Source organism: Phacochoerus africanus, chromosome X (genome assembly GCF_016906955.1).
Source record: "Phacochoerus africanus isolate WHEZ1 chromosome X, ROS_Pafr_v1, whole genome shotgun sequence".
NCBI lineage: Eukaryota > Metazoa > Chordata > Mammalia > Artiodactyla > Suidae > Phacochoerus > Phacochoerus africanus.
The window spans coordinates 99,524,612-99,596,700 of record NC_062560.1 but is presented as its reverse complement, the minus strand read 5'-3'; positions in this window follow the sequence as shown (position 1 = coordinate 99,596,700).

The following is a 72,089-nucleotide window of genomic DNA, read 5'->3' as shown; positions in this document are numbered from 1 at the left end:
ATCACATTAAAGTTCCAGGAATACTGCCTAGCTTAGTGGATATCTTCAGAGATCACCTTTTTTTGTTTGTTTGTTTTTGTCTTTTTGTGTTTTCTTGAGCCGCTCCCGCGCGGCACATGGAGGTTCCCAGGCTAGGGGTTGAATTGGAGCTGTAGCCACCGGCCTACGCCAGAGCCACAGCAGTGCAGGATCCGAGCCACGTCTGCAACCCACACCATAGTTCACGGCTACACCAGATCCTTAACCCATTGAGCAAGGGCAGGGACCGAACCTGCAACCTCATGGTTTCTAGTCAGATTCGTTAACCACTGTGCCACGACGGGAACACCCAGAGATCATCTTTAGAAGCATTTAGTTCTTCTGAAACTTTAATGTGTATATGAGCTACTAGGAACCTGTAAAAAATTCAGTTACTGATTCTCCCTTAGGTCTGGGATAGGAACTGGCATCTCCGGTAGGCACACTATTAAATATGCAAGAATGTCTTTTATGTTAACTAATACTGTAAAATAAAAACACCTTCAAGTTGCTGCCTCTCAGAGTATCTTTTCTTTAGTCCTGGAATACCCTTGCTGTTGGGATGTGCTTGAGAGAAAAACACCCAAGAAATCTCCCGGTGACCATTCCTGATGATCAAATTTGGACTGACAAGTAGAGAGGTTGACTGAAAAAAAATGCACAACCTAAAAGTTGAGAATTATGATCTATTCAGTGGAATTTCTGAGGACTTAAGCCCAGAAGATAGCCTCTCAGATACCTCTGAAGGCCTGCTTGCAGAGGTAAGGGAGAAGCCAGGCTATATAGAAAAACCAGGTAGTTGGAACATCAAAAGATTACTGCTAATTCATTAAAACCAGACATCTCAAGTTAATACATTTAATCACTTTTCTTTTTTTAATCTTTTTCTTTTTTTGGTTGCACCCACAACTTGTAGAAGTTCCCAGGCCTGGGAATGAACCCATGCCACAGCAGTGACAACACCAAATTCTTAACCACTAGGCCACAGGGGAACTCTCTAAGCACTTTTCTATGTATGGGAAGATGCAAGAGTCTGGGCTCATTGAAATCATTCCTTTTATATGCACCTTAGCTATCTAGGGCCAGTATCCTGTTTTTTCCCATCCTCAGTCACCTCGGGGTGCACCTTTAGGGTGGCTACATGACTGATGGCTAGGTGGTGGGCAGCCTGTTTGTTTCCTCAGGGCTCAGCATTGGTGGGGGCGACAGTGGCTGATGGTTTGAAGGATGCAACATCTTGTTTGTTCATATGGCAGGCAACATTCTTAGTCTACAGATAGATGTGATTTCGAGCTTTTCTAAAATACTCCAAATAGTTTACAATTCTCTGTCCATTAAGTTTATTTATTCACAGTTTTACCAATAAGAATAACAGAGCCCAGAGGAGGGGGAAATCCAAAGTGTAATTAGCTGACGGACCACTGGCTGGAGCTCAAACCCTTAACATTGTCAAGATTGTTACCATATTCTGTGCTTTTTTTCATTTCCTTTATCATAAAAATGCTTGCAAGAGTTCCAAAAATATTTAAGAATGCTGGATAGCAAGGAAAAACATATAATATGCCATATGGATAAAATGCTGACAGCAGGAGTCGAGACTGAACTTTTCAAAATTTAGAATTAGATTTTTCTCTTCACCCGAGCTAGTCAAACTGTTACACCACGTAGATCAGAGGTCAGTAGCAAAATGAGCCCTAGCTAAAATATAAAGATCCCTGTCGGCAGCAAGAGAAGCCTAATTATTTGGTCCATGTTGTATTGACATTAGATAACTAAGGCTATCAGTTTTCCTAAATGTCTCCATACAAACTAAACAGCCTTCAGCAAGTGACATCAATTCATGTGATAGGTTTTTTGCCATCTATCAGAGCAACACAAATACATATCTAAGCAGCCAGCATATGCAGATAGCTAAAGATTTTATCATTTCCAAGGTGAGTTCATTCTTTATTGTGCTGCTGTTATTGTTATATCCTAAACCTATATACTTCAGTCCACAGTGGAATGAGATAAACTGATTCCTCTAAAATTAGCTGTCAAACAAGTCCAAGAGAAAAGATCATCACAACATGTTCACAACATGTCCTAAAAATTACGGATGTACGTGGGCTTTTAAAAACTGATTATGCAAAGAGGTAAGAGGAGTTTTGGCAACAGGGTAGGGGGGTGGGGTGATGAAAATGCTGTAAAATTTTATGGTGCAGGTTGCACAACTCTTGAATATACTAAAATACATTTTACAGTATACTTTAAATGGGTGAATTAATTATCCATCAATAAAGCTTCTATTTATTTTAAAAATTATTATTTAAGTATCTTCAATAATTCATCTATACACAGAGTGCCACAACCATGAAATTCCTAAAAAGGTTTTTTTAAGCCACATTTTGAAGTTAATTGAGGATAAAAATATTACGTCTTATCTTTTATTTTGGAGATAATTAAAATATGTTAAAATTAACTTTGAGAAAACTCATTAGAATGTAAAATCTACATGGGAATAGATTCCTTAAGATTTATATGCCCAGAAATAAGTGACAAGGTTTGATACAGCTCAGGTGAAACTAACCTAAAGATCAGAGCTTTTAGTCAGAATTTTGAAAGTTATTTTTATAGCTCATAGACTACTGGAGCTTGAAGAGACCTTAAAGAAATTCTAATTTTCAGAACAGAAATAGACTTTGAAAACAAACTTATGGTTACCAAAGGGGATGGCAGGAGGTGGGAGAGATGGACTGGAGGCTTGGAATTGGCATATGCACACTGTGGTATATGGAATGATTGGCCAACTTGAACCTGCTCTATAGCACCGAGAACTCTACCCAATATTCTGTGATAATTTATATGGGAAAAGAATCTGAGAGAGAATGGATGTGTGTACAGGTATAACTGAATTACTTAGTTGTACAGGAGAAATTATTAGAACATTGTAAATCAATTATACATCAATAAAACGTTTAAAAATGAAAAAAAAAAGAAAGTCTAAATTAATCCTCTCATTTTCCAATGAGAAAACATAGAGGAGAAAACAGAAAAGTAACATTTAAAGAGACACATAAATTCAGGGTAGAATAATAGCAGAACACAGACTTCCTGACTTTTGATCTGAGGTTCCTACTAAGGAGTTGGATCCCAGCAACATGGAGCAGAGAAGATTCCAGGACACAATGGTCCCTGCCCACACCTCCGACTTTACCTCATGTCATTCTTCTCTTGTTCACCATTCCCTAGCCCCTGTAGCCTCCATTCTGTCCCTCTTTCACACCATAGGACATGTTTTTTCCCACTTGCTGCTTCTTCTGCCTAGAAAGCTCTTCTTCCAAATGAATTTTGAATAACTGACTTCTATCTAATACCCTATTTCAAGTAGCCACTACTCCATCTTCCTTTATCACAGCACTGGCCTATTTCCTTTAGTGGATCTTATCATCATCGTCATGTTAGATTTGTGCTTTTAAAAAGTAATGCAGCTCTCCCCCACTAGACTAGAGCTTTATCAGAGTTCCTGGCACATAGTAGCTGCTTAATATATACATGTCAAAGGGAGAAATAAATTTCTGAAGTACTTCCTGAGTAGGCTCCCTATTGCCTGATATCTAAATTCTGAATGCACTATTTTGATTTCCCAGGACCCAGGAAAAGCCTAGACAGAATTGGAGTCATGAGCAGGAGAGCTAGATCAGGTTTCACTACTTGGGGTATCTACGAATAAAAAGATTCAGAGAGGTAAGCTAAGCTAAAGTCCTTAGAGAATCAAGCTTGATACAGGATGGTTAGTTGAGGTTGACAAATCTAAAGGGCAGGAACAGCACCAAAAATTTGAAACAGGAGTTCCTGTCATGGCTCAGTGGTTAACAAATCCGACCAGGAACCATGAGGTTGCGAGTTCGATCCCTGGCCTCGCTCAGTGGGTTAAGATTCCACTGTTGCGGTGAGTTGTGGTGTGGGTTGCAGATGCGGCTCGGATCCTGAGTTGGCTGTGGCTGTGGCATAGGCCGGCGGCTACAGCTCTGATTGGACCCTAGCCTGGGAACCTCCATATGCTGTGGGTGCGGCCCTGGAAAAGACACACACACACAGACAAAAAAAAAATTGAAACAAAGTCAAGAATCATTAACAGTGGTGTAGAAGTAAGATGCATGATAGTTCCTATGTGAACGCTGAAAATGGGGCTTGACTTTATTGGTTTGGGGGCATGTGATATATGAGTGTGGGGGACTGAATTAAAGCTACAGAATCAGGACTAAAATGAATTTTCCTCTCAACTCCCACAGTGGATTGGCAGTGTGAGATTACGTGGAAGTTAAGGACACCAGTTAGGGTCACTCCTTAATTTGATAGCAGTTTGATCATAAAAGTTCCATAAGGAGAGATACCATATTTTTTTCATCACTGCCCCTCACAGTGTGCTATGCACATAGTAGATGCTAAATAAATTTTGGCTAATTGAATGAACAATTTTTGGCCACACCCATGGCATGCAGAAGTTCCTGGGTCAGGGATCAAACCCATGCCACAGCAGTAACCAGAGCCACAGCAGCAACAATGCCTTAACCCACTGAGCCACCAGGGATCTCCTGAATAAACAACTGAATGAATGGACAACTTGCTGTTCAGCAAGGGCAACCAAAGCAATACTCTAAAATGTGCATGGGGAAGATGCAGAGTATAAGTTGACTTAACCTTTGGAAAGATTTTTCCTTCTTTAAAGGTCAAGTTATACTCTGTAGTGTATTTGAATACTGTATGCTAGTTGTGACTCACTTCTTGGCCTGCACCATCTTTGGGTGTCTGCCCGCCTTTTTCATCTGAGCCTCTTTAAATCTTTCTATCCAGCTTTCTATGAGGGTGTGGTACTTCCTCACTCAAAAGTATGTTGCTTCCTGGAGAGGGCATAGAGAACTATCTATAAATGATCTACAGACTTAACTAAGCTATGAAAATAAACACTAGCTGTCCTTCAACATAGTGAATATCAAATTTGAAATAACACATAGCCCTTTAAAGGTCTATCTGTAATAATGATAAATATTCTCTCCTGAAGTAGTATGGAATTAGAATGTTTTTACTTACTCCCAGCACTGGGGGAAATATGAACCTACTTACTTCAATCCATTTTCTTAAGATAGATCAGGTGTGATTCTCTTCTTTTCCTGTATCCAAACAAGTTTTTGGAATGAATTCAAAAGGACTGACAGTTCATACTGGTTACAGACACAGTTCAAACAGCCCCTGTAGGCCTCAAGGGCCATTAAAAGGAATAGACCTCTGGTGGGAATGGTGTGGAAATGTACATTAGGAAGGAGAAGGAAAAATAATATATATTTACCAAGCAACTTCTATGAGAAAGTTTCACATGTATTGTCTCATTTAATCTCCACAAATACCCAATGCTATAGGTACCTCTATTATTTCCATTTTCCAGATGAGAAACTGATGTTCAGATAAGTTCATTTGGGACTTCAATTTCCAGCCAAGATAAAATAATAAGGATGGGATTTGTCTTCCCACTTAAAACAGCCACAAAAACAAAACCAGACATAATAAGGAAGACATGGTTTTTAAGACACTGATTATCAATCAATGAAGGACAGTGATAACTGATATGGGAAACAAATAAAGTGAGCCCTATAATTGTTCCAACTTACTATCTTAAGCTATTTTCTAAGCTATAGCATAGAGAGTGGGGATTGAGGCAAAGGCAGTGGACTCCCTGGTTAAACAGGTGCAACTGTAAGTCCTGTGAGACTAATCCTGCTAGAATTCATAGTACAGACCACCAGAGAGGAGAGAGTGGTACAGAGAGCTTTGGCCATCTGCAGAGGGCCTCCATTAAGTAGTCAGCACAGTAGTTACTGGTATGTGTGTGAGGAAACTAACCAAGTCTGGGAAAGAACCATCTGAAAAAAATTAGAAGAAATGGTCTCATGCTTACACAGGGCTGGAAATAGTACTTATCCACACCATCCAGACTGGAAAAACTCATAATTCATGAGCACTGGGCAGAGTATACAGAAGGGTCATTCCTCAGTAGTGGGAAATAAGTAGCCCTAGACTGAACACTGGTCCAGAACTATCTAACAAATCATAAAAGCAAGACCCAGAAGGATAAAAATATTTCCAAGTAGATTAACTGCATCATAGAACAAGGCTCAGAAATATTTATAGAAATACAAAAATATCCAGCAGTTATCAAGGTGAAATCACAATATCTGGCATCAAATGAAAGATTAAAAGGCATGCAAAGAGGCAGGAAACATGATCCATAATAAGGGGAATAACCAATTGAAACTGACCCAGAAATGACACATATGCTAGAATTAGCAGAGAAGGACATTAAAACATTTGTATAACTGAATTTTCTATGTTCAAAAAGGTAAGTAGAGAGACAGATGATATTTTTTAAAAGATTCACATAAAACTTCTGTAGGTACAAATTCTAATGTATAAAATTAAAAGTACGCTGATGGGATTAGCAAAATTGTGCATTGCAAAAGATGAGTGAAATTAAAGTCATAGCAATAGAAACTCTCCAAAAGGAAATACAGAGAGTAAAACAAAAAAAAATTAAAGAAATACACCTATGGGATAGCTTGATTGACCTAACATACATGTATAGAGTCACAAATAGAGGGAAGAGAGATGAATGGCAGAAAAAAAAAAATTGACCAAAAGAAATTCCAAATTCGATGAAAACTACAAATTTATAGACACAAGAAATTCAACGAACTACAAATACAGGGAACATGAAGAAAACTACGTCAAGGCATATTATGATGAAATTGCTTAAGACTACTGAGAAAGAGAAAATCTTAAAAGTAGTCAGAGAAAAAGGACTTGTTATATAGAGTAACAAAGATAAGGATGATAGTGAATTTCTCATGGGAAACAAACCAAAATGAAACTGAGTAGTAATATCTTTAAAGTATTGAAAGAAAAAATATATCTACCTAAGAATTCTACCCCTGGCATAAATATCATTGAAAAAAATATTTGCTGAAAAGACTGTCTTTTCCCCATTTTATGTTCTCACCTCCTTTGTCAAAGATTAATTGACCGTAGGTGTCTGGCTTTATTTCTGGGTTCTCTCTTCTGTTCCATTGGTCTGTATGTCTGTTTTGGTATCAGTACCACACTGTCTTGATGACTGTGGCTTTGTAATATTGCCTGAAGTCTGGGAGAGTTATGCCTCCTGCTTGGTTTTTGTTCCTCAGAATTTCTTTGGCAATTCTGGGTCTTTTGTGGTTCCACATAAATTTTTGGATTGTTTGTTCTAGTTCTATGAAAAATGTCCTTGGTAATTTGATAGGGATTGCACTGAATCACCATTAAACTCCTAGAAGAGAACATAGGTAAAGCATTCTCTGACATCAACCTTATGAATATTTTCTCAAGTCAGTCTCCCAAAGCAACAGAAATAAGAGCAAAAATAAACCAATGGGACCTCATCAAACTGACAAGCTTTTGCACAGCAAAGGAAACCAAAAAGAAAACAAAAAAACAACTTATAAAGTGGGAGAAAATAGTTTCAAAAGATGCAACTGACAAGGGCTTAATCTCTAAAATATACAAGCAACTTACACAACTCAACAGCAAAAAAGCCAACAACCCAATGGAAAAATGGGCCAAAGACCTGAATAGACATTTTTCCAAGGAAGATGTACAGATGGCCAACAAGCACATGAAAAAATGCTCTGCATCTCTGATTATTAGAGAAATGCAAATCAAAACTACCATGAGATACCACCTCACAGCAGTCAGAATGGCCATCATTAATAAGTCCACAAATAACAAATGCTGGAGGGGGTGTGGAGAAAAGGGAACCCTCCTGCACCGTTGGTGGGTATATAAGCTGGTACAACCACTATGGAGATCAGTATGGAGGTACCTTAGAAATCTATATATAGAACTACCATATGACCCAGCAATCCCACTCTTGGGCATATACCCAGACAAAACTTTCCTTGAAAAAGACACATGCACCTGCATGTTCATTGCAGTACTATTCACAATAGCCAAGATATGGAAACAACCTAAATGTCCATTGACAGAAGACTGGATTAGGAAGATGTTGTATATATACACAATGGAATACTATTCATCCATAAAAAAGAACAAAATAATGCCATTCGCAGCAACATGGATGGAACTAGAGACTCTCATACTAAGTGAAATAAGTCAGAAAGAGAAAGACAAATACCATATGATATCACTTCTACCTGGAATCTAATATATGGCACAAATGAACCTTTCCACAGAAAAGGAACTCATGGACTTGGAGAATAGACCTGTGGTTGCCAAGGGGCCGGGGGACGGAAAGGGATGGACTGGGAGTTTGGGGTTAATGGATACAAACTATTGCCTTTGGAATGGATTAGCAACGAGATCCTGCTGTGTAGCACTGGGAACTATGTGTAGTCACTTACAATGGAGCATTATAATGTGCAAAAAAAGAATGTATACATGTATGTGTAACTGGGTCACCATGCTGTACAGTAGAAAAAACGTATTGGGGAAATAACTATTAAAAAAAATCTTTGAAAAAATAAGCCAAATATAGACACTTTCAGACATACAAAAGCTGAAATTATTCATCACCAGGAACCCCTCATTACAAGAACCGTTAAATGACCTCTTTTAGGCAGAAGGAAAACCAAACCAGGTGGAAATCTGAATCTACACAAAAGAGTGAAGAGCACCAGAAATGGTAACTATGTGGGAAAAAAGAGAGGGAGGGAAAGAGGGAGGGGGGAGGGAGGGAGAGAGGGAGAGAGAGATCAATTGATCTGCTGAAGATACATGACTGTTTAAATACAAGTAATAGGAGTTCCCGTCGTGGCGCAGTGGTTAACGAATCCGACTAGGAACCACGAGGTTGCGGGTTCGGTCCCTGCCCTTGCTCAGTGGGTTAACGATCCGGCGTTGCCGTGAGCTGTGGTATAGGTTGCAGACGCGGCTCGGATCCCGAGTTGCTCTGGCGTAGGCCGGTGGCTCCGGCTCTGATTCAACCCCTAGCCTGGGAACCTCCATATGCCGCGGGAGCGGCCCAAGAAATAGCAACAACAACAACAACAACAAAAAAGACAAAAGACAAAAAAAATTACAAGTAATAACAATGTACTGTGGAGTTAAAAACATACATAAAAGTAAAATGCATAAAAACAGTAACATTAGGAAATAAAGGCCATGAGAGAAGAAATGGAGGTATACTGTTGTAAGCTCTTTATTCATTTATGTAAAACAGTATAATATCTTTTGAAGGCAAACTATGATATGTCAAGGATGTAAACCATATACCCTAAAACAATCACTAAAGTAACAAAGAGTTAATATCCAAAAAAGGAGATAAAAATGAATTAGAATGTACTCGATTGATCAAGAGAGAAAGGCAACAAAAGAAGAAAAAGGGAACAAAGAAGAGAGGGGCAGATGAAAAAGAAATAAGGTGATAGACTTATGGCCATATCAATAGTCATCTTAAATATAAATAATATAACATTTCAATTAAAGGCAGAGTTCAGGAGTTCCTTGGTGGCTCAGTTGGTTTAGGATTCGTTGTTGTTATTGCTGTGGCTTGGCTCGCTGCTGTGGTGCAGGTTTGATCCCTGGCCCAGGAACTTCTGCATGCTGTGAACACAGTCAAAAAAAATAATAATGAAGCAAAAATAAAGGCAGAGCATGCCAGATTGGATTAAATATCAAGGTCCAACTACATGCTCCTTCAAGAATGAAACAAAGGATTGAAAAAGAGAGTGCATATTAACACTGTTCAAAAGAAAACTGGAGTGGCTTTAGGCAAAACAGATTACAGACCAGAGAGTTTCATCTATTTGCTCAAGGTCACATACCTTATAGTATTCCACCCAGGATTCAATTCCTGATCTTATCAAAGACTCTGTTTTTTTTTTGTTTGTTTGTTTGTTTTTGTCTTTTTGCTATTTCTTGAGCCGCCCCTGCGGCATGTGTAGGTTTCCCAGGCTAGGGGTCGAATCGGCCATAGCCACCGGCCTACGCCAGAGCCACAGCAACGCAGGATCCGAGCCGCGTCTGCAACCCACACCGCAGCTCACGGCAACGCCGGATCGTTAACCCACGGAGCAAGGGCAGGGACCGAACCCGCAACCTCGTGGTTCCTAGTCGGATTCGTTAACCACTGCGCCACGACGGGAACTCCAAAGACTCTGCTCTTAACCTCACAATATACCAGGGCACCTTTTGTTAACTGTTTCTTGGAAATATGTAGTTGAACACTCTCAAGAATATCTCTCTCTCTCCGCACTCCACCCCCCGCCCCCGCCCCTGCACGTGAGTCCAAAGAATACAATTTAGGGGCATGGGAGACTTCTTTTTTCACCCTGACTCTGCTCCTGATTACCAGTATAAGCATGAGTGCATTATTTAACCTCTTCAGGCCACGGTGACCTCCCCCAACAAATTAGGATCTTGGATCATACCTTTTCCAGGAACATACATGTAGCCATTGTCACAGCCAGTATTTGACCCTGGTCTAAGACCTGCCCTCCCCATAGCCTAGGGCTTGGCACCAGTTACCAACAAGATAACCATGTAGAAGACTACACTATGTAAGAAGCTCTTAGGAACGCAGAATACTAGAAAATGGGGTGGCAGCTGGTGAAGCAATGGAGGGATGCAGGGGTCTGGAGATGGAGTTGGAAAAGGCAAAGTTTATGGTTTTGGAAAGGGTCCTGCTAAGGTTGTATTGAGGCGATGCTAAATTCTGCCGTGTAGCAGGCCTTCTCTAGCCAGGACAATGACGCATTTGAAGTTCGTTTCCTGACTCCCAGCCAGTCTCAGACTTGGATCAATGATATCCCAACCCCCCTCTAGTCCCAACAGGCATTTGAGAATTAGGCTGAAGATGTTGCAATATCCATGGAGAAAATTCTGCTACACATTGAATAACAGTCTTGAAATATGTCACTGCATCAGAATTGGGCCATTTGAGTATTTTCTGGGTATGTGTACAACAGACATTAGGCATATTCATTCAACTAAATACATGTTTGCCTTAAGCTCAGACACAACAAAAGTATTTTTAAGGTTTTCCCACAGAAAGAGCTGTTTGAACACAATATTTTGAAAAATCATTAGTCCCGCCTAATAGATTCAAGTTTCTGTTCCAGGGACAATTTTTATTATCTGTTGAACAGTACACACTTGTTTCTTAGTTCTGTGAACAAGCCACAATAGCTTTCTCTAAAACACGTCTACCACTGTCTATGGCTGCCTCTAACTTTCTGGCATTGCTTCTCAAAGGTATCTATTGTTAGCTGTTCCTGCGTCTGGGCCTCTCATCTTCCAACTCTCATGGAAAAAAATAAAAGGCAGACTAATCTACTGTTTTTACCAGTATAATTGGGTGATAGGTAGGGAGGAGAAGAAATAGAGTATTCATGGAGCCACAAGTGTAAATCATATTAGCCTAGAGTAACAGCACTGTAAAAGCCCTCAGAGTTTATTTCATCCAACTCACCTCATTTTATAGATGAGGGCCTAGAGACTTGTCTAGAGTCACAGTGAGTTTGTAGTTGAGCTAGGACTGGATTTCAGATTTCCTAATACATCAAAAATATATATTGATTTTTGTCTAGTTCATTCTCACAAATGATAACTCCATTTTTACTATCTTTTAGTAATTCTTTCAGTGCTGTTCATTTGAACAGGCGGAGACAGGTTTGGGCAATCAGACAGCTGTGCATACATGGACATCACAAGACAAAACCCATAATTACAGGCAACCTATACTTTGTCCTAAGGTTTATTAAGGGAACTAGCAAGGAGACCCTGAAGTGTGAATGTCAGTTGGTCAACACATCCTATTTTGGAAGAAATAAAGAGGATCTACTTCAAGAAGAGATACATACCTCCATTAAAGATAACATCATATTTTTCAAAATAAAATCAGTGTTTTGGTCTGGCCATACTTCACTTTTCACAATTCACAATTGACATGCCCATTCCTCAAAAGACTGGGTAAAACTAATTAGGAGAGATAATGCAGAAGAAAAGTCTTATTTTGTGACTTTATGCTTTGGATAATTACATATATAATTATATATACAAGTCTGTGGCATATACGTACATAAATATGTACATACTCATACATATGTGTGTGTATGTATATTTATATCCCATGTTTAGTGATCTGTATAGATATAAATACAGATATCTACAGAACACTTCAATTTATGTCAATTTAAAAATGCACAGAAAATAAGAATGGGCATTTTACAAAAACATAAATAAAACTATATATATTGAATGCATTAGAATGGCTGTCAATGGTAAGGGGAGGATAACAGAAGTGGACCATGGAGTTAATGGAATGGAGAGATAATAAGTGATGATAGATAGATACCAAAAAAAGAAGAGCAGGGCCTTGCAGGGACCTATGGAGATGGTCCCTGGTGCCATAACTGAGGCTTGTGATGAAGTTAACCTCCAGCCTTTGAAGTCTAACAAAACAAATCAAAGCAAAATAAAACAAAACAACCTCTTTCTGATTCTCACTCTGGGAAAGAAACCCAGTAAGGAAAATTTTATTGTTCCTTTTGTATGAAACAGATGATGTTTTAGAGACAAAATTGAAATGACTTTTTCAGTAGGTGTATTTGTATAATTCTAGACTTATTCATTGCCTAGGTTGTATATGAGCAAATTGCATTCCACTTGAGCATGACTGAAGTGTTTTTAACCAATATATAAGTGACAATGATATTTTTGTTAAAATTTCGAAAGTCAAATCTTTAACCAGCGACATATGCGTATTTAATTTGATTGGGAAAGGTTAGAAGCTTTCCTTGTCTTTGCCAATTTATGCTTTAACTAATTTTACTCTAATTTGGTCACTTGGGTCATTGCTTTCATTTTGTCTTTTCTTCTAGTTGAGTTTTTGGCCACATTTCTGGTCCATATTGCATCAATAATGCGCTTCATTTTGATGTTGTTAAACAGAGAACACATTTCCATTATAAGCATGTAATGGTATAATTTCCATTGTGGGTCCTGAAACACGTCAGAGAAGGTCTCATCATACTTTGTTAATTAAAAAGGTAAACAGATCCTTAGTGGACACAGTTTTCTTCCTTTCCCAGCTTCCCAGCAATGCAGTCTTTTTGGCCAGCATTTCGAATCTCTTTGGTTAGGAAAGAGGGAAAAGAAACAGGTCAAGAAGGGGGAGGGGGGAACCCTGGCTACATATGTTTTTAATTAGATTTCTTATGGGCTATAAGAAAAGAAAGTTTGGGAGTTCCTGTTGTGGCACAGCGGAAATGAATCTGACTAGCATCCTTGAGGATGCAGCTTCAATCCCTGGCCTCGGTCAGTGGGTCAGGAATCCAGCGTTGCCATGAGCTGCAGTGTAGGTCTCAGACATCACTGGGGCTTTGACATCAAAAACTCTGGAACTGAATCCAGCTCTATCACTGGATGCTGTTGGAAAAGTTACCTAACCTCTCTGAGTTTCTGTACCAGTAAGAAGGGAATATTACCTGTAACATTCCTATAATATTACCAGTGATAGTACTAGTTTCTTAAGATTGTTATAAGAGTTGAGATGTTTGTATAAAGCGCAGTTCCTGACACACATTAAAGCACTCACAATATGGTAGCTCTTCCTAACTGAATAGTAGTAATGGTAGCAGTAGTAGTAGTTTAGATTAAGGCAGTGATAGTAGTATAGTAAAAATCTCCACCATAAACATTCAAAATTCAATCTTATAAATTACAAGGTTACATTATCAAAAGGTTCAATGTAGTAATCAGGTGATCCAGGAGAGCTAGAAGGCTCCATTTTCAAGAGTTTTGTCACACTAGTAAAATTCATTTGGCCCCCAGATGAAGCGTGGCTTGTATTAGTGGAGGTTGTCTACTCCATTGCAACACCTTTACTCGTCCCTCAGTGCCCCATGTCCATTTCAGAAAGATAACCCACCTCTACTTGAGAATGAACCAGGGTGGAGTATGTGAGCCAATCACAAATTGAGTTATATTCATGGCTTTCATGAGATTTTGCTGTAGCAATAGAAAAAGTAAAATATTTTATATATTTTAAATGCTTTGTTTTCATATTTTGTACTATGTTTATTCAATGTGGGTAAATATTCATCTTTTCTATTAAACATTAAAGTATACATGGCTACCATATCTATTTATGTCAGTGTTGTATTTGGTTTACTGGTTCTAAGAGGGCAAGGACCTTTCCATTACTTTTGATTTATATAGCTGATCACAGATGAGATAGCCTTTAAGTAATGGTGGCAATGTTTTTCAGTGTAGTTTAGATGGCTATTAATAAATAAGATTGTTCCTTTCTCACAGTGGGTATAAGAGGCTACAGTTTAAAGGATATCTGTAGTTTTCTAATTCTTATAGGATATTTGAAGTAAGACTTTCTTATCCCCCAGTCACCAGCACAAGATTTGCCAAGTTTATGAAAATGTTTTTCATACCTAGGTGGGTCACATGGACAGAAGCAAATTGACCCCATGCTGTAACAGGGAGACCTCTGTAGACAGCCAGAGATAAGAAGATGCCTAATATGCTTGGCCCACATTTTAGAGGTAAGATTACGAGATCTCAGCCACTCCAAAGGTCTCCAGACAAACCAAATGCCCTTCTACAAATGACATCACTCTATGGCATAAATGGAGTTCTTGCATAATAACCACCTGTAATTCAACTACAAGGCAGTTTAACATCTTTGCATTTAAAGAACCAACAGCGTATGAGGGTGCATACCAATGTGACCATTTTCAAGTTGAATTCATCCCATTATTAGCAATAGTTAAAGCACTGACTCAGATAGGTGGCCCATCTGTCATGTGCTGCATTGGCATGTGTAAAATGCTGGGCTTTAACATGTTACCTACTGATTATTCTCATTTCTTCTGTTGTCTCCATCTCCTCAATCTATACTCAGCTTTGGAATTTGTCAGTATCTGGGTATCTGAGCCCCAGGGTAGCATAACTGAGTCATAGGGTCTCCATTTTGCAACAGTGAGTTCGGAAGGCCAAGGTGTAAACTCAAGATGAGGAGACAGATTTTTCTCATGTGGCTTTTAGAAGCATTCCCCTTGACTTATGGACTTGCAACATACATTCCTTCTTTACTATATGCTTTAATGAGATTGGGGGACTTTAAAAGCACTCTTCACACAAACACACACACCATACCACACAAACACACTCCTGCCCACACCCCCACAAAAGCTTATTTTAAATCCATCCACAATATCAACTTGTTTTCTGGTTAAGAGGAACTTGCTTTCCAGTTAAGTGGACTCTTGTTGATCATGCAGATAAGGATGAAGATTTGTTTTTCTTTCATCATTTGAAAGGCTTTCTCCCATTCAAAGTATTTACAAGCAATCATCACCTTCAGCAGTAGTTAATGAGAGCTCTCTGGGGGAGTTAGTCTGAAGGATGTCACTCACCTCCTGCTCCCTGCAATAGTAAAGAACAAAACCCAATTCCCCATAATTCACTTTATTCCACACACTATAAACCCTAAACTAACTTCCATAAGCCTATAACATGAACACATATATTGTCTGTATCTGGTGCTTTTTAAGTAAAAACTGAACAGCTTGGTGCTTGATGCACAGAAAAAGCCTCATCTATCCTTTTCTTCTTCCTGTTCCCTCCTTCATTCTGTGTTGCATTAGTGATGAACTAATACATTTTATCCAACTTTATTGTATATAAGTATATAATCTCTACCAATCCATATAAAAATTAAAATATTTAACTTGTAGGCACTATTAAATTATTAACAATATATGCATCTTATAGATAATTTCATATTTCCAGTAAGTTCTTAATATAAAATCTTCCAACTTAATCCCTTGCTCAGAGCATTGTCTATGATCATGACTGGAGGCACATTGTTGGGGATGAAAAGCTGAGATAAGCCAAAGTGATAATATAATTTCCTAGCTATAAATTGGTAGATCTGATAATAATTTTATTTGTGACAATAAGCATTTACATTGTAATGAGTTGAGATAGGGACAGGTGTCAAGGTCACCATGAAAAAATGGGCTCTGGTCTGCTGTGCTGCTATTACTGAGAGAAAGGAAAGAAGGAAGGCAGAGAGGGAAGGAGGGAGAAAGGAAGGAAGGGAGAAATATGTATCATTTATTTGGCATTTACCATCCATCGATTTATTTTGGTTAATTATTTTTCTTTTCCTTTTTTTTTTTTTTTTTTTTTGGTAACACAATAGAAGAGCTAAATGAAGAAAAAATACAATAGAAAACAGGAAACCTACTACCCAGAATAGAAAATTATTAACATTTTGTCATTTTTGCCTCATGTTTTTTAAATAAAATAAATCACACATTACAGGTAAAATTGAAATAATCTTTGTCCCCTCCCCAAATCGTTTTTCATTCTCTCCATCCACATATACACACTCTTCAGGGGCAATCAACATCACGAGTTTAGTGGGTATCTTTCCATTCCTTTCTTATTATAATGTATTTACATGCATATACATGTACCTAGGAAGAGTATTTAACATGTTTTTGTTTTAAACATTTACATAAATGCTATACACTACACATTCTGCAACTTTTCTCACACAAAATAATGAGAAATATCTTTTTTTGATGTTCACTGTTTAATATTATTCTGTTGTTTGAAGTAACATTACTTTAGTTACTATTCATTTCCTACTTCATGGTCTAAATTTAGGCAATTTTTATTTTTTCTACATAGCAAATAGTATTCAATCTACTTGGATGTAAGCTTCACAAGAACAGGAATTTTCATCTGCTTTGTTCAATGGTATAACTCCAGTACATAGCACAGTGCCACATATATAGTAGGCACTCAATAAATACATGCTGAATGGATGACACAATAAACATTATGTACATGCTTCCTTCAGCTCATGGATGAGAGCTTCTTTTAGGTACATGCCTAGGTATAATACAATACCAATTTATACTTGCTGGCAGTTGGTTGCATGTAATTTGTTTCATTAGGTGATGCTACCCATTACTCTCCAAAAAAGCTATGCCAATTTACACTTTCACAAGCACCCCTTGTACCTCACATTCTTATCAGCCTGGAATTATCAGATATTTTTGTTTTAGCAATTCTGATGAATTATATAGCATCTTCTTAAGGTTTTAATTTGCATTTCGTTGATTAGCAGTATGATGGAGCATATTTTCATGATCACTGAACAGGTAAATATAAATTTTTTAATTAAAAATTTTGGGGGGCGTTCCTGTCGTGGCACAGTGGTTAACGAATCCGACTAGGAACCATGAGGTTGCGGGTTCGGTCCCTGCCCTTGCTCAGTGGGTTAACGATCCGGTGTGGCCGTGAGCTGTGGTGGAGGTTGCAGACGCGGCTTGGATCCCGCGTTGCTGTGGCTCTGGCGTAGGCCGGGGGCTACAGCTCCGATTAGACCCCTAGCCTGGGAACCTCCATATGCCGCGAGAGCGGCCCAAGAAATGGCAAAAAAAAAAAAAATTTGGCTTTATTGAGATATTAGAGACATAGCACATATGTAATTTCATTTGTACAATATAATGATTTGATACATGTATATGTTGTGGAATGACTGCTACAATGTCAGTTAACACTTCCATCCCCTTACTATTTTTTCTGGTGATAACATCTAAAACCTACTCTCTTCACAACTTTCAAGCATATAAGATATATATTTATTCCCTGACAACCACCATTCTTCTCTCTATCTCTATAAATTCCGCTTTTTTAGAATGCGCTTATAAATGGAAACATACATTATTTATCATTCTCTGTGGCACTCTGGTGGCCCAGGGCCCTGGAGCCATGGGAGCCAGCCTGGTGCTGGATGGTTTGAAAGCCTGGTTCCATGGTAATTAGCCTGGTGTAGAGTGTCTACCTGGTACCTAGATTTGCAAAGGTTGATAGGGACCCTGGGGCCATAGGAGTCATCAAGAGCCAGGAGAGCTGGCGAGCACTGGGATGTGCCAGGAACCTAGATTCGAAGAAACTTACTGGGAGGCTGATGCCATGAGAGTCTCTCAGTGCCAAGGTAGGCCAGGAGCCTGGTTTCACAAGAGCCTGTCAAGTGCCTGGGGCCACAGAAGCCACCTATGACCCTGGGAGCAAACAGATGGCAGGGTGGATTGGAGCCTGAGTTTCTGGCCTTGATACTGGCCATGTAGGGCTGCAGTTGCTGTCTAGGGCCAGCTGGCAGTCACTGAGGTGAGCTGGGGGCCTGGGTCCTCAAGAGCCCATGGGGCATCACCTAGTGCTATGGGAGTTGGCCTGGTGCTGGGGTGGCCTAGTGGTACTCACTTCACTCTTACTACTCCAAGGATATGATGTCTCTCCTGCACTGGACCACTCAGGATTGGGTGAGAGAGGAGTAGTGTGAATTTATCTTTCCTACCTTCCTCAGTGCATCTTTTCCTATTTCTGTGCTTCATCCAGATGTAGTAGTTCCTCACCTGGAATCCATGGCTCTTACAAAGGTATTATTGTTCACAGATGTTCAAATTGATGTTTCTGGGCTGAGGAGGAATGAGCCCTATAAATTTCTATGCTGCCATTTTGCTAATGTCACTTAATAATCACTTTTCTATTTTCATGACAATGAATCAGTAAGTTCTTAAGGAGTGGGGACCCACTTTTCATTCTTCTTTTCATGTCCCATAGTATTACTTCATGCATATTTGTTGTTAAGGTTATATATGACATCCCCAGTATGCAGTACTTACTTTCCATACCAACTTGGAATCATTGATTATTTCTATGATAAATCAGGTACATAAGCAGAACTAGATATGATTTATATTAAATTATTTTGAAAATTTCAAAACAACCTCATGTAGTCATTAGACTGGATCTCCAAGTTTTAAGTGAAGGGAATATTGCAAGAACTCTGGATATAGTCATCATAATGAAACCATAAAGTTCTCTTATGAGGCCTGAGGGAAGCAGTTCCAAAATAGGCAAGTAGAAAATGCCCAGAGCTAGGTACAAATAGGTGGAGTACTCCAATAGTGAGGTCTACCTTAGAAGGTAAGGATAGGACAAGGCCTATAAGCCTAAAATTGTGCTACTCAGGCTTGAATAGCTTTTGCCTTCTACCGACACACCTCTACTTTTAGGGCCTCATCTCCCTTTAAACATCTAGTGTTCTTATGTTGTTCTAAATATCTCCTAATAGAAAATGTATGTGATCAACTCAATCACACTGATATACATATAGGTAGACATTGACCTATTCATTCTTTATTAATTCATTAATTCATTCAAAAGATACATATTAAGTACTTACTATCTAAGTGTGTTAGACTCAATGTAGTCCCTTCTCACAAAGGAATCTACCAATACCTGCCTATTAAAATCTTATCCAACTACAAATTTCTTCTGAATGAACAAACACCTCTCTTTTCTCTAATTTATAACTTTCTTTTTTATTGTTATTTCCTTGATGGGCTCTCATTAGTTTCCCTACAAGATTCCAACACAGAAAAACATCATGAACAAAGTCATAGCAGCAGCTGTATGCATTGGATGGCTGTGGGAAGATGAATAGACCTTTTGGACCTCAGCAGAGGCTTTATGATAAGGAGTAAAGAGGATGTTTGCAAGGGATTTGGGTCAGCATCCCTACAATAGTTTTGAACAAAGCTTTGAAGATTAGTAGTTTTCCAACATCAAATTTAATAGGTCATAGTCGTTCCAGAGAGAGGGAATGACAAAGGCTTATAGTTCAAGAATAAATGGGGCATGATTAAGGAAGAGCAAATAATCCTGTTTGGCTGGAAAGAATGGTACATATATAAGGGAATAATAGAAAATGAATCAGAGAATGGAGGGGGGTGAGGATTCTAATATGGAGACCTTTGAAATATTGCCTGGGGGGCTGGAGGCTAATTTGGGTAGAATTATTTGTAAGCACAGAAAAGAATTTCGCCTCATGACCCCTTGTGACCTAAGGCCTCAGTGGTGTCTGTGGCAACAGAATAGGATTTGAGTGGTGGCAGTGTGAAGTTTAAGTAAAGAGAGATGTAAACTGTGAGCCTGACGTCATTAGACACATATTAACACTAGGTCTAGGGAGCGCTCCTTTTAACTTAAACAAGGTAGTTTTATGATCAATAGGAGGAAGTATATCTTTCCACAGCAGGAAGTATGCACATGGGACCTATTATTGCAAGAAGATAAGCAAAGAAAAAGAAAATAAACAGAGATTCATGAGCAATAGGTCTGTAGCTTGATGGCATTGCAGGGGAGCAGAATATGCCACCCTAAAATCTATCACTTTTGCAGTGGCACAAGAAAGATACTCTGACCCTCCTTTGTCTCCCTGAAAGTGTGTGAAAGTATCTTCCCTGTATCAGGAGGGTAGAAAGTATCCTTATTGCCAGAGATAAGGAGTTGCCTAAGACAGCTCTGACCCTCCTTTGTCTCCCTGAAAGTGTGTGAAAGTATCTTCCCTGTATCAGGAGGGTAGAAAGTATCCTTATTGCCAGAGATAAGGAGTTGCCTAAGACAGCTCTTATAAACCTTGTTACTTCTTCACTAGTTTATTACTTACTCCAAGCCCAAACATTGTCACAAATGCATTGTTTTCTTTGTCTAATAGGTATAAAAGCTGTCTGCTTTTGTCACTTCTTTAAGCTTCATATCTTTGGGGATCCTATACATACAAAATTAAATTAAATTAAATTTGTTTTTCTCCTGTTAATCTGTTTTATGCCAGTTGACTTATTAGACCAGCCAAAGAACCTAGAAAGGAACAGGGAGAAGTTTTCCTTTGCTACAGAAGGGAATATGGCAGACAGCCACCATATTTTCCCACAAAACCTCATGGCATCATTCCACTATGAAAAATAGTAAGTTCCTCAAAAAATTAAAAATGAAGCATATGATCTAGTAATCCCATTCCTGGATATATGTCAAAAATAATTGAAACCAGGGTCTTGAAGAGATATGTTCACCCCTGTGTTCATTGCAGCATTAGCCACAATAGTCAAAAGCTGCAGGCAACCCAAATGTCCATTGACAGATGAATAAAGAAAATGGGATATATATATATATATATATATATATATATATATATATATATACCTCTGTGTGTGTGTGTGTGTGTGTGTGTGTGTATTGAAGGCTTTTTTCAGCCTTAAAAAAGAAGGAAATCCTGTCACATGCTATGGATTGGACCTCAAGGACATTATATTATGCTAAGTGAAATAAGCCACTCACAAAAAGACAAATACTACATGATTCCACAGATATAAGGTATCTAAAACAGTCAATTAGTCTCTTAGGAACAAAAAGTAGAATGGTGGTTGTCTGGGAGTGAAGGGAGAGGGGAATGGGGGAGCTGCTATTTAATGCATATAGTTTCAATTTTGCAAAATAAAAAAGTTCTAGGGATCTGTTGCCCAACAAAGTATATAGTTAACACTAGCGTACACTTAAAAATGATTAGGATGGTAAATTTTATGTTAAGTGTTTTATTTTATCACAACAATGACAACAAATAAAAATGAGAAAAGGGGTGTTATAAAAGGAGCAGTGTTGAACCTGCTATAAACTAGTTCTTAAAGAAAATCATTCCCTGTATGATCTCACTTATATGTGGACTCTAAAAAATCAACCAACCAAACAATAACCAAGCTCATAGATACAGAGAACAGATTGGTAGCTGCCAGAGGGCAAGGGATGGGAGTTGGTGGGTGAAATGGGTGAAGGGGGTCAAAGGGTACAAATTTCAGTTATAAAATAAATAGCTATAGTTAATGATACTGTATTATATATTTAAAAGTGGCTGAGAGAGTAGATCTTAAAAGTCCTCACACAACAAAAAAAAGGAAAAAAAATGTATGTATTGTGATAGATGTTAACTAGAATTTTTGTGGTGATTATTTCGAAATGTATACAAATATTGAATCATTATGTTGCACATCTGAAACTCATATAATGTGTCAATTATACCTAAAAAAAAAAAAGTACACATGCCCAACCCCACTCCACACCTTGGTAGCCTCTGGCCTCTTTTTTCCTTTTTAACTAAGAATCTCTAACTTACCCAGAACAATAACATAAATCTCGGTTGGTTGAATCAGTAACTATATTCACAGGGAGATCCAGGGAGATAGATTCTAAAGCCACTTTTTCTGTGAGATACAGAAAAAAAAAAAAAGATGAAATAATAGAAGGTGGAAATAGTGGAGGTTCTCAAGCCCAAACCACAGAAAAACTTGCCATAATCCAGGATTTTCTGTACCCAGTGCATTCTGTGGGGTGGAAACAATTTTTTTAACCTACTCATAGTGATCTTTGCTGAAAATAAACTCAAAAAAAAAAAAAAGAAAAAAGAAATCCATTCCCAAACTTTAGAGATTAGCTATACTTAGTAATAAGTGATTAAGCTCTCACAACTGTTTCCAGGACCAGTATGTTACCTAGTACATAGAATTCTTCTGAAAACAGGAAAAAATCACCTGAGAGTAATGTAGTAGACATTGAGCATGTTTGTCTTTTGTTTCTTACTAAACTTATTTCACTATGTAGTGGTTTGGAATCACAGGTAATATTTGGCACTGCCTAATTTGTTTGGTCTGGAAGTTTCTTTCCAGAGATGAAATCCCTGGTGAAATTAAATTTTTGATATAGTAATAAAATCTGTCTTTACTAAGAACATTAGATAAGAACTTTTTTGCTATCTTAAGATTCATGACATTTTACATTGAGTTTTTTCTTTTTTTTTTTCACTTGGAAACAAAATTTACTTTTACCGCTGAGGAGAAAAGTAGCACATTTTATACTCCCATTTATTGGAAACACACAAAAGTTTTTTCTTTCCCAGGTGTACAGCATTATATTTTGACTTCTATATACACTACAGTGTGCTCACCACCAAAAGTGTGGGGGAAGGGAAAAATGGGTAAAGGAAGTCAACTATATGGTTACATTGAGTTTTATTTGTATTTTGAAAAACATTTAAGATAGATCTTGAATTTGGGGGTTAAGTGTCTTAGAAGCATTTCTTTCAGTTTCCTAGATTAAAAATAAAAACTTGTTCTGGGCAAGATTTCAATGTCTTTTCTCTGTCCATCAGGAATTTTCTATAATAAAGGTTTAATGTATATGGTAGCAAATCATTATCTATTTTCTCAATCTGATTTGGCATAAATACAAATGAAGCTCATAGTGGATATGCTTCTGGAAAAGACGCACCTTAGGTCTGACCAAGAATTCTGGAGATGCAGCATACTCAGGACACACCAGCCTAGCACTTTCTTAGCTCCCTTGTCCCTACTACAGTACTACATGCATGTGGCAATCATTGAGATTTGCTGTTTCCTAGGGTTTATGGACAGAGTTATTGTTTTGATATATGCCTAAAGTGACCTTTAAACCAAGACTGCATCTGGACACAGATACAAACAAATGGACAGACATTCAGACAGTAGCTAGGCATTTCCACATTTGCTAAACAGGCTTCAAAAAGCCACTCATTCCTTCCTGCTCTTTTATAAGTTGGTGCCTCTGAAGCTAATTTGAGGATTAGTGTAGAAAGTCTAAGGCTAGCCCCTTCGTGTTTAGAAAGTCTATTTTAATTTCCATAGCAGTGATAACTCTAAAATGAGGCAAAAACATTATTTCAATTGGATCTTGTCAAAAACTCATCACAACCAGAAATACATATGCCCTCACTTGAGGTAGAAGCTGGGACTACTTTGTACATACAATTTTCAATGTGAGAGATCATCAAGCATTCAGAGGCAGTGTGGAACAGTAATTCTGCTCATAGTAATGTATCCTCATGGAGACTTGAGCCACTTCCTATCTATGTGATCTTGGGAAATGTACATGACCTTTCTGAAACACATTGTTTCTTCTTATGAATATGGGTGGCAATAATAATATCTTATCAGATAAAACTGTTGTAGAGATGTCAAATGAAATATGTAAAGTATCTAAAACATAGCTAATACATAGTAGAAGCTTAATAAATGGTAGCCTAAACCATTTTTGAAATGGCAGTGTGGACCATATTTTGGGAAGGTAAATAAAGTGGGGAGAAATAACTTGATCTTATTTCTTTACACTTGGTCAAATATTTTATCATGGTTTCAAGTTAAACAGACTTACTGAGATAACTCTGGCTATTAAAATGCAATCTTTTTCAGTAATCAGGAAAAAAATGTATTGCACTCCTTAGGTAAATACAAGACTCCTAAAAACCTAATTTTAGATCAATAGATGATTTAGCATAACTGATTTATTTAAAGTTCAGTCCAAATGAATTAACATCTGAACTGTCTACATAACACACCATTAGAAAACATACTCAGTGAAACCATGAGGTGGGGCAGATTTCCATCTTGTAATATGTTCAAGATTTATATTATCACTATTTCAGCTGCTGAAGCTTGCTTCAGTTTTAATGCTTCTTTGAAAGAAGATGGTGTGGTCTATTTGCAAATGAGCACGCTAGAGCACTGGTTTAGAGGAAAGGTACTACGGCTTCAGTTACAGAGGGCCAGAGTATCTTTCTTACTTGAGGTACCCAGGAGTAGAAAGAACCGTAGAGTGAATATGAGCCAGAATTTTTCAAGAGCTCTGAGAGTGAATCAGAAGCATGCAAGATTGGTGAGTCCATAGGACTAGGAACTTAAGAAAATGCCAAAGATCAGCAACCAGGTAAAGACTAGAACAAAATAGAAGGTCATGAGTGAATTGAGGGGAAAAAAATGGCCATTATTGTGGGGGAGAAAGAAAAGGCTACTCAAAATGAGATACTTGATGAGATTTGCTGACTTAATGATACAATATTCTGGTAGATACCTTCAGAGAAGTTTCCATTCTAAGGCAACAGAAAGACTTTAGCCAGAATGCCTACCTAGCCACATGGTTAACTCAACCATTTAGGGGTAGGCTAATACAAGATTTGACATTTTCCTAACCAATAAACAATTCTCTTAAGTTGTTGATATTAATTGAGCACATATTATATGATAAGAAAATGGTATACATTACCCCATTTGGGTCTTACAGCAACCTGTGGGGTAGGTACTCATATTGCTAGCGAGATAAGGAAACTAAGGGTCACAGAAGTTAAATAGCTTGACCAAAGTCAAGAGGCAGGAAATGATCTCAGGATTTGAGCCCTGGTTTGTCTGATTTCAAAGCCCATGCTTTTATCCATTTGATAGTTTTCCTTTGATTCACACACAGACTCCAAGCTTAGCCAGGGTGAGCTGTCTTACAAATATGTATCACTAGCCACAGCAGGATCTGAATGTGGGTGGCCCAGAGCAAATCCATCACCACCCAAGGGGAAAAACACAACAATTAAGGCTAGGTCCTGATGATGGCCTTCTTCTTAGGCACATGTCCTTTTGGCTGCCAAATTTCACAACAGAATGCCAACACTAAATTGTCATTTAAAGATCCATTTAATTGGTTATTTGGAATAGCTAGCACCCAACATCTATTAAAAGCTAAGTGGAGAAAAATGTTCGTGAATTTATATATATATATATATTTTAGAAAGGCATTTTGTTTTTTGTTTGTGTTTTTGTTTTTATTTTTCATTACTCAGTGTCCTTTCAAGAAGAGATTAGAGAGACATTTCTCCCTGGTCTTAACTATCAGGAATAGTAATGTTTCTTCAGGGAACATTCATTAGATTTTGCTTATTTATTTGTGTTTTATTGCAAGTAGGTGATGGTGGAGCCTTGTGAACCAAATGTCTCAATGGCTTTCAATCCTGATTACACATTAGAACTAGTTGAGGATATTTTTTAAAAATAGATTGGACCCAATCTCCCAAAGATTCTGATACACTCTGTCTAATTTAGTCCTAGGAATCAACATTTTTTAAATCTCTCCTGCTGATTCTAATGCACAGCCAGAGTTGAGAACCACTGTTGCAGCTGATCAAGTTTAGGTTTTACTTCTCTGAAAAAATGCTTAGAAAGGGTAGCATCAGAGCACTTCACGGTCCACCCGTAGCCAGCATGTCAGGACTTTGAGGTATGCATTATATTTTCCTGGCTCTGTTTTATGTCTCACCCTTATTTTTTCTTTTTTAGTTTCCCACCTACTAAGTGGAGGTTTTTTCTAAATATCTCCAATATTCTAGGTTTCAATGGAAACTATATTTTTTTAGAACATGTTAATAGGTACAATCAAAATATTGTATTGAAAATTATGATGTTTTGGGAATTCCCATCGTAGCACAGCGGAAACGAATCCGACTAGGAACCACGAGGTTGTGGGTTCAATCCCTGGCCTCACTCAGTGGGTTACAGATCCAGCGTTGCCATGAGCTGTGGTGTAGGTCACAGATGTGGCTCGGATCTGGCATTGCTATGGCTGTGGCGTAGCCTGGGAACCCCCATATGCCACGGGTGCGGCCCTAAAAAGACAAAAAGACAAAAAAAAAAATAAAGAAAATTATGATGTTTGTAAGCTATAAAATATAGCTTAAGGAAGTTATTGTGTTCACTCAGGTTTTGCAAAATTTTAGGGATGCAAAGATCTATCCTGACGCCCCCCAACCCCTCATTTGCACTATTGATGGTCCAGGTAATGAAAATAAATCTAAACACTACTGGCTCAATTCACTTGATTCATTTTTCTGTTTTTCAATAGCATATAAAGAGCTGGTATATTGTTCAAATACGGCATGATGTATTAGACTAAATACTAGTGCCTAGCTCTGTGGTCTTTAGCAAGTCAATCAACATCTGTTATTTTTTTTGCCTAAAAAAAAAAAAGTGGAAAGTGGTGAGCATTTGATTAAATTCCCTTTCCCTCTACCAGCTCTAAAATCTATGAGTATCAGACCCAATTTTGCCATTTTGGATTTTTTTTTTGTCTTCTTTCTATTAAATTACAACTAGTTAGAGCATCTTTAGAGACAACTTTATAGCTACTAGTCTTATCCCACAATAATATACATGGTTACATTTTTATATTCAAAGCAAATGTTTATTATATTGAGCAAATGAATCAGTCAGAAGAGAATTTAATATCAAAAAGTGTATCAGAGTACTGAAAAGGCAGAAGGTCTTGCTGAGGTGTTGCAGACATAGTAACATGGGGGAACAGCAAACATCTGCTAATGTTAGGGCAACTATTAAGCCACGTGGGCTTAATAGGAGATTTCTTGATGAGAAAACCCTTTGCAATATTTGAAAGGACAAATATTGGGGGATAGAGGGATGGGGTGATTATTTGAAGCAAATCTGTCCCATGTTCTCCATCTCCATTGCTACAACCCTAGCTTAAGTCATTGTCACTTCTTGCCTGAACTAGTAGAGTATGTTCCTACCTACTCCACATTTAACCACAAACAAATCATCCTCTGTTTGTGATCCACAATTATATTTTTAGAAATAAAAAATCAGATTATGCAGATTTGCTGTTTGAAATTCTTAAAAATGGCTTCCTTCTGCACTTGAAAAACAAAATTCAAACTCTTTTTGATGGCCTGTAAGGGCCTACTTGACCCCACTCATTGCCCATCTCTCTAACCTAATTTCACAGCATACTCCCCTCTGATATCTGCATTGAATTCCAGCCATGGTGACCCTTTAGCTCTCAGATCTGCTATAATTCATCTTGCCACACAGTTTTGCACACGGTGTCCCTGCTTTATGGAATGATTCCCTTTTTGTCTTTCCACTAGTTAACATGTACCTATGCTTCAGATCTTAAGTCAAAAGTCACTTCACTCAGGGAAGCCTTCCCAAATTGGGCTCCCCTCCTATATGTTCTCAGGACACCAAAGCACCCTTTCCTCACGGTGTGCACCACTGTTTATAATTACACACTTATTTGACTAAATCAGTTTCTCCCATTAGACTCTAACCTCCTTGAGGGCTGAACCAGATCCACGTTGTTCACCATGATATGTCCTGCATGTAGCACATAGGAGGCAATCAACATGCCTCCACTATTTTTTAATGAATAAATTAATGGATTGATTTAAGAACAAGGGCTGGGTCTTATTCACCATTGCCTAGTGCAGTGCTCACATTTTGTATATACTCAAAAAATGTTTGTTATAATATCAATTGGCTTGAAACCAGAAGAAATTGGATTTTTTTTCCCTAGTTATTCAATTGTCTGTCAGGGGTCACCATAAATGTGTTTTCAGAAACCTCTTCATTGATTTTGTTGGGGTGAGTAAAAGACTCCTTAGCAGAGCAAGTCTTATAAGGAGATATTGAAGCTTATGAGTTAAGCAAAAAATTCTAGTCTCTAAAAGCCTGATCCAACAGTCCCCCCCCCCAACCTATAACCGATTTTATTTCTGTGACTAGTAGTGCAAATGAAAGTGTTCACAGTACAAGGAACAAGGCAAAAAGAAAAAGAATAAGAATGTGATGATGTGTTCTCCCCATAAGAAGCATGGAGATGACATGCTACTTATAAATTCCTTTATAATTACTTTTTTTCACAAAAAAGCCAAAAGGCCAATTTATGATTTCACATCCATTTGTCACCAAGACCACATCGTTGAATCCAATTTCAGTGTACCTTCAAGGAGATGCAAGGCTGTTTGTCATTTGAAAAAGAAGATGCAGACAATCTCAGAATACCAGAATTGCCAGACTGCTGAGATATCTTTATGTGTAAACCCAATTACATTTGGATCATTAAAAGTGATCACAACAAAATTAAGTCACACTAGTGATAATACTCACCTTTAATTGAATGCTTATTCTACGCCAGGAACTGAGTTAATGTGTTTTGCAATTGTCATTTCTAATCCTTACAACAGTCCTATGGGGTAGCTATATTGATTTAGCTTCATTTTTACATATAGGAAACTGGAAGCTTAGCAACGTTAAAATACTTGCCCAAGTCACAATTCGAATTGGTTCTCTAGTTACAAACACAAAAAGACAGTGTTGCTGCTAGTTGGTTTACTGGTCATGTGCTCATGTCTTTTTTTGTAATTTGACTCCTGCCTCACCCTCCTTCCTTCAATTATCCCAATCCACGAAATGACACTTATTTTTGTCTCTCCTTGTCACTGCTTTTGGAATCTACTTCCCATAAGAATGACTAAATTGAAGAATTATTCTGAACCACTCAGAGACGTGATCTCATTATGGATGGATTTTAATTTCATGTTTTTGTCCTGACAAGGCAGTAGATTACATGTAATATTCGTGTCTCATTCATAGTAAACACTTTGGAAAAGAGAGAGAATGGTGTGGTTCAATGGAAAGAGCTCATGTATGGGATTCTAGTTCCCAGTCGTTCACAAACTAGGTGCATTATCTTAGACAAAGTACTTAACCTCTCAGTGTCTCAGTTTGAGATTTGAGCAGGTTAAATTTCTTCTAACTTTAAACTTCTCTGGGTATATGATTTTTCCTATAACTGAAGTCCATCTTTGCAATTCAAGGAAAGAGATATAAAATAAAGTCAGTATCATCTTATTCTGGGCCTTGAGAAAAAATTTACCAATCCTTTTTTCCATGGCCATATAAATTCCTCAGTGAAGGACTAGAATTCAGAAATTATAACATCCCAATGTAATAATAATAATAATCCCTTTTCCCTTTGTCTAACATGGCATGATTCACCCTAATTACTTGGTAAGCATAAGAGGACAGAAGTCATATACCAGCACAGTGTCCAGTACATAGAACTTTTTTAATAAAATTTTGTTGAACTAATAAATGCTGCATCACTCTAGCACACGTCTCTCTTATCTGCACTGGACTGAAATGTCATGTTTTCCAAATTCAAATTTGGTAGCCCTTAGACTTCCATTTGAAGGGCCACAATCCATCAGAAAATCTGCACATTTCTGACAGTTATCGATGTCTCCATTTTAGACAAAGGTTCATTAAGCCATGGTGTATTCAAGTTAGGCATGATCTAGCCTTGATAAACAAAGCAAAGCAAAAATGAGCCTGAGTAAACAAGATGTAATCTCCATGAAGCTAATGTCAATGTCTGCTTTGTTCAGCATTATATTCCCTTTACTTTTCACAGTATTTGGAACACAGTACATTATCAGTAAATATTTATAGGTTAATTTTGTGCAATATAGCTATATCATCTGTCTACTTATTGATCATCAAGATTGATTTGATCTGTATAAGTAAGGAGACTATTAGAATAAATCAGAGAAATACATTTCACTTTTAAAAATTTGTACATAGACATTCTATATTATAGAGCAGAGTCAGTGAACTTTTTCTATAAAGAGCCAGAAAGCAGATATTTTAAGCTTTACAGGTCATACAGTCTCTGTCTCAATGACTCAATTTTGTCACTGTAGCACTGAAGCAGTCATAGACAATTCATAACTATGGGTATGGGTATGTTCCAATAAAACTGTGTTTGTAAGAACAAGAGGAAGTCTGTATGTTGACCTGTGGGCAGTAGAGCTTGCTGATCCCTAACATAGAGGAATTTGCATAATAACTACAACTTTGTAATCTAATTTCTAGACCAATATTTTGGTCTCAGAACCTCCTTATACTCAAAAAATGTTTTAGCTTATAAAGTTTTTGTTTATGTGCATTATACCTATCAATATTTACCATATTAGAAAGTAGAATTGTGAAATTAAAATATTTATTTTTATTCATTTAAACAATAACAAGCCTAGTATGTATTAACATAATTAACATTTTTATGAAATGTGATTATTGTCAAAATTTTAAAAATAGAAGAATGGCACTGTTTCACTCTTTTGCAACTCTCATATATGTCTGACTTAATAGAAGACAGCAGTATTTTCAAATCTGCATTTGGATTCAATCAGTTGTTTAGTTGAAGTATATGAAGAAAATCCAATCTTACACAGATACGTAGGTGGAAAGGGAAAGAGTTGCAGATCCCTACAAAGAGACTCAGGGACTCCCCACCCCCTAGGCCTCCTCTGACCACAGTTTGAGAACCGTTGTTTTAAACCTACAAAGTGACAAATGGAAAAATAGGCAAATAAGTGGTTTTGAATGTGACTGTGTCTTGACTACAATAATGCTTCTTATGAGGAATCTACTTTTCCTACCTGCATCCTAAGCTCTCACCTACCTCCTATCACTACAAAAGTAATATTGGCACTTCTCATTTATTAACATTGTTTCAAGAGTTTTTACCCACGGGAAAAACCAGTACTAGTCAAGGTTTTTGATCAAGATACAAGGACAGAAAAAGACCTAAACAGTTAGCTAGAGATCAGAAAAGCCTGGCATTGGTTAGGGGTGGGGCAGAATGGAGAGAAAACCGGCATTTATTGCTAGCAGTATGCTTTGTGTTATAAATATGAGCTCATAAAAACCACAATAGAGAGGTATTATTATCCTAATTTTTCAGAGTAGGGAAAGATACTCAGAAAGGTTAACTGCCTTGTGCAAAGTTATAGAGTTCTTAAGGCAGAGCCCATTTTCATTCTTCTATATCATACTGGCATAGATATTAGTCAATGTTTAGAAAACAGGTAAGCCATGTCTTAGAAGTTGAAAAGTTTAAGAGCATTTGTAATTTCTGATGGTTTGGAAGTGGGAGGTGTCTTCTAATTGCCAAATCACTGTCCTCAAGGAGAAAGGGTTAATGATGTCAAGATAAAAGCGCTTACAGCAGGGACTGTCACTTTTACAATGAGGATAGTGGCTCAACTAATTACTCATATTTTCTTCCCATTCTAGTATTAGCTAAGTTGGTAAGTCATATATCTGATGTATACATAGTGTCTGACCGAGAACTCCTTATATAGGCCCCACTAAGGTAAGAGCCAATATCAGGGTCTGAGTCCACAGCTATAAACTATAATGTGGATATTGTGGATTAGAAAATGAGAGAAAAGAACTATCATTTAATGAGTGCCTACAATGTGCCAGTCACTATGCTAGGTACTGCTTTCTGCTGTTGATTTAGCAGGGAAAGAGAGATGTAGCTACAGACCCACTGCTGATCCGATCTGCTTGTTGGCAGGAGTTTACTGAATACCTTCTAAGTTCAGAGAGTTTTGAACAGGTGCTGAGGAGGCTGAAAGGATAGAAACATCAAAAATAAAAATGTGATTGATAACTTCCTATCTGTTATGCTAATAATGTATATGCCTTTGTAGTTTATGAAGAAATGTTTTAAATGTCCATTTGAGATGGACTAGAAGTGCACTATTTTATTGGCAGAAAATAATACAATAGGTGAGTAAAGAATTTTATTCAGACAGGAGATAGGAGGAAGCAAATGAAAAAATGTCAATAAGTAGGGGCAAGAAAAGGTTAAATTCACCAGTGCTCTGAGGAAGAGGAAGATACTCATCTGTTTGTGAGAACCAGATAGAGAACAAGCCCACTCAGAGTACTGAGAACCACCCTGTATTTGTAATTCAGAGTAAATACAGGACTTGCGCCTATTGAACCAATACGAACTAGCATATTTTCTCAGTGTGCAGGGAGGAAGAGAAAGAATACAATAAAATTAAGATGAAACTTCTGCACAGGTCAAACAAGGGGGGAAAGTAATAAAAATTAGAAAAATTACATTATAGTCTTGGCTCTGCCTCCTAGAAGTTCTATAAACCGAGAAAAATCACATCTTACTTTCTAGCCCTCGGTTTCCTCATCAATAAAATGATTTCACACATAATTTTCTTTCTACAATTTTGTGACACCTTCTAAAAAGAGGCTAAATTCCATAAAACATGCCACTGCCTTTAATAACATGTACCTATATTTCATTGATTCTAAGACATAATATCATTCTATGTGCCAGAAAGAAAGAAAGAAAGAACGAACGAACGAACGAACGAAAAGAAAAACTTCCATAAGTAATTATGAGATACCATCAACTGTAGGTTCATCTTGATGTCAGAGCTGCTCAAATATGAAAAATATACATTTTGGAATTGATGAAATATGCCAATTCATGCCAAGGAATTTTCAATTCAGTAGGAAACTAATTTCTTACCTATAATTGTCCAATGATATGATATTGCTGAAAAGTCTATTGAAGCAAAAAAAGAAAGAAAGAAAGAAAGAATTTAGCAGCAAAAGAATTTGTTGACCAAGCTGTACCTTAAAGGGAGTCCTAAAATTGTAGGTTGTGATAAAGGGCATGCTGGTAAGGAAAGGGAGGAAAGAAGAAATGTACACTGTGCTAGGTCATTTGTGAGCCTAATTTTTTCATTCCTAATTTTTTTCCTCTGCCATTTGCTGGTTTTTCTAATATTATAGCATTTTATATTACTCAATTACATTTATAGTTGTACAGGGATCATTACAACCAAATTTTATAGCATTTCCATCCCAAACCCCCACCCCATCCCCCCACCCCCCGAGCTGTCTCATTTGGAAACCATAAGTTTTTCAAAGTCTGTGAGTCAGTATCTGTCCTGCAAAGAAGTTCATTGTGTCCTTTTTTTAGATTCCCCATGTAAGTGATAGCATTTGATGTTGGTGTCTAATTGTTCTTAACTTTAACACTGAGAAGTCATTATTATTATGACACTATTGGATATTTTGGAAAAAGTGTGGGATTTCTATTCAGAAAGACCTGGCTTCAAACCTAGGCTCTACCATCTTCTGTGTGATCTTGGATAAACCACTTAATTTTTTGAATCCCAGTTTCTTCATTTGTAATCACAGGACAATTTCTACCTACGATGCAAATTTATTGTAAGGATTAAAGATAATATATGTAAAGCATCCGGCAACTTAGTAAATATTCAACAAACATTAGCTATTACATATTACAGATAAGAAACAGGTAATAGGGAGTCAAATGACTGTACATCTAAGATCACATTCTAATAAACGGGAAAAACATGACCTAAACTAATGTAGTCTGTCAGGCTTTCCCCAGGCTACGCTGTAAAGCTAGGAGATGCCAGCATGCCTTGCCCTTGACATTTATCACACATAATGCCTGTTTTGGAGTAGTTCACAATGGAAATATGGATGAAAAGGATTATGTGAAGTAACAAGAGCAATAACGTAGTGATCTGAGTATCCCTAAGTTCACAACATTTGAGTTATCTTAGCGACAGAGATTTTTAAGCCCTGCACAGAAAGAAACAATGGCCTGTATTTGGAGAGAAGATGAGGGAGTGTTAAAGCAAAAGCACAGAGGCAGGAACTGGGCAGTCTTGTGATTCCCAGCCTGGATGGGAGGTTTCTGACCATTTTCAATCACACCAAGCATCTCTTGAGGGTCTTGCTTGACTGATGATCACAGTCCTCTAAAAGATAGCACATTATTGTGTAAAAAGTGGTGAACAATCACAGTCCCAATTCTTCCCTTTATTAGTTACAAAAACCTGTTGAAGTTATTTCTTCTCTGATCCTCAGTTTCTTTACCAGGAATATATGAGTAATCACACCTCCTGTTCCTATTTCATATTAACATAAGCATCAAATGAGACAAATTCTGAATTGCTACATAAACATCAGGAATTATTATTAGGATGGTTTAAAAAAAATTAGTGCTATCTCCTCACATCAAGTCTTCAAAAGAAAGGAAACCAGAAACCCTTAAGAAAGGTATTCCAAAGCCCAGGAGATTATTGTCATTTTCCAAATATATTGCCACTTTCAGGAGGGACATGAAAGGCTACTTTCATGAAATGGACTGGCCAGCTGAGAAGACTCTACTCCAGGCTCTACCAAAGAATTCATGGTCTCATTTAAAGTACTGCATTCTGTCCTTTACAACAAAATCCTCACATTTGTTTTAGAGTTCACATCTTAATTTTACTACATTAAGAGAATCTTCCTTGGTACAGGTTTTAAAACACTGATGAATTGTGTCTGAAGCCTCTCTGATTCACACTCATCTAGTCAACAAGCTTCTTGTCTAGTTCTACTCCCAAACTTAAGCTTCAGATCTAACTAGTGCTTAAAGGCAAACACACTGTGTATATTTGAAATAACTGAAGAAGAAGTGCTAATGAATGCTGTATATGATAAAAAATAGAAAACAAGACAGAGGAAAAGCATTCAGAAAGAAACACAGAGGGAGGGAGGAAGGAAGGAAGGGAAGGGAGGAAGAACAATTCTTAAAAAGATAACAAAACTTAAATATTTGAATTTACTTATTATAGAACAAAGATAGTCACATGAGTTAAAAAAAATCAAAATATGATATGGGAGTTCCCTGGTGGCTCAATGGTTTAAGGATCTGTCATTGTCATTGCTGTGGCTCTGGTTACTATTGTGTGTGGGTTCCATCCCTGCCCCAGGAATTTCCACATGCCTCAGGCATGGCCAAAAAAAATCAAAATATGACAGTGTCAAAAATATGAACAGATAATTATAAGATAAAAGCACTTACTATGTTCTAAGCAGCATGCAAAATACTGTATGCACACTAAAACATATAATCTTCATTAACAGTCCAAGAGCTGGGCTCAGTTGAATGATAAAGCACAGAAGGATTATATAATTCGCCCAAGGCCACAATTAGTAAAGGTTGGAGTTGGATTTTTAAATCATGTCTGTCAAATGCACAAGAAATAAACAAGGATAAATAATATAAATAAGAACTATAAAAAGGTGATTTATTAGTTAGGTACTGAACATTGTGCCTTACACAATAAAAGAGCAGCTTCCTTCTGATTGATTAGACTATGATCATTTCCCCAAAGCACAAGATATACAGATCACATTCTCTAACTTCAAAGCAATAAAAGTAGAAATAAATAAAAATTCAAGAAAACTGAATTATGAAAATAAGCAATGTACTTCTAAATAGCTTGTTATTCAAAAAAGAAAATAAAAGATACTGTAATTATGCCAATGATTTAGAAAACTAATTACCAATGATTTAGAAATCCAGTGATTTAGAAAACAGCAGTATATCAAAAGTATGGAATATCTTGATAGCTGTACTCACAATAATTCATAGCTCTAAATGCTGTTTTTAACAAATATGAAGAATGAAAACATATATTACTTAGACTCTAAGTAAAAAAAGCTAGCAAAGGAAAAACAAGTCCAAGAAAACAGAAATAAAGAGTTAGTAAAGATTAAATCAGAAGCTTATGATTTAGAGAACAGAAGAAGTAATAAGCACTACACGAGGTGGTTCTGTGAAAATTCCAATAAAATATAAAAATCTCTGGGTAATTTAGTCGTTTAATATAGAGAAGCAGCAAATATATGAAATAAAGAATAAGAAAGAAAAATATAAACATAGCTATGGAGGTAATTCAAAATTAAAAGATAAAGCATCAAGAAAAAAATGATAATAAATGTATAAGGAGAAATACTTAACATATTACTGAAAATATAAAAATTGTTTAATACTTATAAATAAATTTAAACATATATCTTATACTTTGCTCAGGGATAGAAAAAAGAAATCCTTAAAATAATAGATATATTTAACATAATCCCAATAAAAAAGACTGAAGGATATTTTTGGAACAAGCTAAGCTGATTTGCAACATCAAACACAAAAAAATAAGCACATGAGGATATCCAGGAGAATAATCAAACTAATACTCACAAGGGTGATGACTAGCCTTACCAGATATTTTCAAAAGTATTATAAGGCTGAAGTAATTAACATGTTTTTAATACCATAAATGGCGAGATAGATACAGGAAAAAAAAAAGTCAAAAATAAATGCTGATGACTTGGGAACTTAGTATAGGATGTGATATTTTAAATCAGTGGTAAATACCAAATTATTTTGAAAAAACTGCCTAGCCTTTGGGGGAAAATAAGGCTCTGTTTTTAACAGGAGAATCTAATTCTTTATGTCTGCTAGTCTCCAGTAGCACTATTTAGTGACTATGAATTTTTCCATTCCACAGCATGGGGCTCTCACAAGCCAGCAAAAAAGAACTGTAAACTATAAATTTTGTGGCATGGTCAAGGAAGGGCCAGGAATAATCTCGCCTAAGGAACACCCCTGACTTGACTTGGACAGTAGCAGATGTGTATAAATGGTTATGTTAGTCAGGGTTCTCCTGAGAAACGGACCTACATCTATCTATCTATCTATCTATCTATCTATCTATCTATCTATCTATCTATCTATCTATCTCTATATCTATATGTAATAGAAATTGGCTCATGTTATTATAGAGGCTGAGAAGTCCCATGATCTGCCATCTGCAAGCTGGAGATCCAGGAAAACCAGTGGTATAATTCAATCAGAGTCCAAAGACCAGAGAACCAGAAGCACTGATGTCACAGGGCAAAAGATGGATGTCGCAGCTGAGGCAGAGAGCAAAATTCCTCTTTCTCCTTAACTATTCTGGCCCTCAACTGATTGAATGATGCCCACCCACTTTGGTGATGGTGATCTTCTTTACATATTCCAGTGATTCAAATACTAATCTCTTCTGGAAACACCCTCAGACATACACCTGGAAATAATGGTTTTCCAGCTATCTGGACATCCCTTAGCCTAGTCAAGTTGACGTGTAAAATTAATGATTACAAGGATGTACTTGGACTTTCTGATATAATGGCTATAGGTCCCTCGTAGCACTTAGCACAGGATTGAGTACATCGCATGAAGTTCAGAGTTGAACTGCATATAAATTGAAGTTTACTCTCATCATTCAACTGAATGTAAAAATGAAGAAAATTGCATTTATACCCAAAACTAGTTAGGAAAATATGATTATAAATAGCAACTGGCTATTTGAATTCTCTATTCGTTGAGTCATATAAAACCTACTTGTGAGGACAAACTTCTTTTCCGGAGAGAAGTATGGAAATAGGGTTTAGACATTTAAGTAGTGTTGGGGTTTTAGCTCCCTTTAAACCTTGTTTGTATTCCATTTCCACCAAACAGCTTTCTGACTTGGTTTCCATGTTAAGTGCTTACATGGAGATAAAGTGCTAGTGGTGCAGACTTCGAGTATTTCAGCAACTGTGCTAGTTATTTATCACTGTGCATTAGTAAACAATATTATAATGATGATCAGTTTAGTCAGCTATAGGGCAGCTGACTACTTAACTCACAATATAGCTAAGTTTATAGTATTGTATCACATTTCAAGTTGTAGCAAGTAGAGGATCATGTGGCATTTGATTGGAAAATGGTGATAAATTGAAAGAAAAAAGTCTCTTCCTATCCTTTTGAGGCATTTCCTATTGTTTCTCCTTCTAGAAGCCCTATCTTATTGTGTCACCCCCATATTCCCTCTCCAGCACTAAGCCAAAACTAACTACTTCCCTTTACCCTGATAAAACAGAGCAGCTGGTTTTAGCCAATTAGGCAGGAACAATGTGCATTATTGAGCAAATTAGCATCAAAGTGTGACTAATTCTCCTAGATGTATATCCCTTTTCAAAATACATGTCTGGGAGTTCCCGTCGTGGCGCAGTGGTTAACGAATCCGACTAGGAACCATGAGGTTGCAGGTTCGATCCCTGGCCTTGCTCAGTGGGTTAAGGATCCGGTTTTGCCATAAGCTGTGGTGTAGGCCGCAGACTCGGCTCAGATCCTGCATTGCCGTGGCTCTGGCGTAGGTCGGTGGCTACGGCTCCGATTAGACCCCTAGCCTGGGAACCTCCACATGCTGTGGAAGCGGCCCTAGAAAAGGCAAAAAGACCAAAAAAAAAAACCCCAAAAAAACAAAAAACAAAACAAAACAAACAAAATATATATATATATATATATATATGTCTGCAATCCCAAATTCAGATAATATGACAAATTAAAGTGAAAGTAGAAACAAAGTAGGAGGAAAGAGAGAATCCAGGGCAGGAGGTCAACCACTCATAACCTGGGCTTCCCTGAGAATTAGTCCTGGAGCCTGTTCTCCTAAATTGTCCTGCTATTCACAGCTCAGCCTGAATAAGTCTTAAAAGTTCTAAGTTTCTTTGCAATGTCTCCTAATGAGTAAATAACATAGAACTCCAATCTTGGACAAGAAATTCAAGGCTCAGAGTTCTCTTGCGTACATGTGTTTTTTGTAAATTGGTTATTTCAAAGTCCGGATCCATCTGCATTTGTGCTAAGAGCTGCTGCCCTAGTGTTAGGAATTGTCCTTATTTTAAAAACTTTGTGAACATCTTTGGCCCAGTGAGTGTTTTGATTTTCTACTGCCCATGTTTCTATGGATAATATTTATACATTATATAAAAGGAAAATGCTAGTAAAACTAAAGCAAACAAATGCTAAGAACAGCGTATCTGCAATGCAGGGAAACTAGCTGAACCAATTCCTTTCTTCTTGTCTGGGTGGGAATGAAGTAAAAAAAAGAGAGAGTGATGATATTTTGGTATCAGCAATAACTCATTTCTTTGGAAAGGGAAGCAGGGGTCAAGGAAGGATAAAACCACACTTCCTTTCTGTCAAGCAACTTGTGATTTTATTGATACCACTATTCCCAGATTTCTGATATCCTAGCCTCTTCACTATTACTATTTCTCACAGTATGCTTGCCTCCCTCAGTGACTGTTCAGCAAAAGAGGGGTAACTGGGACCATGCAGACAGCACATCATCAATCAAAAGTCTTTTGGGACTGGGAAGAAGTTGGTTGCCAAAGCTCTGGGAAGCACATTCTAATAGGACTTTAATAATTCACTTATTTTAAAAAATCCTTTTGCACTTACCTAAAAGGCAGTTTATATTGTCTTAGATATCTTCAAAAGCCAGTATATGTCTGAACATGTAACTTCTATTTCTATTTAGCTTGTCCAATTAAGCTTTTTTCCTCAGTTAGTTCCTACAGTAATCAAATATTGCTTGAAAAATATCTACTTTGAAGAACTAATTTTTTTTTTTTTTTTTTTTTGCTTTTTAGGGCTGCACCTGCAGCATATGGAAGTTCCCAGGCAAGGGGTCTAATCAGAGCTACAGTTGCTGGCCTACACCACAACCAAAGCAACACAGGATCGAAGCCACATCTGCAACCTACACCACAGCTCACAGCAACGCCAGAACCTTAACCCACTGAGCGAGGCTAGGGATCGAACCTGCAACCTCATGGTTCCTAGTCAGATTTATTTCCGCTGCACCATGACGCGAACTCCTGAAGAACTAATTTTTAAAACGAAAACTTAGGAAGAGGCAATACACTATTTTGATAAAAATAATAACAAAATAAAACAAAGTCTACCTACTGCCCAAGATTAACAAGCTCGAGATTGACAGAAATGTTCAAAATAACCTCTGACAAACCAAAAAATCAGCATATTAGGACTGAAAAGCGTTGCAATTAATTTTGAAATATAAAATAATGATTCTTCCAGCCAAAACCTATCCCAGTGATAAACTGCTATAGTACAATCAAGATTACCTCTAAGCAAGTTCTCTCCCTTTTTCTATCCCTCTACACACACACACACACACACACACCCATGTGATACTGAAAATTCATGTTCAAGGTCACATGCTATTTCCTACTAACTTTAAGAAAGGTTAATGTCACTATGCTTGTAGCAAAAGGAGTTTCAGATCACAGTAGGCATTCAGGGTCTTCTTTGCCATTTCTGAGGGTGAATATTTCTAACTTTTCAAAGTGTATCTTTTTTCTTTTTTTTTCTTTTTTGTCTTTTTTAGGGCCGCACTCAGGGCATATGGAAGTTCCCAGGCTAGGGGTCTAATAGGCGCTCTAGCCGCCAGCCTATACCCCAGCCACAGCAATGGGGGATCCAAGCCGCGTCTGTGATCTACACCACAGCTCATGGCAACGCGGGATCCTTAACCCACTGAGTGAGGCCAGGGATTGAACCTGCAACCTCATGGTTCCTAGTCGGATTCGTTAACCACTGAGCCATGACGGGAACTCCCTTCAAAGTGTATATTTAAGTTATTATATCTTCCTGTCCATAAAATTTCTGGAGTACAGGTAGCACAATTCTGTGAAGAGTTTCTTTTTTTATTCCTGAAACTGTCTTTTGTCTGATTCTAACTTAATCTGAATGATTTCTATCAAAGTCAGCTAAGCAGACATCCTAAAGTGAGAACTATTTCAAAAAGGGCTGTGAGGAAAGATTTAACAATTTAAGTCAGTAATCACAGAGATGTAAAAGTTGACATGGAATCAGACTGATAAAAGTTCTAGTTTACTCCGAATTATTTTCAAGGCCTCCTTGTATCATACAGCAATACTATCACATTATAAGTTTTTCTTGAAGGTAACATTGCATTTGTTGCAACCAGGGTCATTTTCTGAAAACAAAATACACTTAACCCCATAAGCCCACCAGAAAGAAAGGAAATATGGTCAACCATAAAGTAAACATTTTCTCTCCATATTAAGTTAGATTTTCATTAAGAAAGAAGTCCTGTTTGATTTGGCTGTGGACCAGAATTAATAGTCTATAGTAATCTAATCAATGGCAATAGACCTTGCTAGTGGTTGAAGCAAGATGGGTTATGTGCTATGTTGGACTCTTGAGACAAAATCTGAGACAACAGAGCTCCAGGTGTCCATGACCATAACATTTATTCTGTCTTCTTTGCCTCTGGAATATTATTTCTCAAAGTGATATTTAGTGGCACTGCGCTTAGAGATACTCCTCAAAAAAATGTGTTCTCTGGTCACCTATGGTTGCTGTCTTCTACACATTCTATGCCCTATTGGAGATATACCATGCAAATTAGCATATTTAAATTTCTAAGAATTCTTTCAGTAAAGGAAGTGGCTTAGCCTAGCATTTGCCAAACTTATTTGACCACAGGAGTGATATATTTTTTTTTGGAACACAAATTAACATCTCAAAGAATTATTATTCCAAGAAAGACCTTTATGGCGGAAGTTGTGATGCAGTCAAGATTCCACTTAAGGACTGAAGGGCTTATTCTCCAGCTTCTGGGAATATCTCTGGCTGACTGCCCTCAGCTGCCGATCCTCTCTAGAAATTGCCATTAGCTGGAGAGTACCGCTTCTTCTAAGTTCATAACCCCTTCTAGGAAAAGTATGGGTCAAGACAGAAGTATAAAGCCCTAAAAGCTCATCATAATGTGGGAAAACTCTGAAGGTCTGTCCACTATCACAGTTTCAGAGCTCACCTTAGGGTTGTCTGAGTCCTTTGTTGTGACTGTTTCACAGCCCCCGTTTTCCGTATCTGCCCATTCTTGATTTTTTTCCCTTCTTTTCTCCTCCCTTGAACAGCTGTTGATCTTAAGAATATAGTTTAATAAACTTCCTGAAACTCTGAGTTTGCTTTTGGAAGAACCCAACCTATAAAATATATTAGGACACTTAGTCTCATGAAGACTACTGATGCAAGGAAGGAGGGAACATGTGCCAAACCATATGTGGAAAGAAAACATTCCAGACTTGAGAAGATTTATAGAAAACATAGAGTGAACAATGAACCTTCCCTTGTTTTATTTTAATAAGCACAGGATTGGAGTGCCAGCGGAGGAGGGATAGGCTATATGAGATATCCGTGAAGACAGCTGGTTTTGAGGGAATGAAGAATCTGGCCACCTCAAAGAGATAAGAGCTTAAAAAGTTGATGAAAAATCACAAGTCTCCATCATTACCATCTGAATTACTGGCTTCTTAACTGGTTTTCCTTCCTCTAATTCTGCCCTCTCTCTATTCATTCACCCCTAGCAGCCAGAGTGATATTTTTTTAAATGTACATATGGTCATGTCAGACCCCTAATTAAAATCCTTCAATTGCACGTACTGTTAAGTTCTTAGCCCAATATATAAGGCCCTTTATGGTTTAACCTCTTGAGTCACTCCTGACTCAGTAATCCCTATACCTGCTCTATTGAACTTCTTTTGGTTCCTTGAAAGTGGCATGTTCTAAAATGACTCTGGGCTCTGCATATGCCATTACCTTTGCCCAGACCCCTCCCCATCAGTCCCACTCATTCATCTTTTAGGTCCTAGCTTAAGTGACATCTCCATGAGGAAGTTTTCCATGGCCACCTGAATCAAGTCAGGCTTTAGTACTCCTGTCATATGCTTCTGCACCACTCTGTATTTCCCCTGGCTTAGTACAGAGCATAATGAAATTGACTGTTTAATAATATGCTCCTCCTTCCAGTTGACTGTAAGGTCATCAGCGACAGGGACTCTATCTTACTTATGGTACCTATTCATCTGTGATTAGCACATAGTACGTATTCAATAAATATGGACTAAATATATGAATAAATATGTAGTTCCCTAGCACTTCTTGATCCTAAAATAGTAAGAGAGACATTGTAACAAAGGCCAATTCAATGACAAATACCTATCTTTCTCAACTAAAGTACTGAATATATATATTTGGGAATACTATCTCTTGATCTATCTATCCACCTATATATCTAAACTACAATTGATTAAGCATTAAGTACACGTTAGATAAAATTCATGTCTCTAGGAGACCTGCAATTTTCGTGAGAACAAAACTAGTGAATATAAAGCACTAAGCTTTTTGGTTTAAACCAGCAGTTTCTGAATTGGGTGTCATGATCAGTTGTAAAATGTGTCACAAATAATTACAAATAAAAAAGGAACAAAGTACGAACATTATTTTTAATAAATAAAAGTAATTTTAAGATCATTTCTTTAATATTACCCATACTTTGCCATCCAGTATGCTTTCTTGAGTGGGAGAGGAGGAGGAAGCTATTGCTAGTTCATTGGAAATTGTTCGTAATCCTGAGTAAATCCACAGAACTTGTTTTGTAAGTGAATCCGTCAATCATGTGTGATACATGAGGGAAGACCTCTGGTTTAGACTGTAAATTCAATAAAATTTCATTGACTGGGGAAATCAGTTTGGACTTGAGGCATATAGGAGAGCTACAGGTAAGCTGTTTGCCCTGTTGAGAACCTAGCAACCCCAAATGTTGGCCATCGTAATAAACTGATATGTATAATTTGTATAAGTCTGCATCTGTATGTTTGAAATAAGGAATGGTTTTGTTTAACCTCACTAAATTTTAACATAGATTTCTTCTACATATAGTAAGATATTTAGTGGGACTTTTCATATTACCTTTAATAGGCAATGAAGCTTCAAAGATGGAAAAAAAGAAACCCTAAACACACATTCTTAGGAGACCCAACAACAACTGGGTCTAGAAACTCTTATAAAGACTTACTAAAAGTGAAACCATTAGCCACTACCCCAAGCTCTACTCCTTGGCCAGTCCATAGAATACCAGGGGAGTTGGAGACAAGAGTGAATTATTAGAGTTGTTAAGACTGCTGGTTTTATCACAACATTTTAAATCAACTATATTTCAGTAATACTTTTAAAAATGTAAAAAAACACTGTCAGTTTACAATAAAATGTCTTTTCCCTTTCTTCACTGAGAGTTACTCCCTTCCAAAGTCAAGTGTGGGGGGGAAGCCAAGAAAATAAGGGATCCCTACAATAAAGTGAAACTGCTATCTCTTTTCCTAGCTGGATACTTGCTAAGCTATAAACTACAGGCCCACCTCTGTGCATCCATAGGAATGTAGTAGACCTTAATGAAGAATTCTTGGGAAAGCTTGATGGATTTCTCTGTTAATTGAAGAATACAGGAACATATAGTTGTTGCCTGCTTATCATCTGGAGATTTCTGAAGGCCACAGGTTTTCATGAGAGCCTGAACCCAAAGAATAAGAAAACATTATGATACAGTCTTCCAAGGAAGAGACTAGACCTTTATGCTTGAGGACATAGAAGAGGACATCAGCAGTACCCACATGGCCAGTCATGAGAAAAGCAGAGATTATAGAAGGAGCCAGAGAGCCAGAGAAGGGGTTATGGATGTGGACCATAAGCAAGACATTTTAAAGAGGTCCCTCATCAGTAAAGGAGGCTAAGGTGAGGCTGAACACTGCCCCCTCCCAAGAAAATGACGCCAACCATCTATGTAGATCAGTGAGGGCCACCAGTAGGAGATGAAACCAGATAAAGCCAGAGTGAATCCAGAGAGGCCTCTTTGTCAACAACAGATGACCAGTCACATAAGAAACCTGCCATTTCTCCTATCTCCCTCTCAGGCGAAATGCTACAAGAGTTTAGACCTTAAAAAGGAAAGGGACACCAACTCATCTCTAGCCCCACTCTCCTCTCCAACCATATCATGGCTTTTTCTATTCTCTAAGTCTTGCAAACACAAAACTAACTAACAATGGATCGGGGAGAATTTTATGGCAGACATGACACTGAAGGGTTAAACTGAATTGGGCTGGACTGCTAATTTTAAAAAGTGCCTAGAAAGTCAGCTATATGAATTTCCCAAAAAATTATTAATAAAGGAAGTTTCCAGAGAAGAGAATGAAATTAAAAATAGGAAAATAACAAAAATGTTTCACAGTCGTACTCCAGTATGTAAAGACTGATAAAACAAGTTATGTATCTATTCCAAAGTGGTTAGCATGGTGCAAGACAGGCAATGAATGTACAATGCACATGAGTTGGTCAATAAAGAAGAGTGTGCTTAACTGAAAGCAGGGCCCAGGGCAGACATACTGTAGGAGCAAGAGGCAACACTTCCTTGGAAGATGTTTTTTTCCAGTGGAGGAGGAGGAAGATGGGGTAGGAAGTGGGTGGAGAGAAGAAAAGATGAGAATGAAAAGAATGAATAATTACAGTCAATGTAAATTGTGAAAACAAATTAGGATGTGTTAAAGAGGATGCTGCCATAGGGAGACATTAACGGGGAGAATGAGAGCAGAAGAGAGTCAAACAAAGGAGAACAGACAAACAGACTGTAATGGGGCAGCATGGATATAATCACTTTTACATATTTTATTAAAAGTGCATATGAGTATATACATAATGAAAATAAATGTTTAAATGCATACATAACCTTCAAAATTATAAGCAAAAGTCTTATACAAACCCCACAGAATATTGTCCATGAGAATTGGGGGGTTACATAATTAGAAGTAGAGAAGAAAATGTCTGCTTATCTGGACAAAAGGGGAAAGAAGGAAAATCACTCCAGAAGTTGCATATACCCATTGGCCTAGCAATTTCTCTTCTAATTGGAATTTATCCTACGAGTCTATATAAGGACTTCAAGTTACAAAGATGTATATACAAAATACAGAAAAGAATGTGAGGCATGACCCAATATGTAACCTTGTGCAGAAAAAGAAAGTTGACAAAGACATAGACAGTAGTCCAATGGGAGGGGGCAGAGGAGAGATAATGTGAAAGCTGATTTTATAAAAGGATGTGTTTTGCAGTTTTGGGTTCCATTCTCCTTGCAGTGGGGTTCGATGGTGCAGAGTTTTATACATGGAGGAAAGTATGACTCCAAGATACCATTTATGATTGAATTGCCCCTAATTAATTACTATTCCAAGAAAGTAATAACCCATATGATTCAGAGAAAATGGATGTTGTCTGCTTATCATCTGCTCTCTTTCATATATATGAAAGTTAGTTTTTCTTTAAGAATAGATATCAAGAGTTCCCATTGTGGTTTAGCAGTAAAGAATCTAACTAGTACCCATGAGGATGCGAGTTCAATCCCTGGCCTTGCTCAGTGGGTTAAGGATCCAGCATGGCCATGAGCTGTGGTGTAGGTTGCAGACACAGCTTGGATCCCACATTGCTGTGACTGTGGGGTAGCTATGGCAGCTGTAGCTCCACTTCGATCCCTAGCCTGGGAACTTCCATATGCTACTGGTGCAGCCCTAAAAAGACAAAAAAAAAAAAGAATAGATATTAGAGTTTGAAAAAATAAAATATAATCTCACAGAAAATGCTTACTGAGGCCCCAAATCATGTAAACAGACCTTGAGCCTCTGGCTGTGTCTGTGTATAGCAAATCTCAATATTTGAAAACATCCAAAACCCAGCCAGTCTCTAATCGTCACCCAAATGCTTAGCATAGATAGAGTACCCATGCCTTTTTGAAGAACAAACCCATGCTGAGTCAGAGTGAGGAAACAAAAGAAACAGAAAATGTGATATTTAAGAAACTCAGAGGTTCCCTCAGTGAGCTCAGTCCAGAACTAGGTTTTCTACCCCCACAGCAATCTTGTCTTCTTAGACAGTGCCTAACACATACCAAGTGATCATTTACCCAGCTCATCTCTCTGACCCTAAACATCACTCGACTCTCAAAACCTATGAGGAAGTCTAAATCTTTTGGTTATTATCCTCGAGATCTTTGCTGTCTAATCTATGGTTCATGTCAGTAGTGTGAGCAGTAGTGCTGCAGTGCTTTTAAGAAATGCAGAATCCTTGGCACCACTCCAAACCTACTGAATCAGAATCTGCATTTTAACAAGATCCCCAGACGATTCATATGTTCAGTAACACAGCCTGTCAAACTTCACCGAGTCCAAATAACCCCCAGATATTCAGTCTCGGTTTGGGATGGGCCCAGGCTTTTTTTTCAAAATATTTTAAAAAGCTTCTCAGGTGACTGGAAGGTACAGCCAGGATTGAGAATCACTGCATGTTTTTGCTCATGCTACTCCATGTGCTACACTTTAGATGGCAACTCCAGGTGAAAAACAATCTTTGCTCAGAAGCAAGCAAATGTATCTTTGCTCTTTCATTCATTCATTCAAAAAACATTGAGTGATTACCCTGTTTAAGGCACTATGGCAGCTACAGAGAATACCACCATAAACCAGAGTGACACTCCCCCTGCCTTCATGGAATTTGCATTCTAGTGGGAGAGAATAGAGAGATATATTGGCAGTAAATACAGGGTGAGGATGAGTTTTTTGGTAAGAGAACTATAAGGTGATTAGAAAGCTGACATGAAGTCGCTAAACAATCACCGAGTCAACCTTTTTCTCATATAATTAATTTGAAAGTAAAACATTCAAATTAGTACATCCTATATTATACCTGGCTCTCAGAGATGAAATTTAGATTGCAGTCCTCAAAAAAGATGTTCGGGGTCAGTGCCTTCTGAAGCAGAAGTCACCACCCTCCACCCCCGAATAAAGGCCTAAGTAATTCATGCAAGGAAAAAAAAAATGGCAATTTTGTCTCATAAAGGTTAATCAGGACAGTGTACAGCCCACTCAAAAGCCATGGAAAAAGTACAGTAAGTCTTTGCTGAAGTCTTTAGGCTGCTTTTTCCCATGAATGATCAGATCAGCCACTGTGACTAAATTAACTGGCCGGATGGGTTGACATGTCCAAGCATCTGGACTATCACTTTGTCAAATAGAATTGCCAAATAGAATTAACAGTGTATTTATTTGATTCCATGTTATACACAAGATTATAGTTTGAAAAAAAGCAAAATTCAAGCTACAAATAACCCCATTGCCACTCCAGATATTCATAATTAAGCACTTTAGAGAAGGAATGGTTAAAATCAAGGGCTCTAGAGGAAGAAGGCAGAGTCCAATCCCAACCCTGCAATTGACCAGCTCCGTGGTCTTGGGCTCCTTGAGCCTCAGTTTCCTCACTTCTAAAATATGAATAGTACCTACCTCGTAGAACTACTGTGATGCTCAAAGATAATTTATATAAAGCTTGTAGCCCTATCTAGAACAAAGTAACATTCAGTATTAATTATTGTTGTAGTTGTTACAAATTCTCTGAATACATGGGTGCCAGCCAATATTTAGAGTCACTAGTTGAAGATGTTGTTGTCATATTTTTTCCATGAGAGGCTCATTGCTTGACTAAAAGTATTTCTGACTACAGCGCAACATGTGAAATGTTTCACCAGCACCATTAGACAAGACACTGGAAAGAAAAGCAGTGTTGGAACCAAGATTTGTAGGAGACCGATACACTGCTGACCCCACTCAACCTCTTTTTAAACTATGTTTCTTTGGTTTGGCTCAATGATCAATGATCATGTCACAAATGAGTCCCTGCTGAGAAACAATACTTCCTGGGTCTGGGGAGGCCATTAGTACCACATTTGGAGTCTTTATTTAAGTTATTATACATTTCCCATGATATATAGATTCCAATTTAAGCACATTTGGCTACCAAAGCCCTTTGCTTAAATTAGCAAAGGATTGATTTAAAATACTAATAAAAGTAAATGGTATCTTAATGAGCATCACAGTAATTAAATAACAGTGCAAGCCCTATATCCATAGAAACTTTGAACAAGAAGCTGATTGTGATCACAAATAAATAGATATTAGCCATAGGTCAGACTTCCTTTCCTTTTTTCTCGTCTCATGACCAGAATAGTTTCATATAAACAAAATAATTCTTCTTCCTTATCTTTCTGTTCCTTCTGCCATATTAATTCAGATTTGACATGTCCCCATATACTGTTTATGGCAAAATGAGTCGAGTGAACTGATTTAGATCAAATAGCTGACTTTTCACCCAAATCCCATGCCAAAGACAAACTGAACTTTGAGAGCTTGGAGATATGAGTTTATTTTCACGTTGTGTTTTTTGTTTTTTTTTTTTCACATGGAGGCATCCTGGTATAATTTTAGTTTTATGCATTTTGCAGTGGTTAAAAATGTAAGAAATTTGGAGAGCTTATCTGAGTTAGCACAGTAGAAACTTTATGTAAGTCATCTTGTTTTTAAAAACCACACAAGGAGATAGTGTAAATGTACATAAATCTATACATATTTTACAGCCCTAATGATGTTTTAAAAAGTTTTTGCAATGTTGCCCATAGCACAACACAAAATATTCAATTACAGTGAAAGAAAAAGATCAAAATAGGCACAAGATTGGGACTATGAGCCCCTAAACTTTAACCTCAGCTATAAATAAGATTGTTTTAGGAAAGAGGAGTCAATTATTGGTCCTCACTCTCCAGAGTTTTCCCACAACCAACCAAAAAAATGAGAATAGGAAATTGACTAGAGTTATAATATTAAGAGTTCTGCTTCATATATTGTTTATGTACGTTTGAGTGGCCAGATACAATTATTTTGAAATTTAATGAAAATAATCCAACATCTATGACTTCCAATGGTTTACAACTTTAGGTTAGACAGCTCAGATAAGTCAAAGAGTTATAGCAATTTGGGAAACAATGCTAAACCAACTCGTGGCCCTGCTCTGTCTTATTTTGGAGTGAAAATGTGGTGCAAAATTAATTTGGCCATAGAGAAATACTGTAACTTATGGAAATTTTCTCCCATCTGCATCCTGAATAAGTCATCATCATCAATAACATTATCATCTTTGCTATATTCACAGTAGAACGTCAAAGATTATTATTCAGATGCACTTTTGTACATTACTAATGAGTTCTCTATTGGCTCCTCCACAGAGATTTTCATAGCCCAGTGCTCCTCAAATGCTAATGTGATAAAAAAAAAAAATACCTGGGACTCTTGCTAAAAACATATTTTGTGATCCCATCCCAAGGATTTTGATTCAGTAGGTACAGAATGGAGCCTAAGACTCTGCATTCCTAACAAGTTCCCAAGTGATATTGATGATACTGGTTCTGGAACCACAATTTGAACAGTACTGATCTAGACTTTCTATCATTCTCGAACACTGAATCTGAGTTCCACCTTCAGATAAGGACTTCCTTTTATACTGAGATAATCAAAGCTATCTGAGATGGTGTTTCAATGTCAGAAACATTCTAGATTCCTAAATATTCTCTCTTCCTTCTGTCTTATCTCAGGTAAGGGATGCACCCTTTTTCCTTGCCATGTAAAATCTATCGCTTTAATTTCAATCCCACCCCTGTATCAATTATCTGCTGTATTAGTTAGGATTAGGTTCTACTGCAAGTGATTAAAAACATCAAGCAAAATAGCAGTGGTTTAAACAAGACAGAAGGAGTTCCCGTCATGGCTCGGTGGTTAACGAATCCAACTAGGAACCATGAGGTTGCGGGTTCAATCCCTGGCCTCGCTCAGTGGGTTAAGGAGCCAGCATTGCTGTGAGTTGTGGTGTAGGTTACAGACACGGCTCAGATCCCGCATTGCTGTGGCTGTGGTGTAGGCCAGCGGCTACAGCTCTGATTCGACCCCTAGCCTGGGAACCTCCATATGATGCAGGTGCGGCCCTAGAAAAGGCAAAAAGATAAACAAGACAGAAGATTCCCTCTAAGATAAACATAAGCAACCAAGGTCTGGTATATTAGCTCCATAACCATCGAGGCACAAATTCCTTCTATCTTGTTGTCATTCCATCCCCAACATACTGCTTTCATTTAAAGTCTATTCACAGGCCAAGAACTACAGCTCCAGCCATTAGGCCCATATTCCAGCTAACAGGGGAAAAAAAGGATAGAAAGGCACACTCCTTCCAAAGAACACTTCCTAGAAGTACACATGTCACTTCTGCTTACATCCCACAGACCAGACCTTAGTTATTTAGCCATACCTAGCTGCAAAGGGGACTGAGAAATATATTTTTGCACATGCCCAGATAAAATGTGAGATTTCTATTACTAAGGAAGGAGAGGACAGATATTGAGGTAAATTAGCAGTCTTTGGTACCTCCTTTCTTGATATTTATCTTTATAATTTTCTTCTAGTTCTTCTTTCTAAGCCCATATATATTCTAAAATAAAAATTTACTTCAACACTACTCCTTTCTCCAGCAACTACCCAACTTTGAATTGTCCATTACCTTTAAACTTGTCAAAAAGTAAGAATTTATTTCTATTGCTTACATTTTGTTACCACCCTCTTATTCCTCAGCACCTTATAATCTGACTAAGACCCCACTGCTACTGAAACTACTCTCTGCTATATCACCATGGACTCTCTTTTCCCAAAGCCATTGACTTCTAAGTCTTTGTAATAGTTCCCTCCATACAGATTATTGCCATGGAAAACATTATCATAAAACTAAGGAAACAGCGAATAAGTAGTTGGATATCAAAGGAGAGAGTTTTATATCAGGGACCTTGTATTTTGAATGCAACCCTAGGGTAAAAGCCTTGCCTTTAAGATGGACATTTTGATTCAATATGTGTAGTAATTTTTGTTGTGGAATCAGTATAGAGATGGACAGTTAGAAATAAATCTGCTTAGCCATAACTAAATAATATTCTCACAAAATACATATGAAATTAGTTAATAAAAGCTTCCAAAGGAAATGCTATATATAATAAAGTGTTTGGCATACACAGCAAATTATATTGTTTAACCATTTTTCAGTTCTCTAGTATTAACTTGTCGATCTGCTTTTATTTTTATTGTACTAGATTAGACTCACTGGATTTTGTATCCAAGGGTTTTTTAACTTTGGCCTGATATGATTGCTGCAGCAAAAATAATAACAGTAGGGGCAAGGGAGAAATTTTATTGGAAATTGCATTTTCCTAAGTCTCTTCTCAAAACTTTATAATGCTGCTGAGGGGAATAATATGAGAAAGAAAGACTGCACATATGAACCTCTGGTTTTATAATAAATCCAATTTGTTTTGGAGCTCCTTGACTGCAGAAATGAGACTATAGATTTGTCGAGCTGGATGGACCCAAATCATGGCTTAAAAGAAATTTATAATCTTTGGCAACTAATTGTTATATTTAGAAACTTTGCTCTCTGACCATCTCTGATCTCTGCATGTCTAGCTTCTGACTCTTATCCGGCTATTATTACTGAACTTGGCATTAATCAGCCTTTTATTTTCTAAGCTGATTCGGGCTCCTCCCTGTTTCATGGATTTACATCAACCTTGATTTCATTCCTAGGTTTAAGTTCTTTGACTCATCTCCTCTCTTGTTCCTATTTCAACATGGACACTATCTGACAAGCCTGGGCTCCTCGATTTCAAGCTCGATGGTACTCAACCCTGGCTGCACATTAGATTTAAATATCTATTAATGCCTGCGCTCTAAACCTAGTACTCTGATTTAAGTGGGTCTGAGATGAGGCCAGGCATTGATAGTTTTAATGGCTCCCCAGGTGGCTCTAATCTGTAGCCAGGTTTGAAAATTACTATTCTAGCATCTGCTTCTGTCCAAAATAACTATGGACTCTACTTAGGGAACCACTCTATTTCCCTTTCCTGGCACTAGGCCACACTGCCTGCAATGGTTCTGTGGAACTCAGTAAACCCAGGTGCTAACAAGAATCAATTAGATTTAAGATATTAATCCATTTATTCAACAAACATGAAATGAGTATTTATGCTTATCTAAACAGAGAAAACTAGAATATAGTTCCTTTCCTCCAGAGCCACACATGCTAGTGGAGGAGGCAATGACAAAATAAGTAAGTATAGCAATATGATAAGTGGTTTAATAGAGGCATGAACTAAATGCTATGGGTATACAGAAGAGGAAGCAATTACCTTTATGTAAAGGTCTTGGAATACTTCCTGAAACATATTTGAGTCTCAAAGGGTCAGCAGAAATGTATCAGGAAGGCAAGAGAAGATAATGGGATTCCAAGTAGAAGGGACAAACTAAGCAAAAAACACAAAGAAAAGGTATTTTGTATAAATATACATGGACAGTTTAAATTTTACATTGAAAAGCAGCATGAATTTTAAGAAAATCTTTAGACTTTGGGAATATTTTATACACATCTTTAAAGAAAACCAAAGCAATATCCAGTGACTGCAAAATACTCTATCATTTTTATAAACAAGACTAAATCACCTTAATAGCCCTACAAAAGAGAAAGACTAATAAACAATACAACAGCAAAAATAAGAATGAACCTATGACATTTATTTTCTAATATCACTTCAGCTTACTTACAAATTGACTTTGGGGCTATAGAAACAAACATTTATAATACCCTTTAGATTGGCTGATCTTTCTATATGACTGATTGATAATCAAATTGCTGTATTTCTTCTTGGTTCTCTCTCAAATCTGAGTGATTTATATTTGGGATTGATTGACTCCAGTACCCACCTAAAAATACCATCTTCTGGAGTTCCCATTGCGGCTCAGTGAGTTGTGAACCCAACAAGTAACCATGAGGATGTGGGTTCGATTCCTGGCCTCACTCAGTGGGTTAAGGATTTGGCATTGCCTGCCGTGAGCTGTAGTGTGAGTTGCAGACACAACTCAGATCCCACGTTGCTGTGGTTGTGGTGTAGGCCGGCAGCTGCAGCTCCAGCAGCTGCAGCTCTGATTTGGCCCCTAGCCTGGGAACTTCCATATGCCACAGGTACAGCCCTAAAAAGCAAACAAACAAACAAAACAAAACAAAACAACACCACACACACACACACACACACACACACACACACCCCAAAAGCAAAAAACTGTTCTATCTTAGGTGCAGGGCTTAAGACTTTAACATTGTTGACTATTTTATATGCTTGTTTTGTAGCAAACTGTTTAAAATTTTCTATAATGTCTTGACCTGTTTGACTATAGAAACATGTTATTAGCACTTACATTGTTTTATTATTTGGTCTTAATCTCTGGGAATCCCATGCAACACATTCTTACAAAATGGCACAGAGCCCACCATTCAAAAGACATCTGAGACAACAGTGAGATACATATTTTATATGCTTTCACAATTTGTCTTCCAAATCAAAATCCCTGCCAAACTTTTCCTGTTCTCCGTCTTCTGACTTGGCTTAGTAGTGCATGACATTCAAAAAATCCCAATCTGAAAACTAGAAAGAGAAGTTTTTACAACTCAGAAATGCCCTCAACAGGCCACTTGTATTAGATTTGCATAATGGCTAGATGAAGGAGAAGGCGAACTTCTTCCATGGATCCTGAATTAAGGATTCTGCTTGAGCAGAAATAATACCTAGGCCAATATCCTAATACAGTCAAGATTATTCAGAAAGAGGCTTTAGTGGTACAAAGAGTTAATGACAAAAAATACAAAAGCCAGAATAGTATTACAGGAATAAAGAAGGGCATGATTAATAGAAACCGAAGAATATGACAATGCAAGCTTAATTAGACCAGCTTTTAAAGAAGTGAAATTACAGCCTAGGTTTCAAAGATATCAGAGGCGCTGATGAAACTGGTTAACTTCAGTCTCTTCCTCCCAAATGTCTACCTCACCTTCACTTTCCTTTCATTATATTTCAGTTACCCTGAAAATTTCAATAGTTAACCACCACTGAACCCATTTAAACAGAATTATTAATGGCTGACTTCATTATCTGTATGCCATGTGATAAGGTGTGTTCAACCACTTTCCCCAAGTGTAACAAAGGCTATGTTTCCTTTACTGCTTACATAAATTTGAAGGGTAAATAAAGTGAGATCTCAAATGTAACAATAAACTTTAAAAGCTCTCAAATAACTCCTACATAGAATTCCCAATACAATAGGGCAATATCCCATGATTCTTCATATATGCATTAACCTGCTTTTCCTAATCAGTAATAATGGTAGAATTAATTATATTTTTTTACTCCCTAGAGGATTTAGCTATCTGCTTCAAAAATAAAGAACTATGAAATTGCAATTTTCTCAGGCCCAGCTTTGATTACATTGGTTTATCTAAACTGCCAAAGCTGTGGAAGGTGTAGACAAATATTTTTTCCAGTCCAGTAAAACCAATATGAAGAACTTGCTTTACACAGAGTTTTATAACCTTTATAAAGTTTTAGTAAATATTTTACCACCCTAGAACTACTCAACTGGCCTTGTAAGTTGGGAAAGTCCAGTATCTTTGCCCATTTTATAGGTAATTAAGCCCACAAACATTAAATGACTTCCTGGAACTAAGATTCTGTTACTTTAGCTGCAAGTCCAAGTGCTTCTTATAAGCAGGAAAGCTTGAATAATATGAAATTAGATAATCCACATAAGAACTTTACACAATACTTGATATGTAGTATGTACCAAATGAAAGCAGCTATTGATTATATATGCTACTTATATACTTTACTACTAAATTAATGGTCTTGTCGCTAGGATTCAAAAAGATGTTTCAGGACAAGTTTGAGAGAAATATAAGGGTTAAGGACCTGATTGGACAATGCCCAACATCTGGATGGAGACCAAGTAATTTAGCTAAGTGTGTTCAAACCTCCTAAAATCAGGGTAAAAATCCATGCACCAAATAATCATGTCATGGAGTCAAGATATCTCCTCAATGGTGGTTTTATTTCTAGGAATCTATCCTAAGAGAAAAAATTCAAAATACAGGAAAAATTTTATGCATAATAATACTCATTAATTTTTTTATAAAAGCAAAATGTTGGGGGAAAACTAAATATAAAAGAGAAATGGGCCACTGTGTAGGCATTAAAATCTCATTTAAAATATACAACATAGATAAGTCATTACTATGCCATAGTTCTAAAAAAAGCTTTCTATATATTTGCAGTTGCTGTGGCTATGACATAGGCTGGCGGCTATAGCTCCAATTCGACCCCTAGCCTGGGAATTTCCATATGCTGCAGGTGCAGCCCTAAAAAGACAAAAAAAATTTATACTCCCAGTATAATCTCATTTCAATATGATATACAGAAAATGAAGGAAATATGCCAAAATATTAATTATGGTTATTTATGGAGTTTTAGAATATGCATAGCTTTCATTTTTTATACTTTTAAAAATTTGCAAATTTTCCCCAAAGCACAGAGGGAAATAAATGTTAGTTCTCAAGTGAATAAGGTAAACGGTCATCCTGTTTCCTGTCATGAACATGACTTTTCAGTTTCTTTCTCCATGATGCAAATCCCTATGAGTGATTCTCCCAGTTCTATGATGCTGGAGTCACATTTGCTATCACTATTGACCATGGCAACCTCTTTGGGTTTTATTGAGGAGCCACCAGGCTCAAAGTAAAATATGGCTCCAGTCTGAGTATTGCAAAGAGAGATACATAGAATATTCAGAAACTTAGCTAAACTTTAATTTTTTTATTATACGGCTATCTGACAATGTTCAGATCTGTATCCACCATTTGAATTTTAGAGCTGTTGTGCTAAGCACACAGATGGTCTCTCAGTTGTCTGCCTTCTTGATTGCTCCCAATCAAAATCTGCTTCCACTAAAGCTGAAAGCAAAGCTGGTAAACTGCTGTTTACCCTATTGGGATAAGAAGAGGAAGAAGCTGTGATCATGTCCTGTGCACACTAGTGCTCTTCAGTTAGCGCTATCTGATTCCAGAGTAAGTAAATTGAATGGAACCAAACAGAGCCATTGAAGGAAATTGCCTTCAGCTGATATTTTAAATTGCTCTGTCTTGTCTTCAAGGTCTGTGAATAAGGTTAATTCGAATCTTAAGGCCAAGTTCAGGAGGGTGCCAGCTAATCAAAAAGCTCCCAGAGAAACCTGGGCAAACAAAAACTAGCACAGTTCAATCTGTATTACTATCTAGCTGTGCTCCACACCTCCTCAGTATTGGTCTCCCTAAGGCATAAGAAAGAAACTCCTTTTTATCTATGTCCTTGCTGGATCTTCTGGAGGAAAAACATCAGCCTCTGAGGAATCAATTTAAGGAATATGGTTGCATTTGTTCATGTGTGAAAGTAGTAAGGCAGGAAGAAAACTGGGTGCTTAGGTTTAGCTGGTACAGCTCAACAAAGGATGAAAAGAGATCAGTGGAACCCAAACAGAGGGAGGGGTGGATGATGACTGAAATGAGGAAGAGAAGATGGGGAGAAGATGGGGCAGATATAGTACTTAGAGTAGCTGAGCAATAGTTATTTAGCAGAGCAGCTGGAAAAGAGGCCTGTGGATCGGGAAAATATTGCTACTTGGGAGCCTGAGGGTTCTCAGCCATTCCGATTTACTCTGTCGAGTATGGCTAAAAGGAGACTAGAGTTCCAGTCCAAATTGCAGATGAGGTGAAGGTAAATAAAAAAGCAAAACAAGAACAAGAAATGGAATTTCTCACTCAGTGAAGCAGAGAAGAATGTTGGCTGCAAGTGGGTCATTCACTTTACCTAAAGTATCTTTCTCCAAGGATGGTTAAGGGCTGATTACACCCTCTGGCATATTTTATCTGCCTTCTTAAAGCTGACACCTCAAGGGCCCTTTCTTTACCTGTAGCAAAATCATTCTGTTGCACTGGCTCTGAATGGTCAGCAAATGATATTGTTCATGGCTCAGTGCTGAGGAGAGAAGTCATGCCTTGAAAGCATCTTCTGGTGGTTGCAGTGGGAGTAAACATGGCACAGGATGGCAGCTGGGTCACTTTGCAGCTTCATGGATCAGAAGCTAGGAGGTGCAGAACCTTAGATCTCATTCTGTGTAGAATATTTATAGTGTCTTTTTTCATCTGAAATAGTTGCTCTCTTTCAGTGACCACACCCAATTTTAGAAGCCATCAATCGTTTGTTATTTCTCCCCACAATATTGTAATGGCATAATGCGGAAGTCTTAGAGTACATGTATTCTCACCATACTAAAAAAAAGTCAAGTCTGAGTAAGTATTCACAGAAGCTAGTTACATTAAATCTAAATCTGGGGTTGATACTTCTCCCAGAATCACTTCCCTCTATTTTGAGAAGTAGAAATATCCATCCACTCTGCTTCTAATAAGCAGGGTGATTTAGGCGCAAGACTTGACCTTTCTAGGTTTCAGTTTCCCCATCTTTAACATGAGAGGATATGAAATGATGAGGTGTGATTATATTAAGAATAGATGAAGTATGATTATATGAATGATTGTATGAATGTGAAATAGTAAAATGATACTCTGATTCTTCCTTTATGCAGATTGGTGAGGTGCAAGCTTTCAGTCAGTCTTGCTCTTACTTTCAAGTACATAACCCATGGGAGGACATTGTTATTCACTGCTTCATCTCAGGCCACTTCCAAACATGGACTATATGTTCAGTCATATAGATTTAACTATAAGACATAGATATAATGTGCTCATAAGAGGGGTCTACCCTAAAATTTATGGCTAAGAGCACCAGAAGAAAATATAGGATTCCTGCGACCAGGCTCACTCCCAAGAATAAGAAGAAAAGGTCTAGGCTACATTTGCCCTACTTGATGGTTTGGCTGAAATGAAGGCAGGGTCAGTTAAGAGTCCTACTTCTGCATCCTCTGTTGAAATTCAATAGATGTGGGGTTTCAGCAATATGACTTCTGTTTGTCCACTTGTCTCAACTTTTTGGCTACTAAATGCTTCTTTCCAAGTCTGATTGTCTATATTCTTAAAAGCAATTCCCTGGTGGCTCAGTGGGTTAAGGATCCAGTGATCACTGCTGTGGCTTGGGTCACAGCTATGGTGTGGATTTGATCCCTGGCCCTGGAACTTCTGCATGCCCCAGATGTGCTTAAAGGGAATTGTTTGCTAAGCCAGAAAGTAGGGAGAAAAGAGAAAAACATAAAAATCATGACAGCTTTTTTGTTCCAGGGCCTGCACTGAGTAGGGAGGCTATATTCCAGCAGTCTTGCACTAGAGATCAATCGCATTAGCAACTGGGAGATGACATAGGGAGATTTGTGGTCACAAAGCAGTTTAGTTGAGTCAGTTTTTGAGTCCAGGTTTTTAATATATTTTCTAATGAGTCAAGTGGCTACTTAATCAGTACCTTTCTGTTGGGAATGCATCTAGAATACTACTGGCTTTGATTATGCTTAGTTCTGAAAGGGACTTTAGAGGTTGCATAGTTTGACATTCTCAGTGGTCATAATCAGGTATCTATTTGTTAATCCCTATTTCTCTATCACCATGTACAGTGCCTGGCACATAGTATGTGCTCAATACTTGTTGAATTTGCAAGTCAGGAAGCTGACTTCTAGGATAGTTAGGTAGAAGGCTAGCTAATAACAGAACTGGGACCAGAACACAGGCCACCAACTACCCAATCTTTCCATATCTACTTTCTAGTTAAGAAATTAAACAAAATACAAAGAAACACTTTAGCTTAAAATAAAGAATCTCACAATTTCTTAATACCTTTTAAAATTATTTGTGTATTTTTAAACCCTTGTAAGCGTGGTGGCTTAGAATACAAGCCATAGTTTGGATATGGGTAGAGATTCAATGATAATGCTTGTTACTCTTGCCTCATAGTTAAGTCTACAATTCCGGAAGTAGGCTTTCTAGGTGAAAATATGGGCTAAGCCACTGAACCAGTCCTGTGACCTTGTTCAAGTTACTCAAACACTCTGACCGAATTTCTTCATCTATAAGATGGAAAAATAACATCTACCTCATAGGGCTGATGCAAGGATTAAAATGAACACATGTAAAGTGCCTAGAACCATGTATGGTACATAATAAATGTAAGCTATTATTCTTGTTCTTGCTATTATTGTTGATAACTCAATCTATAAGACTTTGGCGACTTCACATTTATTCTTCTTGTCTGTTTGACATTTGAGGAGTGCAGTGATGAAAGTGAGCTGCTTCAGACTCATTTCTGACCAAAGGTTAAGAGATGATACAAGATTCCATTCAACAGCCCAGGGATATCAAGCAGCCTCTGGTTAGATTGTTTGTATGAATCCAGTCTTGGAAAGTAAGACAATTGGTAAAAATCCCATATCATGTCCTCTTCATTACTGATAGAAACTCAAAACAGGAAGGAGATTTGCAACCCCTCCTTTTGGTTTGATGTTGGAGGCAGGGGATTTATCTGGATGTCCACTTTGAGACAGTCAACTACACTCAAAAGTGAGAAGTGCTAAAGTCATACTGGCAGGTTCTCAATGTCAAACTTAAAATGAATATTTAGCTTTCCTTTGCTGACTAGTAGATGGGAAAAAGTGAGAAAATTCTAGGACGAGATTGGGTGCGCTCAAGGTGATATGGCCATAGACCATTCTAGGCGATGGAGAAATTATAGCAGGATTTAAGATACATTTTTTTTTAAAAAATTATAGTTGATTTACAATGTCATGCTAGTTTATGCTGTACAGCATGTACATATACATATGTACGTTTTTAATATTCCTTTCCATTATAGTTTACCCCAGAGACTGGATATAGTTCCCCATGCTATATAGACGGACCTCATTGTCTATCCATTATAAATGTAATAGCTTGCATCTAATAACCCCAAACTCCCAGTCTATCCCTCTCCCTCCCCACCTTGGCAACCACAAGTCTGCTCTCTATGTGTGTGAGCATATTTCTATTTTGTAGACAGGTTCATTTGAGCCATATTTTAGATTCTACATATAAGCAATATCGTATGTTATTTGTCCTTGGCAACCATAAGTCTGTTCTCTATGTCTGTGAGTCTGTTTCTGTTGTGTAAACAGGATCATTTGCACTGTATTTTAGATTCTACATATAAGTGATATTATATGTTATTTGTCCTTCTATTTCTGACTTACTTCACTTAGTATGAGAATCCCTAGTTGCATCCATATTGCTGCAATTGGAATTATTTCATTCTTTTTCATGGCTGAGTAGTATTCCATTGTGTATAAATGCCACATATTCTTAATCCATTCATGTGTCAATGGACATTTAGGTTGCTTCCAAACCTTGGCTATTGTGGATAGAAGACATGCTTTTAAAGCAGTGGGAAATAACTAAAAGTAGGATCATAAGGGGCCATGTAGTGTTTAACTGTCTAAATCTGATATCTGAATGACTGAAGGCTAAATAGAAGGAATCTCCAGTGAAGTCAATCTCACCTTTTTCATGGCAGGTCCCACAGATTCTCAGAAAGACTTTGAAATAATGTCTGACATTATTTCATGTCAAAGAAATCATGCGGTTATCACAACTGGAATATAGTAAACAGGGTGGCTTTGTTCCACTTAAAAATCCTTTGAGGGAATTCCAATTGTGGCTCAGTGGATTAAGGACCTGACTAGTATCCATGAGGATGCGGGTCTGATCCCTGACCTCGCTCAGTGTTAAGGATCCAGTGTTGCAGTGAGCTGTGGTGTAGGTTGTAGATGTGACTCGGATCCTGCATTGCTGTGGCTGTGGCATAGGCTGACAGCTGAAACTCTGATTTGACCCCCTAGCCTGGGAACTTCCATATGTCACAGGTGTGGACCTAAAAAGCAAAAAAAAAAAAAAAAAAAAAAAAAAATCCTTTGAATGTAAATTTCAACACCCAATTCTGCTGCTATGTCAGCACTGTGTTGAGACTTCCTGGAAGGACATATGGCTCACTTCTCATATCCTTATAGCTTATGACAAAGTTTCCTGCTCAGGCCTAGCTATTCTCTGAACTGAAAAGAGAAACTTCTCAGAAGATGACCAGACAAAGGAATAACTCACTTTACTGATATCATCATTGCCTTTTAAAAGATATGAAGCAACTATGATTGTGAAATGTTATACCTTTTCTGAGGCAACTGTTCTATGCTCCATCATTTTCCAAGAGTCTTACTCTAAGCAGTCATGGGGGCTACCGAGTCTGGTGGCAAGAACATCAGATACAAAAACATGGTTCAAGTCTCAGTTCTTCTATTTAATCAACGTTTGACCTTAAGCAGATAAATTTCTTTTTAATTTTCTGCCTCACTTTCCTTAAAATAAAAGAGTTTTTGGATAATTGCTAAGGTCCTGTCTAGTCCATTATAAAATGACTAACTGCTAAGAAACAATTGTAACTATATCCATGAGTGTTTAAAAATTCTAAAAAGGGAGTTCCTGTCATGGCACCGCAGAAATGAATCCGACTAGGAACCATGAGGTTCCGGGTTCGGTCCCTGGCCTCACTCAGTGAGTTAAGGATCCAGCATTGCCATGAGCTGTGGTGTAGGTTGCAGATGCGGCTTGGATCCCGCATTGCTGTGGCTCTGGCGTAGGCCAGCAGCTATAGCTCTGATTAGACCCCTAGCCTGGGAACTTCCATATGCCAAGGGTGTGGCCTTAAAAGGACAAAAGAAAGATAAATAAATAAATAAATAATAAAAAATAAAAATTCTAAAAGGACATTAAGATAGTAGAGTCTTCAAATCTCTATGCTAAACTATAGGGGAAGAGATTTGGCTATAATGGTACCTCCTCAGCACCTATCAAATCACTACAACTAAAAAGCTACTTAAATGAAGAAGCAACACAGTATAATGTAAAGCACATGGGATTTAGAGTTGGATGGTCTGTCTTCAGATTTTGGCTCATTTATTTAGTATCTCCTGAAGTTTATAAAGTATCAACAAAAATAACAATAATAATACACTAGGAAAAAATTTGCTAAAGTATTAGAAAGCAGAGAGATCTGCTTCTATTTATGATGAAGTGACTATACCAAACATACCCTCTTCCTATTTAAAAAATGATAAAACTGGACATAATATAAAGCAACTGTTTTTATGGTATTGAACAACAGGCAGTGTAGGACTTTGATTACTAAGAAAAGGAAAACATATAAGATGAGCCCCAAATTCATGTCACTTCCCTGCTTTAGGATAAATTTGAGATAAAGACACAGGGAAATAAACACCAAGCAGACCATAACAGTCCTGCTGAGCTGAGAGAATAGATATTGGAGTCCAGAGAGGGAGCTGTGCACTAAGATTCACAGGTGACTCTTTGGGGGTTACCCATAAGTCACTATCTAAGTGTTGGCTGTACAGGTACAGCACAGAGTGTGCAAGACCTAGCAGCAAGAGGCTGTTATGGCATTGACAGTGGAACAGAGATTCTGGAGGTTGCACAGTGCTCAGAAACATTGGAATTCTACTACGACCAAAGTAAAGAGACATTGATAAAATCACAAGCATTCAGCTAAGACAATAGAAAGGCCATTCATTAGCAAAAGGACTGTGTTATAACGTAAAGGCTACTCTAGACTCACTCTAACAAAACCTATAACCAAGCCCCCACAAAAGCAAGGAGAACTTCCAGTAAAGGAAGACAGCATACATAATTCCTTATAATATATCATCTAAAATGTCTAGCAACACATTCAAAATTATTTTCAACAGGCAAAGAAAAAAATTTTCTCCTAAATCAAGAAAAAAACAATCAATATAAAGCAACCCCAAAATGGCCAAGATTTTGGAATTAACAGACAAGAGTTTTCAAGATGCTATTAAAAATATATTCAAAGATATAAATGAAAATATGGTTTGAAAAAGAGAATAGTTTGAATAAGAAAACAGAAGAACTCTCATCAGAGGAATGAAAACAATGTAGAAGAACCAAATTAAAATTCTAGAAATTTAAAGTATCTGAAAGAAAACAATTCATTAGAAGGGCTTAAAAGCAAACTGGAGTTAGCAGAAGGGATCCATAAGTTTGAAGACAGATTCATTGTAATTATCCAATCTGAAACACAGACAGAAAAATGCTGGGAAGCAATTAAGTACCTCAATAAACTGTGAGATAATATATAGCTCTCAATACATGTCATTGGATCCCCAGAGGCAAGGAAAGACAGAGAATAGGGCAGAAATATAAATACATATACATATATATCTGCACCCATGGCATGTGGAAGTTCCCAGGCCAGGAATTGAATCCAAACAGCAGCTGTGGCAATTCCAGATCCTTTAACCACTGTGCTGAGCTGGGGATTGAACCCGCACCTCCACAGCTACCTGAGTCACTGCAGCTGGATTCTTAACCCGCTGTGCCATGGAACTCAAAGACAGGAATTCTTAAAAGCAGCTGGAGAATAATGATATACAGCAAAAAGGGAACAGCAACATGATAAAAGGTCAATTTACAATAAAACTAATTGTGTTTCTATACACTAACAATAAAACAATTAGAAAAATTAATTTATAATTAATTCCATTTAATATGTATAAAAATACTTAAGGATAAATATTCTAAAACATGTACTAGACCTGTATGCCAAAGACTATAAATCATTTCTGAAAGAAACTTTAAAAAATCTAAGTAAATGGAAAGAAATGCTGTGCTCATGGAAGGAAGACTTAATTTTGTAAAGGTGTCAATTCTCCCCAAATTGATTTATAGATTCAGGGCAATTTCAGTCGAAAGTTCAGAAAAATTTTTTATATAAATGGACAAGTTTACATTAACATTAATATGAAAATACAAAGAACCTAAAATAGTCAAAGCAATCCTTAAAAAGAAAAGCAAAGTTATAAGGCCTAAACTACTTCATATCAAGACTTCCTATAAAGCTACATTTAATCAAGATAGTGTGATAGTGGTTAAAAGATATTCAAGTAAGATCAATGGAATAGAATACAGCCCAAATTAGACCCATTCAGGTATGCTTAACTGAGTCTTAACAAAGGTGTCAAAGTAATTCAACATGGAAATGATAGTCTTTTCAGCAAACAGAACTAGGTCAACTAGATATCCAAAAGGGGGAAAAATTAATCTTGGAGTTCCTGTCGTGGCGCAGTGGTTAACGAACCTGACTAGGAACCATGAGGTTGCAGGTTTGATCCCTATCCTTGCTCAGTGGGTTAAGGATCCGGCATTTCTGTGAGCTGTGGTGTAGGTCGCAGATGTGGCTCGGATCCTGCATTGCTGTGGCTGTGGTGTAGGCCGGTAGCTACAGCTCTGATTAGACCCCTAGCCTAGGAACCACCATATGCCTCGGGCGCAGCCTTAGAAAAGACAAAAAAAAAAGAATGAAAAAAATTAATCTTTACCTCACACCACACAAATTAATTTGAAATGGACTGAGTACTGGCATCCAGAATATATAAAGAACTCTTCCGACTCAATATTAAGAAGACGAGCAATATAATAAAAGGAAGAGATGCAAAAGACTTCTGAACACTTTACAAAAGAAACTACATGGAAGGCTGATGAGCTCATGAAAAGGTGTTCAACATTTATAGTCTTAAGGAAAGGTAAATTAAAATAAAATGAGATAAAACAAATGCCTACTAGAATTGCTAAAATTAAAAAGTCACTATACTAAGTGTTGGTGAGGATGTGAAGAAATTAGAATTCTCATACATTACAGACAGGAATGTAAGATAATACAACCTCTTTGAAAAAAATTTTTGCCCTTTCTTATTAAGTTAAATGTATACCCACCCTATGACTCCAGCAATTCCACATTCAGGTATTTTATGTATCATACACAAAGATTTTCATTTGTTCATAGCAGTTTTGTTTATAATAGCTAAAAACCTGGAAACAACCCAAGTGTTGAATATCAGATAAACTGTTGTATATTCTATAAAGAAACATAAAATAGAAAGCAATAAAAAATAAAATGAACAGAAATAAAAAATGAACAAATTACTGATTATGCAATAGCCTAGATGAATTTCCAAACACCAGATTAAAGAAAATAATACTGTATGATTTCATGTATATGAAGTTCCAGAAAAGGGTAAACTATTTTATAATGATAGAGATTAGTGGCTGCCAGAAGGTAGGGGTCACAATGGGAATTTTGACTTCAAAGGGGTAAGAGGGCATTTTCTGGGATTACGTTCCATTTTATACTTCAACTGGAGTGATGTTACCCAGGTGTATATATTTGTCAAATGTAACTGAACTGTACATTTTAAATGGGTGCATTTTATTTGATGTAAATTCTATCTCAATAAAGTTGATTGAAAAAAGAAAGAGCATTGTAGGTTTGAGAAATTTGTACCCTCCTCCCTCTTCCCTGGAGTAGCATGAGCACATTTTTAGGCTGCAAAGTAGTAGCTTTATTTGTAAACAAATGTCAGTTTTTACCTTGATGCCAAAGATGAAGTAATATGCCCTCGAGGTACTTGATGGATGGGGTGAAAGTGTGTCAGTCAGAAAAAGAGCAAAGGATCCTAAGGAAACGAGGGAGAGAAAAAAAAGAAAGAAAGAAACAGCAAAACAGGGTAGTAAAGATTTGAAGAGGGAGTTTATGCATTCCATACAAGATCGCAGACCTGGAAAAGGGTACGCCAGCACATGATACATAAAGATACTGTGAGGGTGTGAAGAGGTAGATGTTCAGGAAGAAGCAGCTTGCACTGATGCAGAGACCTTGCTACAAATGTGTGCTCAATAACTGGCTCCGAGGACAGCTGAATATAGATAAATAGGTACCAGAAGTGCACGAATCCCTTAGTCAATACCTGTCTATCTCTCCTTGAGGTGATGTCATGATGACCTTCCTAACTCAGGACTTCAAGTGACTCCCACTGATATCGCTGACCTAGTGAAGAAAGAGGGCTTCTGTCTGAATATAAATATTTTTGGTTCAGAAACAAACAAAAAAACATGCAGAATTCTTTTCCCTCTTGACTACTGGCTCCTGCTTTGCCCCAATGTACATTACAAACCAACCCCGGCCTACACAAAAAGCTAGTTACCCTCTGATTATTTCAGCTGATTTCTCCTATCTTGTAAAGGACACTTTCTCCTTCTTCCCAGATCTCTGCTCTGCTCTTGGATAAATTCTTTATTCTCAACACCTGCAAGAGATGAAAAGAAAGTCATCAAAATCCTACTGGCCACTTATTACCTATTTCTTTATACTGTCTTCAAGGATCTTGGAAGGGGAAATATGATGGGGAAAGAGACTGAAATGTCTGATGAGGTTTGGGGATTTTTTTTTTTTTTGGCTTTCTATTACACTCAAACTCCCTGGCCCCTATTTCTACATATAATTGGCAATTTCACTGAATGAGTTTTTTTGTTTTCTTACACGCCAAACAACTAGGGTTGATGTTTGACAACATAGCAATAGGGGCAGTGTAAGCCATGGGAAACACATTAGCTAGAGACAAACTGACTTGGGTTCAAAATCTGAATGCCACACTACCATTCACACCAGCTGTGTGTGACCTAAAATAAGTCAATTAATGTCGCTGAATCTTAGTTTTGTCACCTCTAATATGGGAATAATAATACTTAGCTCAAAAGGTTTGTATGATGATTAAACAAAGTAACATCAAATATACACAAAACAGTGTCACAGGGCATTGCGGGCTATTGATATTTATTATGAGTTCTTCCCCTTCCTGACTTCTTGGAAGCATTTTATCCTATTATTCTATTTTACCTTATCATATCCACTCTCTTCCTGAAACTCCAGATGCCCCTCTCTCATCTAAATCATTTATCACAGTGCCTTGCACATAAATAAGCCTTCAATAAATGGCACTTATTATTAAATCTTATTATTATTAAATTGGATTTCTGAACATGTAGTACAAAACTGACATTAGGATGTCAGTGGCTTAGAGACATCTCATCTGACCATCTTTTTTCAAATGAAAATTTGGAAAGCTCAAATATCTCTTTGAAGACCAGGGTCTTTGCCCAAAAGTGGATTTTCTCTGTGTTTGGACTTCATAACTCTGAGCTTTGATGAATGGTCAGGAAGAGAAGGGTTCTATCCCTGCTTTTAATCTCAGAGGAAGTTTCCAGTTAATCCCTGTTGATCTTTCTTGTGACTCATATTATCTCTTTGCTGATGTCTTATTCATTGCTCACCTAAGCATGTTTTGACCTACTCCTTCACTATCCAGGGTACCCCTTCACAGCTTATTCTTAGTAAGTATCTTCTGACCCCCAGCTCTACATCAAATGGTGTTTTTCATCCCTTCTAAATTGCCCTTATCTAACATCTTTCCTAACCAAATCCTACCATGCCCAGTTCAAGTCTCTTGTAGATTCTGGATTATGCTAGGTTCCAGAGAGATTGTGGCAGAAGAAATGTCCAAGAATGTTCTTGTCCACAAAAAAATTTGTGGTTTCTTTAGGGAAATGGGACAAACATGCAAAATGAATTTCACCGACAAAAACTGATTCCTCATCTTCTTTGTACAGGACACTTTATCAGGCCCCTGAGATAAAAGTAGTCTCAGAGTCCTGGTTGTCTACTTTCCTGGTAAGGAAACAGAATGGACACAGCAACAAAAGCAAAGCAACATCACTTACATAGTGTCAAATGCAGAGAAGTATTAAAATGAATCATGTGTCGGAGCAATCACTAAGGGTGACTGATAAAGGAATACTTCTTGGAGGAAGTAAAACTGATTTGAACTCAAAGGAGGGTATAGTTTAGGGAAATGGCAGGGAGAGGAGGGTGTGTAAGGCATTCCAGACTGGGGAGCAGCATGAACAAAGGTGTGGTCAGGAATGCTGTAGGCTGTTTGGAGACAATGAGTGCTCTGTTGAGCAGCAGCTGAGAGGTGAGATTTGACATGGCCTTGAATGCAAATCTAAAGAGCTTATATTTGATCTAATATTTGATCCTGTGTTTAACAGAGCCCCAGGGCTCCTCAGGAGAGATCTCACAGTCAAAAAGAGAGACTTCAATTTGATGCAGGTGGGGAAGAGGGATGGTGGTGAATGGGCAAGCTAAGCAGGCAAAGATCTCGGGTCTTTGTTTCTATGTCAAGCTGATTACAATTTTTTTTTCTCTTTGATATAGTGAGGGATCATGTAAGATTTCATTTTGAAGAAAGTCTGTTGTATAAACAATTGAAAATCCCTGCTGTAGATATTAAAAATCATTAACGAGTTTTGAGCATTGAATATTAGAATTAGTACCCTGGAGAGTTTATCTCATCCAGTATGTAACCAAAGCAGGAAGCCTATTTAAACATCCCTGACAATCTTTTTTTTTAAAAACTATATCCTGTGACAAGAAAAACCCAACTTTACATGACTTAACATTTCACCACTGGATACCTCTAACTCAGGAGATCTTAACATGGAATCCACAAATCCTTTAGAGGTACCATGAACTTTGATTGGAGAAAATATATCTTCATTTTTCCCAATCTCCAACTGAAATTGACCATTCCTTCTATTATTAATGTAGGCAAAAAATTATAGCAATGTTATCAATAACCAAAAAAACCTCACATATATGTTTGACCCACTTTTAAATCATTGCAGATATCTTTAAATTTTTTTAAGATTTTAATAATCGTATTTCAATATAATTTGGTTTTTGTGTAGTCTTATGCATTTTATTTTATGCAATTAAAGACATTCTTTTGAGAAGAGTTCATAGGCTCTTCCAGATTTTTAAAGGGGTCCAAGGCACAAAATGATGTCACAAAACTGTTTTATGTTTATGAAGTTGTTTTCTATTGATCCAGAATTTCTAGCAGCTTTCCATTGTTCCCACATTTCCCGTCCATAGCCACAAAGAATAAGCCTAATGCTATTTCCATGTGACAATCTATCAAATATTTGAAGACAGTTATCCTGTGTCAATAGACTTTTTTTCTTGAGCTAATTATCTCACATTTCTTCATCTGTCCCTCAAAAGACATGCTCCCGGGTCCCTTCATCAATCTGATCTGCTTCCACAACATACTCCACATGACCCATCATCCTCATGTCTTCCTCTTGAAGCATGGTGGCTATGCCTGAGAAAATATCTAGAAAGGGAAGTTTTAATGACGGGACTTGGAGTCTGTCTCAGTATCTCAGTACTTCCTGTTCCCCAAGTTTTAATAATCTGAGTCTAGGGACTGAGATGTAACCAAATATGGTCATTTACTCTTCCTACTTAGGAACACCCTGAAACCCAGAAGAGGTGCATCTACTCAAGAAAGTATACTAAAGTGGTTAAATGGGGCTATTCAGGTCTGTGTTTCTATCCTATTTCCTCTGCATATTAGCTGCATGACTTTGGGAAAATCATTTGATCTGGGAAACTCAGTTTTCTCATCTGTAAAAGAAATAATAGTACTTACTCCACAAATTTGTGCTGATTAAATAAGGCAAGGCATATAAAATGTTTAGCACAGTGTCTGGTATATGCTTGCTAATGTTGATCAAAATAAGATAAACATTACCACCCTCCGTATCTCATCTGGGCCTTAGGCACCTCCTTCTATAGTCCGCATTTCACCACGGTTTCATTTCTTTTTTCTGGACCCACAATTTAAATGTGCTCCCCACCAAGTCTCACTCTTTTCATTCCAGGGCTTGGAAAAGATCCACCTCCTCCTCAGATGTTCACTCTCTCCTTTTGAATCCTTACAGGACTTTTAAAAAAACAAGCCACTTAGTCTGAAAATGATTTCTAAGGTTTATGTGGAAATGTGCTCCCAGTGGTTATATCAACCTTAAGAGATCAGGACTATGCCCCAAATAATTAACTTCCTCTTATTTTGTCAACATAAAATCACACTTGAGATATCAATTTATCAGTCTACCTCTCACTTCCTCACCATAGAGTCTTAGGAAAGTTATCAGAAGGACAAGAGAGGAAGAAGCAGGAGAAGATCTCTTAGAACTAGGAAATGGGGCAGGTAAAATAAGCTATATAAACATATTTCCAGCCTGTATCACCTCAATGACAACAAGTGCCCTAAATTCAAACTCCACCATACAAAGTAGTACATCTCTTCATCTGCTTTAAGCTTCTTTTGTATTTATTCAAATGTTTCTCAATAGAGGGTCCCAGGGTTTGCATGGAAATTCTGTATTACATGGGTTTATCTTCACAGGACTTTGGTTATTTCCACATATAGGGTTTACTCTTCCAAACAGAACAGCCAGAATCATTTTATTCTCTCCTCAGGTTACATATCTTCTGCAGTGCTTAACACAGTGCTGAAGGCATCTCTCATGTTGGGCAAAAAAAATTGGGGGGGGGGGCCACGCCCAGAGCATACAGAAGCTCCCTGGCCAGGGATTGAACCCGCACCACAGCAGTAACCAGAGCCACAGCAGTGAATGCCAGATACTTAACCTACTGATCTACCAGGGAACTCCTGGGCAAAACTTTTAATAGCACCTATAATCAATCAACCAGGAATCGAACATACCCTTCTGAGCTAAGGCTTGGTTAGGTGTTAAGGTGAGGGTGAGATAGGAATGGCATGGGTAACAAATGGTAAGTGTAAGAAAGTCTGCAACCTTCCAAATGCTGACAGCTTCATTAGGGAAAGAAAGAAAGCAAATATGAAAAATAAATACTATACATTTACAGGCAGTTTCCCTTCTTACTTGAGTTATCTTTCCAAGGTTTTTCTCTTCAAGTCCTAAACATAAGTCAAATTCAAATGAAAGAGAGTATATTTCCATCCTTTTCTATCCAGGTTCTTTGTTTTTCTCTCTCTCCCTCTCACTCTCTCTCTTTCACTTCTTACTCATACTCAAGCTCTCGCTCTCACTCTGTCTATCCTCCTTCTCCTACCCTTAACTCACCCAAATAACAGGCTGCTTTAATATATCTCTTAAAATAAAAATCTACAGTATATATTCCTCCAAATTTTTCTCACTCCCATACCACTCATACTGGAACACATATCCCCCTTACTGTGTAAAACTCAGTGAGCTAGTCAGAAAAAAGCGAATTGCAGAATTGAAAATTTTACTACTATATTTTAGGAGCTATTTGTCTTTCTATATAGCCTTACTAATTCAAACAAATGAATCTCATACTTTTGGAGAAGACTTATTGGAGCCTTTCAAATCCCATCATCAAGGGATTTCCTCTGGTAGGAAGAATCCAATTCCCTCTTTGACGGGGATTATTAAGCATGGCTATGTCTAGTCTTCCATATGGGGTTGCATCATTAAGTACAGTGTAAGATTGTGCTAACCTAGGCATTTATCCATAAAACTTTGGACAC